The following is a 72,089-nucleotide window of genomic DNA, read 5'->3' as shown; positions in this document are numbered from 1 at the left end:
AAATATTTTTAAAAAAATATTATGTAGCATTTTTTTATAATATTATCATGTACTAATGCACGAGAATTCCTAATTAACCAAGAAAAAGGACCAAGAAAATGAAACAAAACAAAACAGGACTATCCGTAAAAGCCAAAGACTTTGAAACATTAATGCATGGGTCGGTCAATATATTTGAAATTTTGAACCTTTGGGCGTCCCTTTCATTTTTCTCTAATTTTTTTTAATAACAAAATAGGCCAAATAATTAAACAAGTCTCAAATACTTTTTTTCACTGATTAAACTTTTTATAATTCAATTTCGACCATTAAGTCCTTTAATTTTAATTTTAACTCAATTTAATATATATATATATATATATATATATATATATATATATATATATATATATATAAAAGACCACAACAAATAGTCAAATATTATTAAAAAAAAAAGACTCAAGACGTTATGTATTCCAACAAAGCAAATCTACTCAGATGCCACCAAAGAAAATATGAGCAATAGTCTAAGCTTTATGAACCATGTTCAAATTAGTTCACAAAATCTGAGCAATTTGAGCCATAATCAAAATTTCACCGAAGAAATTCCACCTAAAAAGATGAAGTTGATAAAATCTGATCAATTTGAACCATAATCATAATTCCATCAAAGAAATCATAACCATTTTATTTTTAAAATTTTTATCAGCCAATGGTGCTCTTGGCATATGAAATTTTCAATTCACGTTTTTTAAGTTTTACTAATCTCAAATTTAAAAAATTAAAATATAATATTAAAGTGTGTATAATTTATATTATATATATATATATTAACATTATATAATATATTAAATGATATAAAAAATACATGTATAAATTAATAATTAATAGTTGATAGTAGCTAATTTATATTAAGTGTTTGATAAAATTATATTTAACCCTTGTTATTAACCTATAAAATGACTAACAAAATTATATATATAATTTATATTATTATTGAAATAAATATATATTTATTAATTTATTGTGTTAATTATATCATTTACTTAATTATATTATGTTAAAACCCATTTACTTTTTTATTAAAATAAATATAAAATTATTAATTCATTGAATTGTTAAAATAGATAAATAAAAAATAAATAATCAAAAAATTAATTCAATAATTTAAGAAAAAAATAAAAAAATACTTCTCAGTTCAATGAAACAAATATATAATTTTTAATTTATAATATTATATCATTTATTCTTAAGCTTCAGCACGATGAAGGGCCTGTTTTATATTATTATTTGAATTGCTATTGAAAAAATTAATTGTTTAGATATACTACTTAGAGAGTATTAAAAAATAATTTAAATTTAAATTTGATAAGTTTTAATCATAAAAATACTAAAATAATAAAATAATTTTTTTTAAATTATTATTATCAACAGTATTTAAAATAATATTTTTATTCAAAAAAATAATTTCATATCACTGAATGCAATGCTAAACAGGCACGAAATTAGAGCGGCTCATTCCCAATTTTGTGTTTCTTAATTGTAGAATATTGTGGATAAAAATGGGTCACTTGGCATGATTAATAATGGTCATCAAAATACTGGGGATATTTTTGTTAAATGATAAAAAGATAAAAAATTGTGTTACAGTTAATGAAGAGTTATAATAATAGAGCTAATATAAAATATAACATATGTGTATTTTATTAGTTATTTGTAACACCCCTAATTTTTAAATTTATTATTTTGGGGCAAATATTGATGTTTTAATTTTATTTAAATTTTTGGAAATTATTTGAAATTTTTCCGATTTTCAAAATCGAGTTTGATTTCCCGAAAATATAAAACTTTGATGATTTTTAAAAATTAATTTAAAGACCACGTGGCAAAACTAAAAGTATATTTGGAGTCTATGCATTTTTCTGAGTTTTCTGAAATTTTTTCCGAATTTTTGGACCTCGTTTTCGGTCCCAAGGCAGAGGAAAAATTCAAAATTTTGTATTTCGAATCGAACCGGATCGGATCAGACCGGTCGAATCGGACCGGCTCCTTCTTCTTCTTCTCTTTTTCTCCCGCGCGCGTTTCGTCCTTCCTCTCTTTCTCTCCCGTTTTCTCACTCCTCCCTCCTCCCCTTGCCGGGCCGCCGCCTCCCCTGCCACCCCAGCCTGTCGGCACACGTCCCCAGCTCGCCGACCGCGGCCTGGAACCCCGGAAAAAGGCGCCCGAAGCGACGCGACTCACAAGCACGCAGTTTCGTCTTCCCGGCCGAAATCTAGCCACCAATCGAACCGGGTCTTGTGTCTAAACCCATCTACACCTCGAGAGCTTTCCATAGACACCAAGAACACCAAAATCCATAGAGCGGTTTGTCCAATTTTTGTCCATGAAGTTTTAGCCTATTTTGACTTTTGGGCTAGATTTCTAGCAAACCGTGAACCCCACGAGAAAACCGAGAGTACCAGAGCGTTCCACTCGTCGAGAGCTTTGTGGCAATATAAATTTCGAAATTTTTCGACATCGTTTTTCGGTGGGTCCCACGAAACTTCGCAGTGTTTTTCCGAGCATTAAATGAGCTTAAAAAATTTCATAAAATTTATGTACTAACCCTCGTGTTGTGGGCTTCGTGTAGGTATCTTCAATTCGCGGAAATTCGACAGTTGTCCAGGTCTGTGAATTTCCGGCCAGACATATAGGCTACCGGAAAAGTCTCCGAATTGGATCGAAGTTTTGGCTACCCCACCATTGTCAGATGTCCCGAGCGCGTCCCCAGAGTCGGAATCGGCATAGGTAAACCCGGACTTTACTTTTTCGTAATTTTCTAGTGCTTAAATGGGATTAAAAATCCATAAAATATTCGTGATAGCTAAGAAAATTATGATTCTTTTGTTAATAGCCTAGTAATATTGCTAAGGACCGCGGGGCAAAGTTTTAGAATTTTTAGGGTTTGGGTAGTTTTTGCAAAAATGATCAATTATAAGGAATATACTATAAATTTACATATTATGATTAAGGACTGTTTGGATGGGCCCAGGAGGGGCTGTGTGATGTGATTGAGTTGTGAGTGTATGATTTGTGATATAGAAGTGCGTTTTGAGCCCCTTTGCAGGTTGGATAGGTCCTAGGTATAGGGGAGACTCTGCTGGATTTTCGGCACGACTTAGGACGTAATTGATCTTTTCTTGATTTGTATTGAGCCAATTGTATTAAATAATTGTAATGAAATTGTCAGGTGAGCCGGGACAGCCTTCTTCCTCCGCTCAGCCGCTACAGTGACCGCTGTCAAGTCTGTGAGTAAAATATTAATTTTAATTATAATTTCACTATTATTATATGCTCAAGCATGCCCATGCATCACTTATATGTATGTATCTATGTAGTTAAACTCTAGGCACGTTTTATGTTGCATTTATAACTGTTAAAGTGCCATGGATGTTGTTGTGGTAATTGGAGCAGTGTGCGTGCGTTGGCGTGCGTGTGATGTGGTGTGGACTATGGATAGGACGGGTAGACACGGCTTGAAATCTTCGCTGGGACCCGGTCCTTCGGGATAGACACGGCTTGAGTTCTTCGCTGGGACCCTGATTTGGTTTATTAAGCGAAAGTCCAGCTTGAGTTCTTCGCTGGCACAGGTTGGATTTAAGAGAGCTGTATAGGGGATCAGCTCCCATATATTATGATTGATATTACTGGGTGTGTGAATGCTCCAAATTATCTTTTTGCTGTTATGATGTGAAAATATTGTTGATGTTGCATTTCACTCTACAGGTTGCATTTCACTCTACAGGGTACATTAGCTTAGATAGTTATAGAGATTATAGTTAAAATTGATATTTTACTTTCTGAGTCGAACGCTTACTCCTGTTCAATATTTTTCCAGGCCACAGGAGGATATTTTTGAGGTTAACCTGCTTTTCTCCCTCGCAGGTCATTTATTTATTTTTGTATAAACCCGTTAACTCTTAGAATTTTTGCATGTGTTAGAAATATTTATTTGAATTGGGTCTGTAATATATATTGTTATTTTTGGACTTGTAAACTTATTATTTTATGCATGTTGATGGACTGGATGATTTTATTGTTATGTTGTATGAGTATGTGGAGGGTGAGCTGAGCTCCCCAATTGATTATATAATGTGTTTACAGGTCAGGTGAGTCAAAAACTCTCCGTTAAAAGGTCCATTTTATGGCCGGACTCTGTCTGGTTGAATTCTTGAAATTGGGCCCAAATGGGCCTTAGAGTTGGGTCAAGGAATAGTTAGGCTTACTACGGGCCTCGGGGACTTTAGACTGGCCCAGGTCCTAGTGCCGGTCCGGCCCATGGGTTGGGTCGTGACATTATTAATCACTTTTTAAAAAAATTTATTAAATAAGTTGATATAGTTATTTAAATACTTATCAATTATTAATTATATTCAATAATTAAATGAATATTTAAAAAAATATTAAATTTTTAATCAACTTTATTTATAGAATTATTCTTGGGTAATTTTTTTTACCATTACCTTACAAAAATATTCTTATATTTTCACAAGCTGAATTAGCTCAAAAAGAGTGATATCATTTTATTTTTTTTTTTTACAATATCATCATCCATGACGTTAATACTAATTTTTTTATAAATATTTTTTTTATTTTATTAATGACTTAAATCGAGGAAACATTTATTTATTTACATAATTTTTCGCGTAAAACTTAAAATTGCAATTTTTTCCAATAATAATTATTGTATTATTTTATAATTATATGTTTTTAAAAATTATTATTTTTATTTATTTATTTTAACAATAAAATAATTATATAATATAATAAATCAATATATAATTTTATTTTATTATAATAATAAAATAAATCATATGATATAATAAATTAATAAATATATAATATATAGTCTTATCAATTATTTTATTCATAAAAAATAATAACTACACATATTTTTATTAAATACTTAATATAAATTAATTATTATCAATTATAAATTATTAATTATTAGCTAGTAATAGTTATCAATTATATTCATCTAAATTAAATAGATATTTACTAAATTCATCAAACTCATTGGCTTATTTTTTAAAATACCTATACATTAACAACCAAGCACTAGCACTCTATAATCATGATTCTTCATACATCACAAATATGATTCACGATTCCCACTTTTCCTGTACTTTTTTTTTTTTTCAAAAGCAATCCTTTCACTACTGCTTAATCACCACTAATTGAAAGTGATAGGAAAAGGAGCGTTCAATAATTTTTTTTTTAATTTTCTGTTTAAAAATTAAAACGTTATAAGAATTTAATTTACTTAATTTTTTTTATTAATTTTTATATTTAAAATAAAATATTCAAATTTAAATTTTTTAAAAGAAAAGAAATAAAATCATAATTATGTAAAAAAAAATTGATTAAATTCTTTTTTTATAAATAATTTATTATAAAATAAGTTATATAATAAAAAAAGGAAAGTGATAAGAAAAAAAAAATCCAAATTATGAGATGGAGTTTTATTTTATTAATAACTAATTTTAGACAATTGGAACAAATTCTACCAAATGGTAAAAACGATAAATAAAAATTAAAAAATTTATTCTAATAAACACTCAATATTTTATTACTTGTGTTGGAATTCTGAATCGAGTCGCTTAAAAAAGTTTTATTTCATTATAATTTTCCTACATAAATGCCATCCTTTAATTTGTCAAATAAGATATATTAGAACTATTAACTTGGTCATTAAAGTTCCAAATAAATTTTAAGTTACAATATTGAGTAATTTTGAGTTTAAATCTAGTTAAATAAAAAAATCTACTGATTTCCGTTCAATTCATTAATAAAAAAATTTAAATGAACTAATCTAATAATAAGTGTAATTTTCAATTTATAAATTTACTTAAAAATCTAAATTTGAGTATATTTTATTCTCTTTAATATTAAAAATAGAAAGTTAAACGCCTAGTCAAAAGTCTTTCGACGATAGACCAAAATATTAGTGGACAGCAAAAGTCAATGTTAGGTGTAGATCCATAGCGCATTTTTTTTCTATGGGCCTAATGCTATTTTTTCTATGGGGTGGGGCTATCAATATTTTTTTCTATGGAGGGTGGGCCTGATGCCATGAAGACTTGTTGACGTAGAGAGCGGTGGTGGCTACATAAATAGAGCAATGAACCGTAATTTGCCACAGGCCGAAGCAGAAGACATGGCTAGATTCATCTTTGAAAATCTACCCTTGCTTATTTCCCTTGTCCTATTCATTCTTTTACACTCCTCACTTAAAGTTGCTACTGACTCCACTCAAGAAGCAAATGCTCTTCTCAAATGGGCGGCCACCCTTCACAACCTAAAAGATTCTAACATATCTTCGTGGCCCCTCCTTCTTCAAAATGCCACCAATTCCATTCCAAGAACAAGCCCATGCAATTGGGTTGGACTTTCTTGCAACAGAAATGGAAGGATTGAGAGACTCAACCTTACCAACGCAGATTTAAATGGTACGCTCCATGAGTTTTCCTTCTCTTCTTTTTCCAATCTTGCTTATATTGATCTTAGCCTTAATCTGCTTTCTGGTACCATTCCACTTGGAATCACTCAGCTTTCCAAACTCATTTATCTTGATTTGTCATATAACCTCTTGTCTGGGACCATCCCTCAAGAGATTGGCTTCCTTACAAATCTCGATACCCTGCACCTTGCTGCAAATAAGCTAAATGGCTCAATTCCTTCAACAATAGGCCAGTTAGGTTCCCTCACTGAGCTTGCCCTGTATACCAACAGTCTAGATGGCCTTATTCCTCCTTCTATGGGTAATTTGACCAAGATGGTTCGGTTGTTTCTCTATGAAAATCAACTTTCTGGTTTGATTCCACCAGAAATAGGAAAACTTACTAATTTGGTTGAAATTTACATGGATAGCAACAGTCTATCAGGACCCATTCCTTCCTCCTTTGGGAACTTGACAAACCTAACTGTGTTGTTTTTGTTCCGCAATCAACTTTCTAGTTCAATTCCCCAAGAAATTGGAAACTTGAAGTCTCTCAACTCCCTAAGCCTTTATAGAAACAGTCTTTTTGGCCCAATTCCGGCAACACTAGGTAATTTGACAAGTCTCACCCTTCTTCATCTCTATGAAAATAAGCTCTCTGGCCCCATTCCTAATGAGTTGGGAAACTTGAAGTCTATGATTGATCTAGAGTTGAGTGAAAACCAACTTAATGCTTCTATTCCTACTTCCTTGAGTAATTTGAAAGAGTTAAAATATTTGTATCTCCGTGTTAACCAACTCTCCGGGCCAATTCCTGAACAGATAGCAAGTCTCCCAAACCTGTCTGTGCTTCAACTAGACAAAAACCAATTGACTGGTCATTTACCCCAAACCATTTGCCAAAATAAAAAGCTTCAGAACTTCACCGTAAACTACAATCGTCTTGATGGCCCAATTCCTAAAAGCTTTAAAGATTGCAAAAGCTTTGTTAGAGTTCGGCTGGAGCAAAACCAATTCACGGGAAATATATCCGAAGATTTTGGCATTTATCCTCTGCTTCAATTTATTGATCTAAGCTACAATAATTTCAGCGGGGAAATATCATCTAACTGGGGAAAGTGTCCAAATTTGACAACGCTGCTGATGGCAGGCAACAAAGTTAGTGGTACTATTCCACCTGAAATTGGAAATGCAGCTCAGCTACAAGCACTTGATCTTTCTTCTAATAAATTAGCTGGGAGTATTCCTAAGGAATTTGGAAGGTTGACTTCTTTGTTGAAGGTTTTTTTAAAAGACAATCAGCTTTCTGAAGGTATACCTTCAGAATTTGGGTCGTTAGGTGATCTTGAGTATCTTGACCTGTCAGCAAACAGATTGAGCCGATCAATTCCTGAAAACATTGGAAACTTAGTTAAACTCATCTACTTGAATTTGAGCAGCAATGAGTTCAGCCAACAAATTCCAATTCAGTTGGGGAAGTTAACTCACTTGTCGAATTTGGATTTGAGCAGAAACTTTCTCAAAGGAGAGATACCATCACAATTGAGCAGTTTAGAGAGCTTGGAGACGCTGAATCTCTCCCACAATAATTTGTCTGGTTCTATTCCAGATAGTTTTGAAGAGATGCATGGTTTAGTGTTCGTCGATATATCCTACAACGAATTGGAAGGTCCCATTCCTTCCAACAAAGCATTTCAAAATGCTTCCATGGAAGCATTTCAAGGGAACAAGAGATTGTGTGGGGATGTCCCAGGACTCACACCATGCAATTCTTGGACCAACAAACGTACTACCTCCAGTAGGAGCCATAAAATGTTGTTTCTAATAATTTTCCTCCCTATTTGCGGAGCTTTTTCGCTTCTCAGTTTCTTGGGAGTTTTCTTCTTCTTTCGAAAAAGAAATGAAGATCCAAAAACAGAACAAAGTGATCAAGGGGATGAAGAATCATTTTCAATTTCGAGTTCTGATGGAAGAATCATGCATGACGAAATCATAAAATCCACCGATAGTTTTAATGTTGTATATTGCATTGGGAAGGGAGGATATGGCAGCGTCTACAAAGCAAATTTGCCATCAGGAAGCACAGTAGCGGTGAAGAAGCTCCACCATTATCGTGACAGCGAGAGGACATGTCAAAAGGAATTCTTGAACGAGATAAGGGCATTAACTGAGATAAGGCATCGGAACATAGTAAAACTTTATGGCTTTTGTTCATATGCTCAACTCTCATTTCTGGTCTATGAGTACTTGGATGGCGGTAACTTGGCCACAATCTTGGGCAATGACAAAGAAGCTAAAGAATTGGATTGGAGCAAGAGAGTAAATATTGTTAAAGCTGTTGCCAGTGCCTTGTTTTACATGCACCACAATTGCTCACCGCCAATTGTTCATCGAGACATAACAAGCAAAAATATTTTGCTTGATTCTGAATATGAGGCCCACTTATCAGATTTTGGGACTGCCAAGCGTCTAAATACTGATTCATCCCATTGGACTACACTAGCAGGCACATACGGATATGTTGCACCAGGTATTAGACTTAATGGCCTTTCTTAACACATAAAACACCAACAGAAGTCATAGTCTCAACCGAGACTGTGATTCGATCAATTTTTTTTTCTCACCTGCTACGATTATTTCAAAAACTTAAAATCTCAAATTCTTAAAAATAATTGCAGTATCATTAGATATTTATAAGCTGATTTTCATAAGTTAAATCAAACATGCATTTCTTCTTTTTATAATTTGTAGTTAGGAATGCACCTCTTATTTAATAAATTTTAATCAATTCGTCTAATTTTGTGTGACAGAGCTTGCTTACACAATGAAGGTGACTGAAAAATGTGACGTGTATAGTTTTGGAATAGTAGCATTAGAAGTAATCAAAGGAAAACATCCAGGTGAAATCATCATCTCTATGTCATCCCCTTCAGCTCAGAAGCTAGTCCTGGAAGATATTCTAGACCAACGCCTTCCAACTCCTTCCCCTCAAGTTCAAGATGAGCTAATGATAATTATGAAGGTTGCGATTGCATGTTTAAACATCAATCCACAATCTCGACCAACTATGCATATGATTTCTCAGCTTTTAGCAGCTCAAACTCCACTTTTCTAGATTCATTAGGTTAATAATTCAGCGATTGAGTGATTACCTTATATATAGTAGATTCAGGGTTTAAATTTAAGTATCTCCTTCCTCCTTTAGGAAATTATCAAGATATTGAAAAAAAAAAAAAAAAGAGAACTATATCAATAATGAGCTGTGTATATGTATAAAATATATTAAATAAAGATCACACATGATCTTTCTACTTACTGTTCACCCATTAGCTATTTGGAGTCAATAAAAAAATTATATTGTTGTAAGTTTCGCATTAATGTATTATACTAAATTCTTGCATAAAATTTATAAATTCAAAAGTTAAAAAATAAATGTAAATCCTAAATAGCTAGACTTTACCATATAATAGCATAAAATTAAAAAAAAAATAACAATAATTAAAATTAAAAAAAAATAGAGATTAGTAAAATAACAAAATAAACATATCAAAAAAAAAAATACACATTTATATTGATCAATTTAAAATTTACATGATAATTACGACTTGATACTGTTCATGAATTTTTCTTACGGGTATAACCTATGAGGTAAGAGGGAAAATACCAGTTAGATTAGTTAATCACTACTCTTTATGTTTAAGTCAGTATTGAAACTTGACTATTAAAGAAAGAGAATATAACCAAATTAGATATGCTTACATGATTTATACTTGTCTTTTTGCTAGGATTAAGAGTTAGTTTCATAATAGGACTTGTATAGGCGTCCTAAAGATGTTAGGATTGTGATATTGGCAAATATCTTGAGATTCTTATTTTTATGTGAAATTTTTTATTTTATTTTATTTTAGAGTTGATTTTCTGATATAGCTATTTTCTTTCTCTTTGTGGGTAATTATTTTTATATTATTTTATAAAAATATGTATGTTGGTTTCAAATTATTAGTGATCTAACTTTATCAAATCAACGTGATCTCTCAAAATGGAGAGTTGAACTAAAAAAATTGAAAATATATATATATATAAAAAAGGAGCCGTAATGAAAGGATTGTGCATATCGATTTTAAATACTTGCTTTATTTTATACGATTATATCATAATTTTTCAATATCAATATTCTTGATTATAGATATTATATAATTATTTTATTTATTGAATGGTATTTTAAATGAAAAATAAATAGAGGATTAAGTGAGTTCCAAATTTTATATTTAATTGCAAAAATACAACCAACTTTTGTTAAAACTAAATTTCACTGAGCATTTTTTATTACTTTATAATTTTTTTGAAGAGAACAAAAATTATTAAAATTAAAATATGAACTCTTTTATATTATATAATAAACATTCTACCACCAAATCTATCTATATATGTGAAGTAGGCTAAATCTTTCAAAAGTTTACCATGTGACATTTTAAAAGGAGAGCTTGCCATGTAAGTCAGATATAAAGTAGGTTAAATCTTCCAAAAGTTTGTCATATAGCATTTTAAAGGAAAGCTTGCCATGTAGGATTATAAGTAATAATTACACTTTTAATACCATAATAAGTTATTATTGTTAAGTAAGTTTTAATATATTAACATATATTTATTTTATGTACCTAAAATTTCATATTGCATATCTATTTATTTATCTATATAAAGTAGGCTAAATCTTTCAAAAATTTGCAATGTGGCATTCTAAAAGGATAGGTTGCCATGTAGGATTACAAGTAATAATTACCCTCTTAATATCATAATAAGTTGCCATTGTTGTTAAGTAAGTTAAATTATATTAACATATATTTATTTTATGTGCCTAAAATTTTATAGGGTTAATTGCCAACAAAATCCTGAAATTTGTCAATTTTTATAATTAAATCTTGAAGTTTATATGATTGTCAATTAAACCCTTATGTTTGATTGATGTTTAAATTGATCCTACCGTCAATAAGCTATTATTTTACTTAACGGGAGTTTCACGTCACTTGTCATATCATCATTAGATAAGCCACATCATAAACTCCAAATTAACCTCAACTTCTCCACTATAAAAAGCCACCACAGATTCTAATTTTGCAAACAAAATCACTAGGATTGTAAATTTGGAAATTGGAATCTCCCATGTAAACAAAATCAGAACAATAACATAATGCATTTCTAGATCAAACATTGTGACATTAAGACCATCAACTCTAAAAATTCAAATTCCATTCAAATTCTAGTTGCACAAAAAAAGAAAACCCAAAAATTGAAATTTTGGCTCAAATCATAAATCAACAAAAATCCTCAATCATAAAATTCTTTTACATTTGGATAGATTCAAAAACCAAAAAGAAATTTTAAAACAAAAAGTTAAATAAATTAAAAGCCAGTAGCAATTAACTTGAAAGAGGAGTCTTGAAATCTTGATTTAGAGCAGTAACTTCCTCTTCTTGACTATCTAATTCTTCACCACACTCATACACAAATCCATCAAGCTTTAATTGATCTTGTAAATACCTTTGCAAAAGTCCAACTTCCTTTTTGTCATCCACTAATTGATCGCAATCACAAAATCTCTCTTCTCATCATCGCACCTATTCCTCATTGTTTACTTTCTTTTTCCTCCGTTGCGGCAATAAGTGTGGATACAGAGCTCAATTGTGCATAGAAGAGGGAAGGAAGTATAGAGGAAAGGGGGAAGAATAAGGGAACAGAGGGGGAGAAAGATCTTGGATTTGTGAGGCTGAACCTTCACTTTCAGACATGGTAATCAATGGATGAAGAATTGAATCAGTGGATTAGAAGAAGTTTTGAGAAGAAGCAACTTGCATGCATTTTAGGATTGAATCAGTACATGGAGAGCGTAAGAATCGATTTTGAAAAAAGGCTCAATAAGTGATTTCTTATAGTAGAGAAATTAGGGTTAATTTTGGGTTTCTAATGTAGTTTCTTCAGTGATAATATAGCAGCTGACTGAAACTTCCGTTAGGTATACTAACGGTTTATTGATAGTCGAGTCAATTTGAGACATCTATAAAACGTGAGGATTTCATTGATAATTATACAAACTTAGGATTCAATTGCAAAAATTGACAAACTTTAGGGTTTTTTTGGCAATTAACCAAATTTTATATTGCACATACATATAATTTTGTTTTTTTTTTTACACTTTCTTAATGCTTGTTAATTATTAATATTCTTTTTTTAGAATAATATTAATTAATATTACTAAATAAAGATAGTACTTAAATATATTATATTTGTTTAATATATTAAGAGAATATAAAAAATTTAATATTTTAAAATGATAAAAATGATTATATAACTTAATCACCCCCCCCCCCTCTCTCTCTCTCTCTCTCTCTCTCTCTCTCTCTCTCTCTCTCTCTCTCTCTCTCTATATATATATATATATATATATATGTATAATCAATCCTAATATTTAATTTTTGTCTTTCAATTGGTTTAACTAAGTATATAACACTTGACCAGTTCTATTCTAAAGTTGAGTAAATATTAATTGTATTTGATAATGAATTGTAACTTATATATAAATTTTGCACGTATACATTTTATTTATTAATGAAATATGTCATATTGTGACACTTTTTTCTCAAAAAATAATTTTAGTAATTAATTATAATAATATTATAGAAAAAATATTTATTGTTAGAGTTCACTCAAATACACAAGTGTCACACTCTTGACGAGTTTTTTTTTAATTAATTATTAATAAAATAAAATTTTAATTTAAATGGCTTATTTTTCACCTATAAATATCGTTTGGGACATGCAAAAAAAAAGTCATTAGAAAAAATTTTCTTCTCATATTTTGTTCTTAAATTCTTTATTTGTTTTGCTTTATTTTTATTGTTTTTATTCAAGATTTATAAGTTTCAATTATCAAAAATTATTTATATTTCCACTAATTCCTGATTCCATATAATATTAAGGAAAAATTACAAAAAAGTACTCTGTAGTTTCATTGAATTTTCACTTCAGAGTTTGTGCTTCACTTTATAACAAAGTGGTACCTCATATTAGTGCGTCGTCAGCAAATCGAGTCATTTTATCTAACGCCTTTAAATGTGCTAACGTGGCATTAAAAAATACTTTAAAAATACTTATAAATGATTTTTTAATAATTAAAAATTAAGAAAAAAGAAGTTTTAGTTTTCCTTTTTACCTTCCCCCATCATCTCTGCTCACCTCCTGCTTCACCTCCTTCCCCACACGATCAGACCATTGATTCACCAAGACCTTTAGTAAAACTGAATAACATTTCTTTACTGAAACTTGAGGTTTGGAGCAAGAGTAAGCCGTGCCAAGTCTTCTAGTTTTTAGCAATTGTCATGGAAACTTTGTGAAGGTTATTGAGGCTTCCTCCCCTCATGATCAATGATTCCTAAATTCTTAGCTCTTTCAAAATTTATGCAATTAATGAATTCAAGTTTATCTAGACATTTCATCAATTTTAGAAATGATTTATCAATATATGACCTTGAGTGCTTGAAACGGTCGAGGGCTATAGCTCATGTGCAGATTTGAAACTTGTCCCAACTTTTTTGGACATGCCTTTAAGTTACTTGCCACTCAAGTGTCCATGTTGGAATATCATTTCCATCATTTGACAATAGTGGTTAAGGGGTTAGCATATACCTTATTTCTTTATCTTATAAATAAAAACATTTCAATTGCCAATTCATCATCAAGTGAAAGGTATATAGGCACTTTGAACTCTTTTATCCAACCTCTCGATTTTATTATTATTATTTTTAATTTATAGAAAAAAAGCAATAGTAGAAAATATAAGATATGCAGAAGTCGGTATTTGCCAGCTTCTTTTGCTACCGTTATGCACATTCACGAAGAAACCAATCTATGCACCAATACACTTAGTAGTTTCTAGTCAACAATGAGGTTTAGGACATTATAGAACTTAAATACTAAGTAATATGTAGCTAATCCAAGTGCACACGAAAAAACTTAAGTTGTAATATGGACATGTCATCATGGCCAAAACATTCCAAAAGATCCATACCAAGTGGACAAAAACCAATACAAGAATGTTTGCTTGCATCTTGTTATTATAACACCAATCAGTGAAGAATCAATACTTCCCAACTTGCAGCTAGAAACAAAACCAGGCCTATAAGTGCATTAAAAAATAACCCACCAGTTTGTATACCATCTCCCATGATTTAATCAAAAGAAGCACAATGAATCATTTATGGTAAGAACAGAAGCATTCTAGGAGTTCATTGGGATCGTCTAGATTTCATAAGTATACTCTAGGCTCATAAGTGTCCATTATGAAGAATTAACTTATAAGAGAATGAGCTAGAATAATCATTTACTGTTTTTGATGAGGAAAATAGAGTATAACAGAGTGAAACAGTGCTTGTTAGGAGTGTGATCCAATTCATTCTCGCCTAATATATGTGAACCCTATAATCAAAATTTTTAGCATTCAAAAAAGTTTGCCTATTGCATCTTTAGAATAGAAGCATTCCTCTTATGATGGAAACTCTTCAAATATAAATACATTTGGATCAACTTCGGGCATTAAGAGCCTGCATTTGAACAATGAAAAAGGATACAACACTAGTGAATGCCAACCTTAGTTTTAACAGAGTGAAACAGTGCTTGTTAGGAGTGTGATCCAATTCATTCTCGCGTAATATATGTGAACCCTATAATCAAAATTTTTAGCATTAAAAAAAGTTTGCCTATTGCATCTTTAGAATAGAAGCATTCCTCTTATGATAGAAACTCTTCAAATATAAATACATTTAGATCAACTTCGGGCATTAAGAGCCTGCATTTGAACAGTGAAAAAGGATACAACACTAGTGAATGCCAACCTTAGTTTTTTCCCATGGTAAATTTACAATCAGATACTATTGTTATGCAAGCCAAAGTGATGTCTCTATATCATCTATGGTTGCTAACTTGTGCTACACATGCTATCTAGTTTGGTTATTTTCTTTTTGGTACATCAATGGACAATACAGTTGAGATACCCCTAATGCTAAAGCCTCGCGATCATCAACACCAACCATGAAAGATAAAGGGTAAAAGGGGAGGGGGGGGGGGGGGGAGAGGGGGGTTTCATTCACAGTAACAAGAAAGATATATATTTTTTTCTTTTTCTTTTAATGTTTAATTAATAAAAATCATTAAAAAAATAGTAAAATTATTTAAAAAATCATTTTTCAATCCATTGACAGAGATGGACAGAAAGTTGTTATTTGCTAACGAAGGAAAATTTCAGGGTACCACTTTGTCACAAAATGAACCACAGACCCTGAAGTGAAAATGAGTAGAAGTATGGGGTACTTTTTGTAATTTTGAATCTTGAAAGATAGTTGATTGTGCCATAATTATTTTAAGGATAGCATAACTATGCCTCAGACTAATATTTTAATTATCTATCATTTTATTATTTTTTTCCAACAGAATTATTTTCTTATTTTAATTTAATAATTATATTTTTATATATAAATCAATTTTCAACTATATTTTTGTACAGCCGTAAAATCTCAAAAATAAATAGTAAATATGATTATATCAAAAATTTAACTACAAGTACAATTGATTGAAAAAATAAGTTACACTACCAAAATTATAGATGTGCCTTTATTAAATTTATTAGATTAATAGAAATGATGATATATAAATACACGAAATTTTTGTATTTTATATTATAAATTTATGTAAAGCGATAATAATTTTTGTGGAAAAATTATTTTACAAAAAGTATATCATATTAGTAGAAAAATATATATATAACTTTACAAAAATATAAAGATATAGCACTTTTAAAAATAATATAATAAAATATTATTTTTAATTAATAATAATGTTATATATTTTTATTATTATTAACTTTAAATAATTCAATTATTATTATTAATAATTTAAAATAATTTTATCATATTAATTACAAAAAATATTATATTTATATATTTGTGAAAATAATATTATTTTTCATTAATCTAATATATTTTTATAAAGTACTAAAAAAATAAATATTACTTTACATAAATTTATAAGATAAAACATAAAAATTTCATAATGCTTAAATTATTTTTATGAATAAGGTAATTTATTATATTTTAAACAAAGTATGCATAAAAAATTAATTATGCATAAAACTATAATTAATTATGCATAAAAAATTAAATAAAGTATTTTAATTAACTATATCACAAATTAGGATTAAATTTTAATTTAAATTAAATAAAAAAGAAATTTAAATAGAAACTAATTTAATAATAATCATATTACTTTATTATTATATAAATTATAATTATAAATTATTAATTATTAATTAACCCATGCTATGCATGGGCATTCGCTAGTTAATGGCATATGACTTGGGCCTCGCGTTAATATTGACGATTTTCTACATCAAGGGCGTGGTGGTCTATAATCAATAATCATGGGGCTTCACACATCACAGTAGGATTCACAATTTCCACTTTTCCTTCTAAATCGGTGTTTTCTTCAAAAATAATTTAGCTCGCTAACAGTTTAAGAATTGCACGTAAAAATGACAATGAATAGGATATCCAATAAAATTACCCTACCTGAACTCAATTAATATTATCAAAACTCAAACACATCTCAAATCCAATTAAAATTTATTCTCAACTATCAAAAATTGATTATTATTATTCGAAAAAAACTTGAATACATTTAATTTTATATATTTTAAGTAATATTTTGTATGAAAATTTATTTTGATTAATAATTTATATGTTTAAATTTTAATAATTTCATAAAATATTTAAATTTCATTTTATATAAAATAAAATGTATAAAAATTTATAAATATTATTATAAAAAATATATATTTTATATTTAATTAAATATTTATATAAACGGGTTCGGATAATGGATACCCAACATGTAAAACCCGAGCCTAACTCGAACCCGTTACAAATATTATTTTTTAAACCTCGTCCCAAACCCAATTATACAATTCCCAAACTCGTCCTATTAGAGTTCGATAGGATCGGATACCCGCAAAAATCTAACCCGTTGCTATCTCTAACTGTGCGCCTTTCTAACTTTTCTTAAACGGTTGTGAAAACCTGACTAGACTAAACGCAATTTCATCAAAATCTCAATTAAGCTGAATAATTAATGTAACTGAAAATTATATTGATTGTTGAAAATTTAAATATAAGGCTTGAAAAATAAAAAGACAGATAAAATTAAAAATAGGTAGACTGTTGGAATTTGTTATTATATTGATTGATTGAATGGTTGTTGGGCTTTTCATATTATAGAGTATCTGACATTTATAATTTTGCCTAAAGGTATCTGAAAGACTTTGGAACACACTCTATCATGTTCTGCAGTTACTTGTAGTTACGTATTCACTTCTTGAAACTGCTTAGAACTGTCATAAACTATCGTGCAAGTATCCGGAAAGCTCTTGGAAGACTCTAGATCACATTCTGTCACATTCTGCTATTACCTGCCCACTCCTTAGAACTGCTTTAAACTGCGATAAACTACTGTCAACTTTCTTATCTCAGATAACCATCTAGTAACTACCATTAATTCACTTATTAATTATCTCATGTCACAAATTAATTAAATTAATTTAAAAAATAATAATTTAATTAATCCTTAGGTCTACAAATAATTAATAAATAAAATGAATATTTTTAGTGCAAACAATTGCCCCAACACCTGGATTGGTAAGGTAGGCTATTTCAGGTAGATAAGATCCGATTTTAGCTCACCTTTTTGTTGTTTAAAATTCAAAAAATAATCAATTATCACCTGTCATCCTTTTGGGAATTTGAAACTCAAGTTAACTCTATCCGATAAGAATTTAATTTCTACTGGAACTCTAATCTCTACAAATTATTATCCCATAGACTTCTAATCATTGTAAATCTCTTGATACTGTAGATTTATCTCTACAATCAAATCACTTAAAGAAACCCGATTAATATATATTTTTCCCTCTCTTTCTCTCTCTCTCTCTCTCTCTCTTTTCTTTCTTTCTTTTCTTTCTCTTTTACTCTTCCCTTCAGTGTGCGACTTCCATTGTCGATCCTTTTGTGTGGTTCAAGCCTCCTTATCGAGTCTCTGATCATCCTTTGCTTTGTCGATGCATCACCGTTCAGTTCCCCTTCACGCCGGCATTGCTCCATTCATCTTACTCGCTCATCAGCCATTCATCAACGTGATCACCACCATTCACCTCATTGGCCTTACTCGACTCATCGGCCATTCATCAAATCGATCATCTCATCTGACATTAATTAGGTTGATATCTCCTAGTCGATTTTTCTTTTATCTCACACTTTGTTGCAATTTCTCAATGTATTTCTTCTTGCCATTCTTTCTTGAATTGGTAGTTTTGAGATTCTTGATGTTCAATGATGGTTAAGAATGTGATTGGGCTTTGTTGATTGCTTATGGAATTGTTAATTTCGCCTTCTAGAATTATTGATTTCGCAGGTACCTGCAGAATGTTGATTGGTATTTGAAGCATATTAGTTGGTACCTATAAGATGTTGGTCAATATCTACAATCGGTACCTGCAGTTAGTACCTACCAATGTGTTGGTCAGTACCTACAATCAGTACCTATGATGTGTAGGTTAGTACCTACTAATGTGCCAGTCAGTGCCTACAGTTGGTACCTGCCAATTGCTTGCATTTGTTAAATGTAAGTATTTTAGAACTTATATGTCTGCTTTTCTTACTTTACTTTTGTTGCTTGGGAATGCCCACTCTACCGTTTGTATTTGCAGTTATGGCATCAGACTCTTCTTCTGGTTGACAGGTACTAACTGGTACCCAGGTATAGGCAGCTCCGCAGGTACCATTGACAGTACTATAAGTTTCTCCTATCAGTAGTGGTGTTCCTGACACTTCATCGTCAAATGTTGGTATCAAATATTGGGGAGTTGTCTATCCAGTCGTGTTCTAGAGCTACTTATTAACTCCAAGCTTCTCCCAAGAATTTTTTTTACATGTTGTAGCTGTTATATCTTGATGTAAAAAATTTAGCATATATGTAAATACTTAGATATTTATTGAACAACAAGCCATGTTTCAGCTTTTATTTATTAATGAAAGTGGCCATAAGGCCTACTTGTTACATTAGCCTTTGTTTATTTTGCATAAGTGGCAGCAATGCTTACTTAATTACACTTTAGCCATTATGTTGGCTTTGTCTATTCTATTTTTTGTAGGGTCCTTAGGAAAAGTTGTAAAGTCAGCTATTCAAGGTTGTGGGTTCCTGCAAGGTGCGATGGCTTTGGACTTGCAGAATCATGTCATTTGAACCATCACCTTAAAAACTGGAGCAATTATAATTGTTATAAAAGGAATCTAAATTGTGGAAACATTGATTCCTCTTATACTGCCTGCTAGGAGATTACGGGCTAGTGCCCCTGAGTTTTCTAATACTCCTAGAAGTCAAGTTTGGCTCCTCCAGCTTAAGAAATTGGTCATTAGAAGCTGTAAGAACTTGAAGACCAAATTTTTCCTCCATCATTTGGGACAATGTAGTCCTTCTGAAGTTATTACCCCTCGAGCCAAAAGAGCCAAAGGTCACTTTGAGAGTCTGCACCTACTGAGGGGCTGGTACCACCTGAGCACCTATAACTACCTTTGCATCATAAACACTAGAGTAAATGACCGGGATAGTGTTACTGAAAACTTGGATGGAAACAACAGTTTTGCCACTAGGGTAGCTAAGCTGAACTGGTGTTCTTGGTTGGCTAACCACCTGTTCTTCTCTCCTATGGGGTAGCTGGTATCTTTCCTCACTGCTGGCACAGCTTCCCTCATCACTATCCTGAGGAGTTTAGGACTGGACCTGCCTTCTTAGCTCCCTAACACTTCTAGGTATCATGTCAAACTCTTCTAGCCTAGAGACCTGACTATCAGAAGGTAACAAAATATGCAAATTAAACTTTTTAACCAATGTCTAAATTAGAAAAATAATTTTCTCTGTATTTGCATTAATTTTGTCGATAGCTATATCAATCTGCCTTCCTATGCCTTTTTCCAAGGCATCAGCGATGGTTGATGCAAGTTTTTCTTCATCACTATAAGGTATTTTGTAACACCTCACCAAAAATGTGCATAATAGTGAAATATGAGATCTTCAGTCCTACTAGGTGTGCTAGAAATTGTTTCCTTAGAAAAAAATTTGGCTAATAACAGTGGTGATGTGTGTTGAGATGAGACTTTTGTCCCATTGGGTGTGCCAAAATTGTGTGCTAATTTTTAGCAAAGAACAGTGAAAATTTATGTAAAACGATGTTTTGACACCGTAAGAGATGAATCCCACTGGACGTGCTAAAAATTATTTCCTTAAAACCCAATTTGGCTGGCTAACAGCTTAGGAATTATGAGTGTGCCATATACTAAGTGTATCAACTACGCTCTTTTCTGACTTCTCTCAAATGATTGTGGAAACTTGACTAGATTGAAAGCAACTTCGTCAAAATTTCAATTAAACTGAACAATTAATGTAACTAGAAATTTAAGTACAAGGCTTGAAAATGTAAGGCTAGGAAAATAAAAAGACAAATAAAATTAAAGATAAATAGACTGCTGGAGTCTATTATTATTTGATTGATTTATTGGTTGTTGGGCCTTTTTACGTTGCAGAGTATTTGACATTTATAGTTCTGTATGCAGATATCTGGAAGACTTATGGAAGATTTTGGAACACACTCTGCCACATTCTGTGGTTACCTACAGTTACCTGTCCACTTCTTGGAACTACTTAGAACCACTACAAACTATCGTGCAGGTATCTAGAAGGCTCCTGAAAGACTCTGGAATACATTCTGTCATATTCTATGGTTACCTACAGTTATTTGCCCACTCCTTGGAACTACTTAGAACCGCTATAAATTACCGTCAATTTCCTTATCTCAGATAACCATCCACTAACCATCATTAATTTACTTATTAATTATCTCAGGTGGCAAATTAATTAAATTAATAAAATAAAATTTATTAAATTAATTTCACAAAAAAAATTTAATTAATCCTTAGGCCTAAAAATAATTAATAAATAAAATAAATATTTTTAGTGCAAACAATTGTACAATTACGATTGGTTAAAAGTAGTAAACAAAAAATTATTTAACACACATCTCCTCTCTCTTAAAGTATGAGACTCATTATTATTCCTTAATTTAAGAAATAATCGAAAATATGTATCCATAAGGAGCATTGTTTTTTGATAAATTATTACCTGCTTTCGGTGCACATGTATTATCTATTACAATCATGTGAGATATACACTCTATATTATAAATAAGACTCATATTTTTATAAGAGATGGAATACTAATTTTTTTTATAGAAATATAAGATTTTTTTTCCAAAATAGAAGATATATTAGATTAAAAAAGCACACATTATAGAAGGCCTAAATACTAGATAACAACTAAAGCCCATGCCCAAATACAGAGCAAAACCCATGAAAATCAAATAGAACCCCAACCCAAACAACAAAGCCCATTGTTTAAAATAGAGACCCAACAGCTAACATGGATCCGACCCGCCTAGATTCGGAAGACATCTTCATTCCATTGAGTTGTAGGAAGCCATAGCCGCATCTATGACTACTTGATGAATGACGCAGTAAATGACTGACATTGAGCCCATAACATCAGAACGGGGGAGGTTTCACACTATTGTTGGAGGTGACATCATAGAGCTCCATTAAGGATTAACCATGGATTTAACCTAGCAACCTTCGAGGGGTGATATGGTAGTGCTCTTAGACGTCTTAGCCATTAAGGGATAAAAAGTTAACAAGTAGCATTAGAGATTCCAAAGAGGTGTCACAGCCATGGTTTTTAAATCAGAATGGACCAATTGGTCGAACTAGTTTAACCGGGAACCAAACCATGGTTTGGTCCAATTTTAACATTAAACCCTCATTTCTGAGAACAGGAGAAAACTGGTTTAAACCAACTGGGTAACTGGCGAACCGAACGCCCAACCGGGTTTGAATCAGTTTTCCAATTCGATCTACTCAACAAAATTTTTTTACAATTAGCAGTAATAGATATTGAATACAAGACCGAGCAATTATTTTTGAGCAAACAAGCCACCAAGCCACACTATTGTTTTGTAATTATTTGACAAAGAATATATATATATAATAACTTTTTTTAAATTTCATTCACTAAAATAATTAAAGATATTGATAATTTATTATATTAGTATGCTAACTTAAATTATTATTATTATTTAAAATTTTTCATTTATTATTTTATATAAATTAATATATTAATGTTTATTTTTCATTAATATGAATAAAATTATTATAAAAAAAATTTCAATTTTAAACTTTTTTTAAATAATTAATTGTTATTATTTAAAAAAATAAATTAAATATCCAAATTAAATTTTAGAAAATTACATTTTAAAATTGAACTAAGTTTTTTAATAATTATTTATAAAAACATATGAAAGCACTAATTATAATAAAGTATCATTATTAATTATTTTATAATATTCAATTAATAGTATGCCAATTGAATCTCAGTCCAACTTTAAACCTTTAACTCTCTGTCTCCATTGATTCTATGACTGGATCGGGTCTGAAAACCTTTGTCATACCCACTAAAACCGATGCCCTTCAAGTAGCCCAAACAACCCTCAGCAGGACCACAAACATAGACAATCGTCGCTAAGCTCAAACAGATGAAAATCAATGTAGGTCACAATAAAGCCCTCACCATAAAAACCATACCTGCATGCAACCAAAAACCAACCTAAAAGTCTACATAGCAACCCACGTCCAGGCGGAGAATATAGAGGCATCCCCTGCTTGAATGAGGACAGAGACGGCTAACAATGTCGACAGGGAAGGAGACTTAATGTCTTAGAAACAAGGAGGAAAACGTAGAGAAATTTCTCTCTAACAATGGGGGAGAGAGAGACCACTTCAAAGCTTTTAGAGAAATACAAATCTATATATTATATTTTTACATAAATAAAATTAACTACTAGTATAAAAAATAATATAAAGAACTTGAAAAATCTAAGAGTATTGATAGAGTGTGTAAGTTACATATTTCACTCTTTGACTCTGTGATCTTTTTTTGAGACTCATTAGATAATTTTTAAATTTATATGTCTTATTAAAAGAAAAATTTCCACATCGTGTAATAATTTTCTCCAAAAAATGAAATATTCCGACAAACTAAAAAAGTAAAATAATTCAATTAAAAAAGAAAAAACACCACAAAAATTTAAGATCTACTAACAAAGATAAATATATAAATTTATTCACTCAAAATCTATTAACAGTGATATATTTAAGGAGATATATTCAAAATCTATTTTAAACAAACATAAATTTAAGAGTTATTAGGAAAAAAATAAAAAGAAAAAAAATAAGGGATTACTTCCAGTGACTATTCAAAGAAGATATCAAAAGGAGTAAAGGAGAAAAAGAAAAAAAAAAGAAAAATAGAGAAGATTGAAGAAGAAGTTTCTTGATGGAATAAAGGGAAAATTGTTTTTATGTACACATAAAATATGCTATAATCTTTCCCTAAATTATTCCAGCTGCCGACTATGACATCGATTTCTTATTTTATAAATAATTATTTTTAGCTAAGCGAAACAAACACCACCTAATGGCATAAAAGTTAAATGAAAATTAATCAGGCCACTTAGAGTGATATTTTATTATATTTTTTCCAACAGATTCCATCTTATCAAATAAGTTCTAAATAAATTACTAATAAATTTTTATTTACAATATTAGTCAATTCGAGCTTGCATTTAATTAAATAAAAAAATCGACTGATTTCACATTTAATTAAATAAAAAAAATAGACTGATTTCCGTTGAATTCAATAATAAAAAAATTTAAATGAACTAATATAATGATACATTTACTTTTCAATTTACTTAAAAAAAAAAAAAAATCTAAATTTGAGTTCATTTTCTTCGAGTTTCCACACGAGACCAAAATATAAGAGGCCAACATCCTTAGGCATAGACTAAAGGGACCATGTTGCATTTTTTTTTTTTTTTTCCATGGAATAAATAGAGGAATAGACTAAATGGGCCACGATGCGGTTGTTTTCCATGGAATAGATGGGTATAGACTAAATGGGATGCTTTTTTTGTTTTTTTCCATGGAATAAATGGGTATAGACTAAATGGGCCATGATGCAGTTTTTTTCCATGGAATAAATGGGTATAGACTAAATGGGCCATGATGCAGTTTTTTTCCATGGAATAAATGGGTATAGACTAAATGGGATGCTTTTTTAGTTTTTTTCCATGGAATAAATGGGTATAGACTAAATGGGATTTTTTTTTTTGTTTTTTTCCATGGAATAAATGGAATTATAGAGGAAAGTTCATTCAATGATGGACGTAGAAATTTAATAAAGAGATTTAAATAAAATATTTAATTTATAAAAATAATATATATAAAATAAATATAAGTTCATAAGAAAATTTTTTAAAAAAAATTATTAAATTGTTTTAGTTAAATTATAGTAAACATCCGGGTGTTGAGGTAGCGGGAGAGTTTTTGGTACTAAAATTTATTTTTGTTAGATTTAAATAGTTATAATATTTTTTTTTTTGGAAATCATCTTTTTATTTAGTCTAACCCATGAAACCCGTTAGCCATGTAATCCATATTTTCCTAAATTTCAATATAATATTTTTTTTAATGGAAATATTTTCCCATTTAGTCTAACCCGTTAACCATGAAACCCATATTTCCTAGATTTAAATAGTCTAACTCATGAAATCCATTTTTTTCTAGATTTAAAATTTATTTTTCCTAAATTTAAATAATCTAACCCATGAACTCTCTAATCATTTCCAGTGCAACAAAGAGAGAGAAAAATATATAGATATGAAGTGAGCTAATTCGAGTCAAACAATGAAGAGTCATGTATAAGTAAGAATGATGAGAGAAGAGGGAAAAGAAAACTGTGATTATAGAGGAGAGGAGATGAGCCGAGAAGAGGCAAATGTTTGGCAAGAGGGTACTGCCCTACTGTTAGTGTACTAAAATATTAAGGGGCTGAGAATCACCAATATATCCTCCAAAAATTTTGAAATTTCACAGTGCCGCCCTTGGCCGTTGAATCGGTCAGCCTCTGAGTTCATCAGTCCAAAGTTGCCTATTTCCCTTGTGCCATAACCAAAAAATTGAGAATATAGTGACTTTAATCAAAAGGTGAAAAAGATTGTAAATACCTTGTCATTGGAAGGCCTCAATACTGGAGGGCTATGAGGTCGTTTGAGTCTCATAGGAGCCAATTGCACTAAAAAAAGAAGGCTCCAATTCCTGGAAATTTTCATGTCCCATTTTGTTGTGGGTATGAGGGATAGCAAAGCTCACCTGCTAGACGACTGGACCCATTCCCACTTGAATTTCCCGAATTATACAAATTTTTAGCAGTTAAGATACAACCTCCTTTAAATTTTACTATGTAGAGAAATTAGAAGGCAACGCTTCACCAAAATCTAAAGATTCCTGCATCTAGCGCACACATCTATTATCTAAAAAGGTTAACAGAACAACAATGAATAATTACAACAACGGTATCGCCGAGAATGTTTCTGAAGTTGTCTCGGAAGGCTCGCATGAAAGCATAGTAACATTGCACGGGCGTCTAATACGCATCTTTGGCTGGAGTTCTGTTAGTTTGTTTAGAAGTTGTGCATGTGCCTGTTTGTGATTGGATTAGTTCAATAGCATGTTAAGAATCTGTTTTAGTTTTTGGATTGCTGTTATGAACTGTTGTAGTTTTTTTCTATAAAGAGGAGAGACTTCTGTAATTGAAAGCATGATTAGAATAATTGTTCTTCTTGGGTCTGTTCTGATTCTAATAATTGTTTCTTCTTGAGTCTGTTCTGATTGGATCTGTTTTCTTCTTCTTCCCTTATTATTCATTCAATATAATTCATATATGATTAAAGATTCTAATTAATGCATTGTTTTTAATCATTCAACTAACAAAGGTTAATAATTAAAATTATAATTAATCATATATGTATATATATAAAATAACATTTGAAATCATAAAAATATTTTTGTATATCACTTAAATAAATTAATATATTTCTATCTGACACACACGCACGTGCACACACACACATATATATATTCTGTTTCCATGTAGAGTTAAACTAGCAAGCGAAGTATGATATGTGGAAATGTTACAGCAAACAAAAACAAACTTGGAAATGTTACGGCCAATATCAAACCCTGATCCATCAACTCATGCAACTCTTAAATTAACGGTCTCCTTTCTGCTGATATATGTGTCAAGCTACTAAAAGATTTCCTACTCAAGACATCTGCTACTACATTCACTTTTTTTAGGTGGTACTACATGGTATAGTCATAATCTTTCAGAAGCTCCATCTATCACCTTTATCTTAAATTTAAGTCTTTCTGTTGAAAAATGTACTTTAAGCTTTTATGATCAGTATATATCTCGCACACCTCACTATACAGATAGTGTTTCTAGATCTTTAATGCAAAAATTACAGCTGCCATTCCCAAATCATGAGTAGGGTAATTTTGCTCGTGGCTCTTTAATTGCCTTGAAGCAGCCCCTACTTTACCGTGCTACATTAAAACACACCCCAACCCAACTCTAAAAATATCACAATACACTATATACCCTTTTCCACTCACCAGAAAGGTCAACACTGGAGCTATAATTAAACGTTCCTTAAGCTTTTGAAAGTTCTCCTCACACTCGTCTGACCAGACAAACGAGACATTCTTTCGAGTCAACCGGGTCAAAGGAGCTGTTATTCTAGAAAAATTCTGCACAAAACGCCTGTAGTAGCCTACTATGCTTAGAAAACTCCGTACCTCAGTGATTGTGGTAGACCTAAGCCAATCAGTTATTGCTTTAATTTTCTTAGGATCCACCTAAATACCTTCACTATATGCCACATGTCCCAATAATGAAATACTCTCCAGGTAGAACTCACACTTTAAAAACTTAGCATACAGCCGATGCTCCCTTAAAGTTTGCATAGATAATTGATAACACTTTACTTGTATCTGCCCTTGCTGTAGCACACTAAATACCATCCAATTGTCAAACATTCTTTACACCATATATCAACATAAAAAAATGAACTGGGCCTGTCTCCTGACTTGACAAAAGTTTAAGTATTCTCGAGCCACCCAGTCAACACCACTTATCATATCCTACTCCATTCCTGAAAGAGGAGTTTCTTGACTTCTGCTTGAAACTTCTTACTATCTGACTTACTTTCTAATACACTGGCACTTGAATCAAGGCTCCAATGCTATGTCAACCTGCCAATTTATCATAACTCGTTCTAAAGGTCCCTTAGTGCTCCTCTCATACCATTCCTTTTGTCTTTCCTCACCTTATGCCTTTTCCTTTGAAGATATTCATCCCATCAATGTTAACTTTAACCTTTTTATTGATTCTTAATTATAGCTTGATTTGCTAATTCCATTACTTCCAAAATTCTAACTCTGCGATTGGTTTCCACTAGCACATACAACATGTAGTATCATATTATAGCACTAGCCTACAACTCATATTATGGAACTTAAGCAATCCACCATGGATGATTCTTCCTGTATCTCCTTCCTAACATGTCCATCAAAACATTTTCGTTCTGTACTATTCTTTTTAGGGAATTGCCCTTCATGGTTAGATAGGTATCCTTGAACCTATAGGTCCCATCTATACTAACATGGCAGTGAAAAATGTGTGTTGTACCACAATCCCAGACAAGATATGTCACGTATTCATTTTCCTTGATATAGCCACATCTCTTGATCCTCTTTCACTCTTGACATTATATATGCACTTACCATCATTTTTTCTTAGGAGGCTGTGTACGTACTAATTGCCATCAAATTCTCAATTGATTGGTCACCTTGACACAACCTCCCTTTTTAACACCATTTCCTAAAATCAAAACATGAGCTAATTTGAAAAGAAGGAGAGATCTTCTCTTACAATTTATAATACACTAGTGTTTAATAAACAATGTTTAGTTCATACCTCTTAGTCTCCCTCTTCAATTCCATCATTTCTTTGTAATTATTGTACTTTATTACAAGATATCAGTTGTATCTATCATTTGTTGTACTGTTGTCCTACCTGACATATCATCTTAGGATTTACAATTTCCTTTTTATTCTTTATTTATCCTCCATAATTATAATTATTTGTCAAATGCTCCTTATACTTGGTTATATTCTAAAAGATAAAGCATTGACAGATTCTTTCAGATATACTCCAATCTTACCAACAATCACTCCTCTAATCCATGTACTTCTCAATATCTTATAATTACATCTATACCTATCTTGTCCTATCTTGACTTTTACTAGCATTCTGCTACATATTATCATTATATTATTCATGTTTTCTTACATAATTATCCTGTTGGTCACACTGAAAAAATTTATCTAACTCCAATTACAGACTCTAGGTCTCACCATTCTGAATTCTAACGTTAAACCTCTATGCCATTATCTTTCATTTCTTTCTCCCATCAGGCATATTTGAATCCATTAGGCTGAGCTTTATTCAACTTACTACCTACTAACTTCACTTCTTTGTCTGCTAAGACTGTTTGAGTTGCCATTGCACACCTTTAGGTTACTATCTACTTTGATTACCTACCCCTCCTAGCTTCCCTCATACCATTAATACTCAAAAGGTCCTTGTCCCACTACCTCTTATTCTACCTTTGGGACAGAAAATAGACAAAATTTATTACAGATCCTTCAACTCTAAGCTTTATGCTCTAGCTCCTAACACTATATCAACTATGACCTGCTCTGAACTCGGCACTTCTAGGTCCTATACCGTGACAAACGTTCTCCTTAATGTCATCCTTTTCTAAGCTCTCTATCCTTATTATTTTGTTTATCTTGTTACCTTTCCTAAAGCTGCACTTTGCCTCCTCTATATCTTGACTCTACTCTTCCTAATCTTGTCTTATTCTTGACTATTCGGTTTGCTCTTTAATTCATCTCTTTTATCTTACCCAAAATAGACCTTAATTATTTTATTCCCTAGCTCCACTCTTCTTCTTAACCTAACAGCTATGCTAGATAACTATACTTTTCAGTGTCTCTACTAAGTCATCTTCACCTTTGTACTACTCAGAATTGATCTTTCGACCACTCTGATTAGCACTTCCACTACCATTCGAATTTTTCTTCTATTATATCTGAAACCAACTATCCAAATTTTCATTTCTATAATTCTTTTTATCTACTGACATTCTATAACTTATTCTCGTTGATGTGCAGTGATTGTCCTTTCCTCTGCTTAGTTATAAACTACCCTTTAATACCTCAAGGAGTGAATCTATAGGATCCCCTTTTCCCTTTACTACTCAGTGAATCTATAGGATCCCCTTTTCCCTTTACTACTCCAAAGCTCTACATCCATCATGATCTGATCTCTTATGATTCTTACAACAAAAATTATACTCTCCTTAAGGGGGGAGGGGGTACTTGAGTCACTATTTCCTATTACACTACAGTCCCACTTAGGACATAATTTCATAGATCATTATATTAGTGGTACTCATCTGTCTCTCATGAGAAGACATTACCATACTCTGTAGCATAACTGACTGTAAAAGAGGTATTACTTCTACCACATTACCATAACTATACAAGGTTATCTGCTCTCTTTTTACATTGTAAACTTTCCTAGAATGTCACTCGCAGACTACGAATATTATTCATAACCTCCAGTCTCCTTTAGGGAGTAGAGTCGTACTTATGCTCTATTGTCACATAAAGGAAGTGCTATCTTTATTAAACTTTAGGCAATACATCCATCGTAATACCAATACTGCCAACGATCTCATATCGCAGACCAGATGATTTCGCTAAGTAGGTGTCATCATTACACTGCAACCATACTAAAAACCTCTAGTCTCGTGTCACTTATGCTATAATTCTGCACTTAAGTTAGGATAACTGAGTCACTGACTCTAGTTACCGCCTAACTATGACCTTCAATGTTTTAGCTCAAGGGTTTTAAACTGCTAACTAAGAGTTCCAAACTCTTCTATAGAAATAGAACTCTGTTCTGGCATAACTATACCAAAATAGAGATAGTCTGCAAACACCCTCACCCTAGTGCACCACGGAAAAGCATGCAGCTCTATATAATAATCTCATGTCAGTACTATAATCTGCAGCTTATAGCATAAATATTGAGAATATTACATAGTTACTACAATACATCCCACATACCAGATTTTTCGAACCTCTTATCCCTCTTGAACTCACTGATATTATACACTTACTCTGACTGGGCTATCCACTAATAACTGCTAGCAATGGTACCATCACTCCCATCAATGGCAGCTATGCTATCATAACTCACCTTTAAATACTAGTACCTTGCACTAGATAGGCACATTGTTACCCTCATACCAACACAACAGTCTTTGGAGTACGTATTCTCAGGGCAGACCTCAACATATCTGCTAACTTTATGTCACATCTCTATGTACTCCACGAAAATCAAGATACTAACTGAAGTACTCTTATATTACCTGAGGTATAACACAGAAGCTAGAAACAAGGACTTACAGAAGAAGACGAAATAGAATCCTATACTCCGCATGTGATCTCCTAACAAGACCCTTTTTACACTCCCAATTATATTCTTTCCCACAAATCTGGAGCCTAAGCTCTGATACCATTATTATCACGACTCAAATTATGGGCTGGACTGGCACTAGAACTTGGGTCAGCATAAGGCCCCCAAAGCTCGTAACAAGCCTAACTATTCATTAGCCTAACCTTGAAGCCCACATACAATCCCATTTTTAAAAAATCAACTGGATAGAATCCAGTCATAAATTGGACCATCAAACAGAGAGTTTTTAGCTCACTCAACCTGTGATCATAATATACATATATATGGGGAGCTCAGATCTCCCTCACAATCATCAACAACTCAATATAAGATCAAATGGGAGTCCAACTCCCTCACCCAACATGATCATCCATCCACTCATTCCACATATATAGATCAATAAGTTTACAATTTTAAAATAATTAATCTTACAATCCCAAGCTAAGTAAAATGGTTTTACACATGCAGAGGTCTATAATTCAAATTTAACAAAACAAAATATGAAAATAACAGCTAGTAAACTTGTGAGGTAGGAAGCAGGTTAAACACAAAGATAAGCTATTTTGTATCCTAAAAAAATGGAAGAACAAGAGTGAGCGTTCGACTCATAGAGTAAAATATTGATTTTACATATAATTTTTATAACTACCTAAGTCTAGTGCATCCCTAACAATGAATACAATACCTTCACACAATTCAAATAGGTCAAGTCATAATCACACCAAAAGCAATCTAGAGCACTCACACATCCGTGTGTCACGTCCATACTCACACACACACACATATATATATGGGAGCTGATCCCCTATATAGCTCTCTTAGTTCCAACCTCTGCCAATGAGATCAATCCAAAGCCAGACTTTCTCTTCATATCTGTAATGATCGGACTCCAACCACTAGAGGAATTGTCCGCTTTGGCCATAAGCCTCACGGTTTTGTCCCATAGGTGGAATGGAGAACTTCCCAGGAGGTCACCCATCCTAGGATTTCTCTCAAGCGAGCACACTTAACCTTGGAGTTCTTCCAACTCTCCAGGCCATTCTACCAAAAAGCGCCTCTAGTGATTAGTTCCCTCATTTTATATATCATTACTTTTTGAACCCAAGACCATCTCCATGCTTTGCCGATGTGGGATTTGCCTAAGGGACCTTTGCCGATGTGGGATTCCTTAGGCAAATCCCACATCGGCAAAGGTCCCTTAGGCAAATCCCACATCGGCAAAGCACGAAGATGGTCTTGGGTTCAAAAAGTAATGATATATTAAATGGGAGAACTAATCACTAAAAGCGCCTTTTGGTGGAATGGCCTGGAGAGTTGGAAGAACTCCAGGTTTAAGCGTGCTCGCTTGAGAGAAATCCTAGGATGGGTGACCTCCTGGGAAGTTCTCCATTCCACCTATGGGACAAAAGCCATGAGGCTTATGGCCAAAGCGGACAATTCCTCTAGTGGTTGGAGTCCGATCGTTACAATATCCAAATGCGGGAGCCAGCGAGATCAACCCAAAGTCGTGCCTACCCTGACTTATCCGTAAAAAGGATCGAGTCCTAGCAAGTTAAGCTCCAGCTGTGTCTACCTATCCTACCCATATCTATATACACACCACGTATACACCCACTCACACACACAGCACTAGATCAATATAAAATAACAATCATAGCAATATCATCAAGAATAAATGCAATATAAAGCATGCCTAATATTTACTCCATACATAAATTCATATGTGATGCATTAGCATGCTTTGAATATATAATAATATTGAAATTATAAATAAAATCAATATCTACTCACAGAGAGAATGACTCGACTACAACTAGTCTGATTGGATAGAAGAAGATTGGTCGGCACCGTTCACCTATACATATAAATTGACCTTTATCAATTAACTGACGAAATTAACTAATTAATTTAATCTATAAAAGCAAGAATAAATCATAAGGTATTACCAAAATTTCAACAGAGTTTTCTTTGTAACTAGACATAACCCTCTATATGAAAATCCAATAAAATGCAACACACAGGGCCTCAGGCCCACAATAGCAACAATATCATACGGCCCCTCTTGAGCCTGTCAAACCAAACAAACACTCAAGTGATTACAAAAAATAATTATTTAAAAGTTCAAGGTATTACATAAACTTTGAATTCTCATATTCGGTGATCCCAATATCCGATTGACGTGATTCTAGCAGCTACGGACTCCTAGTGGAGAGCTCTTTTAGATGTCACTAACCATGCCAAATTTGGTGGCCGTTTTCGATGTTGGTAAGGAGAGAGAAAATGAGTTTTTGCCACTTTCTGGCAAGGTTTTGATCAATCCAACCTTCGAATAGGCGATCTAAGGCCCTCGTATAACTCAAAGAGATAAACCTTCGAGGTGGGACATACCTTACTCTGATCAGATACTATTTGGAAAAGGTGATCATCGGACGATCCAGATCATTCGGTGAGATTTTTGAGTTTTTTTATATGCCCATAAATTAAATAAAATTATATAATAATTATTAATAATTTATGGGCTTCATTCAAGTGTGATTGAATTAGAGATAGCTCGCTGGTGCCCGGGACCAAGTGTTTGACCTGATCTGGATGCTTGGCGGCCTGTCCCTGAACATAGTCAATATTATAGTCAATTCCAGCATTTTCAAATATTCCAGACACGTTTCAGATAGCAGAATTTGCAAATGTAGTCCCTAACTCAAGTTGTGGTGTTTGCATCTTGATTAAGTTAGTTGGGTTAAATCTGTAGAATATTCCTAACTTAGTAAAATTAAGTAAATTAGCTTTAATTAATACAAGGATAATGGGAAGGACCTATAGGAATATTTTTTTATAATTTTTAAAGTACTAAAAATAATTATTTGAACTATAAAAGAGTTAGGGACTGGAGCTGAAGTTTGAAAGATTAGACCTAGATTAGATTTCTTATAGGTCCCGGATGGGCATTATAATTATTGTTGTGGGCCTGAGACTCTGTGTGCTATCATCATTACATTTTCTTACAGGGGGTTTATGTTCAGTTATTGGGGAGATTTTGCCAAAATTTCAGTAAGACCTTAAGAATTATTCTCGCTTTTTTAATTAAATTAATTGGTTAATTCTGTTAGTAAATTGATGAAGGTCATTGTGTTTATATAGGTTATCAGTGTCAGCTACCCTTTTTTTTCTCTCCAACCGAACCAAGTGTAATCGGGTCAACCAGTCTGTGAGTTAGATATTGATTATTTTTGTAATTTTAATATTAATTATATATTTGGTATATTCATATTTTATAAATATTTAATTATACACATACATAGTTAATATATTAGAGGTATTTTGGTGGCTGCATATTTAATTATTATCGTTTGTTTGTGATTACCGACTTGAAAATAATTTGGAGCTGAGTGTATTATTTATATATGGTATATATGAATATAGACTGGATAGGTAGTTGCAGCCTGAGTTAATCTCGTTGAAATCTGGTCCTTATGGATATGAAAAGTCAGGGTGAGGTACGACTTTGAGTTAATCTCACTAGCCCCCACACTTGGATTCAAGCAAAAGTCCGGCTTGAGTTAAACTCACTGGCAATATTTAGATTGAGAGAGTTGTATATGGGATTGACTCCTATTTTTTTGTATTAATGTGATACATAAGGGTGTGAGAAGTTTCAAATTAGCTTCTTGTTTAAATATTGGGTGAATTATTTATTGTATGTGTTGAATGTGTATTTCATAGTAGGATTGCACTAGTTTTAGATAGTTATAGAAATTACATCTATAATCAATATCTAAACTCTCTAAGTCGAACGCTTATTCATGTTCAAATGTTTTTCCCAAGTTGCAGGAGGAGTAAGCTTATTTTCAAGTTTAACCTGCATTTTCTTTCGCAGGTTGTGGTGCTTCTGTCATGACTCGATCCCATGGGCCGGACCAACACTAGGACTTGGGTCAGCGTAAGGCCTTCGAAGTTCGTAGTAAGCTTAACTAAACCCTAACCCATTAATAAGCCCATATTGAGCTCAATTTCAAGAAATTAACCGAACAGAATCCGGTCATAAAAGAGACTATCCAACAGGGAGTTATTAACTCATCCGACCTGTAATCTCAGTAAAAACATATTTGGGGAACTTAGATCACCAATCAATCATCCATAATCCAAAATAAAATCAATGGAAGCTCAGCTCCCTCATCCATCATAAGTATTCAACCACACAATTACACATACCTAAAGTTTATATATTACAATTCCAAATTGATAAATATTACAGTCCCAAACTAAATGATGTGTTTCTACACATGCGGAGATCTATATTTCAAATTTAACAATACAAGATATGAAAATAACTGCTAGTAGACCTACAAGGTAGGAAGCAGGTTAAACTCAAGGAAAAAGCTCTCCTGTAACTTGGAAAAATAGTGAATATGAGTGAGCATTCGACTCAGAGTGTCACACCTTACCTCTCTGTAAGGCATAACATGATCCCGTAGAATACCTAATGAACTACCGAACTTCACCTACCGATAACTCATTAAGTACTCTACAAGAGATTTTAAAACAATTTTCTTACTTTTATAAGTAGTGAGCATTTTCTAATAGGTATTAAAACATTTAATTAGAGTTTGAAAACTAGTTAAAATTTTTGTCCCATTTTATTTTTTTGCAAATTTTATAAAAATTTCGGCAGAGTGCCGTCTGTATTTTGAGAAAAAAGTTCTTTAAATACCTGTAAAAAAGCACTTCCAATGATTTATCTCCTCAACTTCATCAATTCAACATTCACCCCAATCAATTTCAACATCATTTCTCAAATTTCAAAATTCAACATCATCAAACATACTACTAAGTAATTTCATTCAATTTAAAATAAAATACTTCCATTCATATTTCATTAAAGATAAAACAATTTGCATACATTATTCCAAAATTTACATTAGGAAAAATCCAAATCAAAATTTATTACAAGCTTTATACAACTCTATACAACTTTATACAACTACTCATGATCATTTTCTACATTTACATACATTACATACATCAAAATAATTTTTACAATCAGGGCATAAAATATACGCGGTGAAACTTCAGGGTAGTAGCTCCACAATCCTCAGCAGCTCACTCAGTTGCTCCTCTAGTCTCTATATTTGCGATAGCAATAACAGCCATCGCTGAGTACTAGGACTCAGTGGTGCACAACATACTAAAAATAATCTTTATGCCGAATTTAAATCATATTTATTCAAAATTAAACTAAACATGAAATATAAATTCAAAACATGATTTATAAGATTTTAATCCAAACAATTTCATTTCAAAAGTCTTAAAACAAATTTCATAAAAATACACAGTTATATCATGCCATTCAAAACAAATATAATCTCAATAGCCAGAGGCTAAGGAGAAGTCACAACACAAGGATAGCTAGCTCAAATATATGGGAACCCATTCTTTTTCTTCTTCTACTGACACACACCTCAACACTTTAGCCAGGGAAGGAATCAAAATTCGAAACTGATTTCCCCCACTAGTCATGCTAGTGAGGTGTTCAAATATATGGTCATGACACTGTGGTTTCAAAACTTATCTTAACAATTTACTAAATATTTATTGCCATTTCAAATATACACAATTAAACTTTCAACAATTCAAAGCAAAAGCATAATACACATTTCATGCACTTTGTAAATGAATTTTAAAGCGTATTGATGTTGTGCACAAACCTTATACGAGTCACCTCTTGGTCTTGACTCAATTCCGGTTTCTTTTTCACTGAAACACACAGTTTCACAGTGTTTCAGTATCATAACTTAGCATAAATCCAAAAATAAATTCAAATTCACTTTTATCTAGCTTATATATGCTAAACTTGATGTTCTTTAAAATTTATGTTTCGGGATTACTATTCACTATATTATTCAAGTCAATTTATTGACTTTCTAAGGCTTAATAGGTATGGGAATTCCAACTATACTCACATACCACATTTTGGTTACCAATTTTGTTGGTTTTGGTTGTTTTATCAAAACTTAAGTATTTTAGTTAAATTTACAAATTTTCAATTTTGGTGTCTTTTGTTGCACTATTCCATTGGTCATGTTGCTATTAGAATTGGGCTAAGTTTTCTTCATAGAAATTGTTCCTTATTGTCTTAACTTTATTCTCCTTTTTGAATCACTCCATTTGGAGTTTTGTAGCTCAAGTTATAGCCTTGAATCATGGCTGCCCGATTGGACTTACCCAGATTTTCTGGGCACCAAATTGGTTCTGGCAGTTTTAGGTCACCAAATTTGGGTGGCTAAATGATTTGGTTGAGGGCATAATTTGGGTTTATATTCTTTGTGAAATTTTTAGGTCGATATCTCAGCTTTCCACTGGTAAAATTTCAAGTCATTTAGACCTGCCTAGCCCAAGTTATGACCAAATGAACAAACACTGTTCATTTGATCATTTTTGTACAAGTCAGAATACATAAGTCTGGATTTTGTCACTAGGTTTTGATCACTTTTTGGGCATGATTCCTAAATGAAAAATGTGTCATTTTGTGTCTAGTTTTGTTCCCAATTGGCCTCACACCAATTGGGCTTGTAAATTTTTAGTTTTAGTCCCTGAAAAGGACCTTGGTCCTGCTGCCTGCAAACTGACCACATCCAATCCGAATTTAAACCTAATGCTAACGCTTCCAACATATCCCAATTGGTCACAAATGACCATTTTTCAGCTCAAACAAGGTCAAACACACCATTTGACCATTTCTCCAATTTTTGTATTCCAAAACCCTAGGTCCAAACCCTAATTTTTCTAAATTCTTCATAATTCATACAATTAAAATGTTCTAATCATCTTTACATGCTTAATCAAGCTTACATACATAATTAATTGAGCTAAAATACTTCAACATCTCCTAACCCCATGGCTGCCAAATTCTCACTCCCATTATTCAAGCATAGTTTTCTTTATTTCTAATGAAATTTCATCACATTTAAACTTAAATTCATGCATTTGATAAAAATCTAAGCTTGAAGTTACACTTACCTCAATTTGTGAATTCACTAGTTCTTCAATTCTCCACTTTCCCCTTCCTTTTTGTTCACAAGATGCTTGTCAAGATCCAAGAATAAGATTTACTTAAAGGAGTTAGGGAATTTATAGAATAAAATCAAGCTTTTAAAAGCTTGATATGGGTGTTAATGGTGGAAAGGAATGAGAGAATTGAGAGAGAAAGGGAGAGACGGCAAGGAGAAGATGAGAGGATAAAAAAATTATTTTTCTTTTTAATTTTAACTTTATATATGTCACAATTATCTCTAATTTTCATAATTTATAAATTTAAAGTAATTAGGTCATGCATGATGTCATACTCCTATTTTATTTTATTTTCTTTTTCCTTTACTTTTCTATTAGTTCTTTAATTTAATTCCCAATTCTGAAGTTTTCTTTTCTCCAATTTTATTTGACAGTTAGGTCAGGAGTCAGCTCTCGGGGTCAATTGACCAAATTACCCCTAGCAGGTTCGACCCGGTTTGCAAATAATTCAATATTTCTTCTGAATCCCTGACCTAATTATTTGACTGGCTTAACAATTTTTTTGCGTGATTTTCTCTTTTCCACTGTGTTTGCAATAGTCCTAAGGACCGCAGCGTCATATTTTATGATTCGAAATTTGAGTTTAAATTGACTTCGCAATCCTTCCCGAGAAGGTCACCCATCGCTGTGACTCTCGACTTATTTAACCTCTTATGTTCTGTTTTTCTTATTTATACTTAACTAATTGACAATTACTAATTATTTGTGTTTAGGGCTTATCTAGTTGTCTTAAGTGTGGTTCTAATCCCCTAAATTATCCGGAGTGACACCGGTCACCGGAATAGTGAAATATACCAGGCTATACAAATAGGGGTGTTACACAGAGAGTAAGTATTTATTTCACATACAATTTCTATAATTATCTAATTCTAATACATCCTTGAAAATGAAATGCATCATCTTCATACAAGTCATACAAATCATATTAAGTCACATCAAAGATAATTTAGAGCACTCACGCTCTTGTATCAAACCCATACTCACACATATATATATATATATGGGGAGCTGATCCCCTTACCCAGGTCTCTTAATCCAAGGCCTGCCAACGAGATTAACTCTAGTCGGACTTTCGCTTAATAATCCATATGCGGGGGTCAACTAGATCAACTTAAAACTGTACTTACCCCGACTTTCTCAAAAAGGACCAGGCCCTCAGCGAGACTAGCTCAAGCCGATTTGCTCATCCTACCCATATCCATCACACCACATGCATGCTGTCATACACACAGAGCTCCAGATTACAAAAACATAGCAACTAAAACAATATTAATCAAGTACAAATGCAATAAGAGGCATGCCTAATGTTTAACTATATATATATATATATATATATATATATATATATATATATATATATATAAGTGCTGCATGAGCATGCTAAAAGTATAATAATATTGAAATTATAAATAAAATAAATACCTACTCACAATACTTTAAGGGTCATTACGGTGGCTGGGTAGAAGAAGAAAGCTGTCCCGGCTCACCTAAACAATATATTAAAATTTATCAATAAACAATTTGAAACAAAGCTGTAGAGAATCAAAAGACGGCCCTAAGGTTTTGTCAAAAATCTGGCAAAATTTTTCCTATACCTAGGACCTACCCAACCTGCAAAAAGATCCAAATAATACTTTTAAATCTTAAATTCCCACAACCACATCTTATCAACATCATATGGCCCCTCTTGGACCTTCCAAAATAGTAAAAAATCATATAGTTATATATAAATAATTATTTAAAAATTTAGAGTGTTACATTCTTCTTCTCTTATAAAAAAATTTATCCTCGAATTTTACATGAGGTAGAACAATGACACTGAGTTACACATCAAATAACTATGGGTACTTGCTGTGCATATCTCACTCTGACTTCTAAGTGAATCCTCCACAGATTGACTCTTTCACAGGACTTTAACCATAGGGATCTGCATAATTTTTTTGCCTACTGAAAGCTATCTTTAAACATTCCCTGATCAAAGGAACCATCTCCGAAGTGTACTGCATCAGATCTAAATCATGTACTATCGCCTCTCTAACTTCTGTCCAACATTGAAAAGGTCAATGCTTCCTGTCATATAAAGTTTCATGAAACGTCCTTTTGAAATAACTACCTTTGCATGCACCTTATTAGAAGTCATTGCTGATCCTATTTGACCATTGAAGCGTTAGCAATATTTTTCTTCATGATAAAAGCACCTGTACTTCTTAGTTTCGTGATATTATGAACTTCTAGTCTATTTTTTGCCATGAGGTCATTATACCAACTCTTGCTTGTCTTATGTAACCAATTATGTAGCACTTGATCCATCTTCTCTACCTCAAATTTAAACTCCTCTATTAAAAAATATACTTTAAGCTTTTTATAGTCGTTGTATATCTCGCACACCTCACTATACAGATAATGCCTCTAGATCTTTAATTCAAAGACTACAACTGCCATCTCTAGATCATGAGTGGGGTAGTTCTGTTTGTGCCTCTTTAACTGCCTTGAAGCATAAACCACCACTTTACTGTGCTGCATTAAGATACACTCGAACCCATCTCTGAAAGCATTACAGTACACTTTATATCTTTCTCCACTTACAAGCAATGTCAACACAGGGACTACTGTTAAGCATTCCTTAAGCTTTTGGAAGCTTTCCTCACACTCATCTCACCAGAAGAACGGGACATTCTTTCTAGTCAACCTGGTCAGAGGAGCTGCTATTTTGGAGAAATTCTACACAAAGTGCCTGTAGTAGCCTGCTAAGCCTAGAAAACTCTATACTTCAGTGACAATTGTAGGCCTAAGCCAATCTGTTACTGCTTCAATTTTCTTGGGATCCACCTGAATATCTTAACTAGAGATCACATGTCCCAAGAATGAGATACTCTCCAGCTAGAACTCACATTTTGAAAATTTTGCATACAGCTGATGCTGCCTTAAGGTCCACAATACCATCCTTAGGTGCCAAACATGCTCCTCCTCAATGTGGAATATACTAAAATGCCATCTATGAATACAATAATAAAGCGATCCAGGAATGACCTAAATACCTTATTCATCAAAACCATAAAGGCCACTGGTGCATTATTGAGTCCAAAAGATATCATCAGGAACTCATAATGATCATACCCTATCCTGAATACTGTTTTCAATACATCCTCATTTCGGATCCTCAGCTGGTGATAACCCGACCTTAGGTCTATTTTTGAGAAAAATCTAGCCCCTTGCAGCTGATCAAATAGGTTATCAATCCGATAAAGCGGATATTTATTCTTAACAATAACTTTATTTAGCTATCTATAATCAATACTCAACCTCAAAGAATTGTCCTTTTTTCTCACAAACAAAATAGGAGCACCCCAAGGTGAAGTACTTGGCTGGATAAAACCCTTGTCTAGAAGCTCTTGTAGTTGCTTCTTCAGTTCCTTTAACTCTACTGGTGCTATCCTGTAGAGTGGCATAGAAATTGGGTTTGTACTCAATACAGTATCTATGCAGAATTCAATCTCCCTATCTAGTGGCATCCTAGGAAGCTCTTCAAGAAAAACAATCATAAATTACCTAACAACAGGTACATTTTCCACACAAGTACCTTCAAAAGATGTGTCCCTCACTACTGCCAGATAACCTTGAAAGCCACGCCTTAATATCTTTTTGCCACTTATGGCTGACACTAGATTGTATGGAGCTACCTTCTTGTCACCATCAAAGCTAAGCTCTTCCACTCTAGGAATATGATAATACAACTTTTTATTATTTCTTAATTCTAACTGATTGCTAACTCCATTACTTCTAAAATTCTAACCCTACAATTGTTTTCCACCAACACATCCACCATGTAGTATCATACTATAGTACTAACCTACTACTCATTTTATGGAAACAGGTCATTCACCATGGATGATTCTTCCTGTATCTCCTTCTTGACATAACCATCAAAACATTATCATTCTCTACTATCCTTTGCAGGGAATTACTCTTCATGGTTAGATAGGTATTCTTGACCTATAATTTGTACCTAAACTATTATGGTAGTGAGAAATGAGTGTTGTTCCACAATCCCAGATAAGATACTTTACGCATTCATTCTTCTTAATATAGCTACATTTATTGCTCACAACTTTCTAGACTTCAGCCTCAAATTTACCCATATCTCTTGATCCTCCTCTTCAATTTTTTTTTTATCTCTTCACAATTATTGTGCTCTACCTACAGGATTTCACTACACCAACTCTTTATTGTATCACTGCTCTGTCTGGCACATAATCTCATAATTTACTATATTTGTTTACACTCCATTTGTATTTCATACCTAGATTGATTATCTTGTGTCTCTATCTTCATGGTTAGATAGGTATTCTTGACCTATAATTTGTGCCTAAACTATCATGGTAGTGAGAAACGAGTGTTGTACCACAATCCCAGATAGGATACTTTATGCATTCATTCTTCTTTATATAGCCACATTTATTGCCTACAACTTTTCAGACTTCAGCCTCAAATTTACCCATATCTCTTGATCCTCCTCTTTAATTTTTTTTATCTCTTCACAATTATTGTGCTCTACCTACAGGATTTCACTGCGCCAACTCTTTATTGTACCACTACTCTATCTGGCATATAATCTCATATTATACTATATCTGTTTACACTCCATTTATATTTCATACCTAGTATTATTATCCTGTGTCTCTGTCTTCTGCGGTATTCTGAAAGATACCTCTCACTATCACATTCTTCCAATACTATATCTAGTCTTACTTACATTCATCACATAGATCTTTGCACTTCTTAGTAACTTATAAGTAACATCTATACCTGTCTTGTCCTCTACTATTGTTCTGTTACCTATTATCAAACTGTCACTCATGTTTCCTTACAAAGTTATCTGGTTGATCACATTGAAAACATCTGCCTAATCTCTGATTACAGATTCTATGACTATGTCTCGCCATTCTGAATTTTAACATCAAATCTTTGTGTTATTATCCCTTATTCTTATCTCTCATCATGCATAATTGAATCAATTAGGTTGAGTTTTATTCAACTTACTACCTACTAACTTTGCTTCTTTGTCTGATAAAACAGTTTGAGTTACCATTGTACACCTTCAGATTACTACCTACTTTAGTTGCATATCTGACCTAACTTTTCTCATACTACTAACAATCTCAAAGGTCCTTGCCCCATTGCCCCTTATTTTACCTTGGGGCAAAAAATAGACAAAATCTATTCCATATCCTATAACTCTGAGCTCCATGTTTTGGCTCCTAACACTGCATCAACTATGACCTACTCTTAGTTTTGCACTTTTGGATCCTATACCATGATAAACGTTCTCCTTAATGTCATCTTTTTCTAAGCTTTCCATATCCTTACCCTTCTGTTTACCTCGTTTACCTTCTCTAGAATCACATTTGCCTCCTCTGTATCTTAACTCTAATCTTTCAAATCTTATTCTGATTTGGACTTTTCAATTTATTCTTTAACCAACCCTTTTTCTCTTACCCACAATCGAACTTTGACTATTTTATTCTTTAGCTCTATTATCTTTCTTGACCTAATCGCCATGCCAAAAACTTGTACCTTTTCGTTGTCTCTATCAATCATCTACACCTTGGTGTTATTTAGAATTGGTTCTCAGACCACTCTAGTTAGCACTTCCACTGGCATTCGTATTATTTCTCCTGCTACATATGAACCAACTATGTCATCTTTCCCTTCTACTACATCTGTCCTTATTATTTCCTTTACTTAGAGTATACTCTTATCTTGAGCAATAAGAAGCTAAGGATGAACTCAGGAAATAGTAGCCATGCATTCATTATGTGATCTCTGTTTTTGTCCTTTAGATTACATATTACCCTCTACTATCTCGAGGAGGGGATCTATAGGGATTCTATTTTCCTATATCCATTCACTTAGCTAAAACTTAAGATACTGAGTACCCAAACTTGTCATTCAAATCAAAGGCTTTACATCTATCATGATTTTATCACTTATGACTCCTATAATGAAACTTGCACCCTTTCTAGGATACATGAGCTAACAACTCTCTACCACACTCTACAGACCCATTTGGGACATTATTCTGCAGGTCACCATCGTTAGTAGTAACCTTCTCTCTCTTGAAAAGATAAGACCATACCCTACATCACAACTGATTGCAAAAGAAGTACTGCTTTTATCACCTTGCCACAATCATGTTAAGCTATCTGCTCTCTTATCATACCGCAACTCTTTAAATTATCATTTCATAGGCTATGAACTTTATTCCTAGTCTCTGGTCTTCTTTAGGTAATAAGGTTGTACTTGGCATCTTGCTGACATACGAGGGATATACTATTCTTACTAAGCTTTAAACAAAACATCTTTTGTAATGCCAAAACTGTTCAAGGCCCCATATCAGAGACCAGATGATCCCATTAAGTAGGTGTTATCATTACACTGCAACCATACTAAAAACCTCTAGTCTAGTGCCACTTATGCTATAACTCTGTGCTCAAGTTAAGATAACCGAGTCACTGACTCTAGTTATCACCCAACTACGAGCTTTGATATTCTATCTCTAGGGTCTTAAACTGCTAACTAGGAGTCCTAAACTCTTCTGCAGAAATAAAATTTTATTCTGGCATAACTATACCAAAATAGAGGTTGTTTGTAAACACCCTCATCATGGTGCACCACGGGGAAGCATGCAGCTCTACATAATAATCCCATGTCGGTACTATAATTTGCAGCTTATAGCATAAACATCAAGAATATTATATAGTTACTACGGTACGTCTCGACATACTAGATCTCTTGATCTCTTATCTCTCTTGAATCCACTGATACCATGAACTTACTATGACTAGACTATCCACCAATGACTGTCAGCAATAGTACCCTCACTCCTACTTAGGGCAGCTATACTGCCAAAACTCTCCTTTATGTTCTCGGGCCTTGCACTTGATAAGCACACCATTTAGCCCCACTATGGTGGAAACACAACATTTCTTTGGAACACGTATCCCCATGGCTGACCTCAATATGTTTGCTAAATCTATTTTACATCTTTACATACTTCATGAAAACTAAGATACTAACTGAAGCACTCTTATATTACCTGAGAAATAATATAGAATCTAGAAACAAGGAATTACAAAAGAAGATGAAACAAGAACTTATACTCCGCATATGACCTCCTAACAAGACCTCTTTTTAAATCCCTAGACATGCACTTCCCATGAATCTGGAGCCTAAGCTCTGATACCAATACTGTGAAGACCCAATCCCATGGGTCAGACCGACATTAGGACTTGGGTCAGCGTAAGGCCCTCGAAGCCCGTAGTAAGCTCAACTAAACCCTAACCCATCAGTAAGCCCATATTGAGCCAAATTTCAAGAAATCAATCAGACTGAGTCTAGCCATAAAAGGGACTATCCAATGGGGAGTTATTAACTCATCTGACCTGTAATCTCAATAAAAATACATTTGGGAAACTCAGCTCACCCATCAATTATCCATAATCCAAAATAAAATCAATGGAAGCTCAACTCCCTCATCCATCATAAGTATTCAACCACACAATTACACATACCTAAAGTTTATAGATTACAATCCCAAATTGATAAATATTATAGTCCCAAACTAAATGATGTGTTTCTACACATGCAAAGATCTAGATTTCAAATTTAACAATACAAGATACGGAAATAACAGCTAGTAGACCTGCGAGGTAGGAAGCAGGTTAAACTCAAGGAAAAAGCTCTCTTGTAACCTGGAAAAATAGTGAATATGAGTGAGCGTTTGACTTAAAGAGTAAGTATTTATTTTACATATAATTTCTATAATTATCTAATTCTAATGCATCCTTGGAAATAAAATGCATCATCTTCATACAAGTCATACAAATCATATTAAGTCACATAAAAAATAATCTAGAGTACTCACGCACCCGTGTCAAACCTATACTCGCACATACATATATGGGGAGCTGATCTCCCTACCCAACTCTCTTAATCCAAGGCCTGCCAGCAAGATTAACTCGAGCCAGACTTTCGCTTAATAATCCATATGCGGGCGTCAGCGAGATCAACTCAAAGTCATACTCACCCTAACTTCCTCAAAAAGGACCAGGCCCCAAGTGAGACTAGCTCAAGCCAATTTGTCCATCCTACCCATATCCACCACACCACACCACACCACACACATGCCGACACACACACAGAGCTCCAGATTATCAAAACACAGCAACTAAAACATTATTCAAGTACAAATGCAATACGGGGCATGCCTAATGTTTAACTACATATATATATATATATATATATATATATATATATATATATATATATATATATATAAGTGACGCATGAGCATATATAAAAGTAACGCATGAGCATGCCAGAAGTATAATAATATTAAAATTATAAATAAAATAAATATCTACTCACAATACTTTAAGGATCACTGTAGTGGCTGGGCAGAAGAAGAAGACTATTCTGACTCACCTAAACAATATATCAAAATTTATCAATAAACAATTTGAAACAAAGCTGTAGAGATTCAAAAGACAGCCCTAAGGTTTTACCAAAATTTCGACAGAATTTCTTTTATACCTAGGACCTATCCAACCTGCAAAAAGATCCTAATAACACTTCTAAATCTCAAATTGCCACAACCACATCTCATCAACATCATATGGCCCATTCTGGGCCCTCCAAAGTAGTTAAAAATTATATAGTTACACATAAAATAATTATTTAAAAATTTAGAGTGTTACAGCTTCTTAGATTAATAGTTTTTATTGTGTCTGTTTATTTGTTTATTTATTCATCTATTTGTCTAATTACTATAACTCTACTGTAACATTAGTTTATGAATATATTATATTAATTAATGAAAAATTAATAATATTAAATGATTTGTATATATTGTGTATCGAGATTAAGCTAGACTCTCCTAATAGTGAATTTTTGATTGCTATAGGGTTGGGTTGGCCCACATAAATTTATAATACTTTATTTTATTTTGTTTGTATATTCGGCCTTAATTTTGATATGGTTATGGGTTTAGAAATGAGACTTACTATGGGCCTCAAGGACTTTAAATTGACCAAAGTTCTAGTGTTAGTTTGACCCGTACAATCGAATCGTAACAAATTGAGTCTAACTTGAATTAAATTTGAATTTAATATACTTAAAATGAGCTTAACTCGAATTGTGATATTAAAACTTAAATTAAACTTGAGACAAAACTATATTTTACTCTTAAATAAAGTTAATTTTAATAAAAATATAAAAAATAAAATTAATAAGATACATTGCTTTAACAATTAAAATATTATAAATAAAATACTGTATAACTATTATACGAGAATACAAATATTATGATTTATAAATTATAATTTATTATTTAATAAAAGTTGTTGTCAAAATAACTTCGATTTTTTAAATTTTCTTTAAAAAAAATTGTTATAGTTCATTTTTTAGAATAAAAAATAATAGAATAAAAAAATTTATTTTATTACTTGGTTTTACCTTAATGCAATAAAAATTTTAGAAATAATAATTAAATCAGCATTGTTTATTTTGAAATTCTAATCATGTTAGTTTAATATAGAATTAAAACTAAAGAAAAAACAAACTAACTTGAATGCATCACCCCAACTCTATCATGTTAGTTTATTTGGGTGTTGTCACGTGATATCATAAAGCAGGATTTTTTTTCTTCCTATTGTCACGTGACACTTATCATATAGAAATTATTATATTTAATAATTATAATAATTAATATAAATAATTATTATCATTATAATTATCATTAAATATTTTTAATATTATTATTATTATCATAATTTTTATGGCTAACTAATTAAAAATATTATATATATTTCAATAATTTTATAAATTTCTTATTTAATGACTTTAAAATTTTAATTATTTTATTTAATTATCAAAATTTAAAAATTATATATCTTAAAATTAATAAAATAATTTAAAATTATATAATAAAAGTAGTAGTATAGAATTAAACATTTTGCCATTTCTCTCCTTTTTATATATTTAATGAAGTTTAATTTACTTTAATATTATTTTATTTTTATTTATCTTATTTTAGTACGTATATATTTAAATTATATATTAAATGCTATATAAATAGTGAATTATGAAAAAAATAAATAAAATTTTATTTTCATAGTTATGGTAAATAAGAAATTTATATTAATATTTAATTATTATTATTTTTTTGATATTTTTTATAATATAATTAATAAACAATTAATATTATTATTTTGGTTAATATTAATCAAGTTATATTATTTTATTATTATTTAGAAAATTTTTAAATTATATATATATATATATGTCAAGTAATTTTATTAAATTCTCTTTATTTTTTATTAATTAATTATATAATTTTTTAAATTATGATTAAATTATTAATTACACTCTAATATTATAATAAGTAGCCATTATTATTATTATTATTATTATTATTATTATTATTATTATTATTATTATTATTATTATTATTATTATTATAAATGCCTAGAAAGTTTAATTTAATTAGAGATAAGAAAAATTATGAGTTAATTGGATTAATTTATTAATTATATTCAATAAATATATATGCTAAATTTATATATATATATATATATATATATATTTCATTTTTGCTTTTTGATTAAGAGGTAGTTCAGATTTTTATAAAACAAATTCAAGAAGAGATATAATTTTAAATCTATTATATTTATACTAAGTGGCAATTTTTAATTGAATTTATTGATGATAATTTTTTATGTATTTCTTAAATAGTTATAATATACAATTATTATATAATTTAAATTTTTAAACAAATATTTAATTATTTTAATCTTTCAAATTTAAATAATAAAAAAATATTAATTATTAAATATAATTATTTTCTAATTTTAAATTTAAAAATATTAATGGCAGTTACTTTAAAAGAAAGTGATATATTTTTAAATACATTTAGTGTAATTAAATTTAGTGTTTAATTACTAATGATTTATCAACTCAAGACATTTAATTTTAAAATCTAATAAATATTATCATGACTATTCAATTATTATCACAATTGAAAGTTTAATTTCTTTTAAAATATCTGCTCCCAATTAGAACTAAATATATTTAAATTTTTGTGAAAAATTAATGATAAATTTTCTTTTAAATATGTATAATTATTGAAAGGTAATGTCTATCTATTAATTTTTAATTTTTTTTAAAGAGAAAAGTCAACAATAAATTTTTTTTCTGTATTTTCTAAATAGTTGTAATATATAATTATTAAATATAATTATCACATGTTATCATGTTCTCTAATTTTTAATTTAAAAATATCAATAATAGTAAAATCAAGACCTATATTTACTTTAAAAAAATCAATATTTAATTTTTTTTCTTTTTTTATATATTTAATAATTTTAATTTATTTCAATATTATTTTATTGTTATTATTTTAAAATGATTTTATAATAATAATAATAATAATTATATATAAAGAATAATTTATAGCCATTAAAAAAATTATGACTATTAAATTTATTAATTTGAAAGTAATTATCAATTTATTTAATGTTTTAAAATTTTAATATTTTAAATAATAATTTTTAATAATAATTTAATAATTCAATTAAATTTAATATAAATTTCTATATACATATATATGTGTTATCGTGCATAGCACGATTTTTATTTTATATATATATATATATATATATATATATATATATATATATATATATATATATATATATATATATATATATATGCTATTTATTATCTAGCCCATCAACGGAGAAATTGGCCTCCGACAAACATGGAGGACTTTGAACTCGACTTAGACCGCCAATAAGGATAGATTAAAATATATTAATTTTTAATATTTAATTAAATTTAATATTTTTTATATAATACAAAATAATGATATATTTTTTTATTCATTTCATTATTTCTCTTTTTATTTTAACTTAAAGATAAATTAAAGATTATAAATAAATAAATAGTTTAATATATAATAATTTTTTATTTAACATGATTCTCACTTCTTTTATTTTTATGTATATATTTATAAAAATGTTTTTATAATTGTAAAAACAATTTTAATTTTATTAAAGTAAACTTTATTATTTTTTAAGAAAAGATTTAATTCCAATAAAAAAATTCAGTTTTGATATATTAAATTAAATAAAAAATATTTAATAATAATATTATTTTTTACCAAAAAAAAACTTATGGAGCGGTTGAGGCTTGATGTGGATCGATTTTTTTTTTTTTAAATTGAATTCATAGAAAAAAATAGTGAGTAAATTTGTTCAGAAATCTTCATTACATTCCACAAATTTGTACAAAAATCTTTAACTAGTCTTTGTGGCAAATTCTAAATCTAAGAGGATTCATAACTGAATAGATTTATGCATGTAGATATTATTGATTTAGGTTTGGGTTGTTAAAATTCATTTTTTTTTTCATTTGAATTTTTTGTTTTTCGACATTTTTAAAGGAAAAAATAATAGTATTTGTTAGAAAATTAAAAATATTTACAATTAAGGTACAAAATTTAGTTCTTATGAAAGTAAAATTGGTTTCTCATTGTAATTATTTTTATATAAAATTGTAACAACCAGAAAAAAAAAAATGGCACTTTGGCGTGTGACAGTGGGTTTCCACTGTCACAGCCAGCTTTTTATTAAAAAAAAAAAAAAGTTCAAAAAAAAATACTGGAGGAGGACACCCCCCCCCCCAATGTTCCCTTCTCTCCTCTCCTCCTCTCTCTTCTTCTTCTTTCTTTCTCCAGCGACCGGCCGGCGACTTCCCAAGCGGCTCCCCACCCGGCCGGCGAGCCTCCGGCGAAGGCCAGAACCATCAGAAACGGCGGCAAGAGAGGGAGAAGAGAGAGAAAACGTGCGCACAGTGGGCAGCAGCTTTCCGGCGCGATTTCGGCTTCATCCGACGTCCGATCGAGGCGATTCAGGTGGCGTTGGAAAGCTTGTTCCGAGAGCTTTCTTTTGATACTAATTTTGCAGCAAATGGAGGTCGGATGAGTGAGATATGGAGGAGAGAAGTTTCGAGTTTTTCAAGTTTTTTCGTCAGATCTAGGGCGATCCGACCGTTGGATCGATGATCCGAGACCACCTATGGACTGAGGAAGAGGAGAGGAACATGGTGGTATGATCAGATCCGGCAAATGTCACCGGCGATCGGCGGCCGGCCACCCTGCGCGGTGGTTCCGGCGGTGGCTCCGGTGGGCTATGGAGATGATTCAACTTCTAGAGGTTTCCTCATAAATTTTTGAAATTTTTGAGACACAGATAAACTTCGGGTAAGACTATTTTCATTATTTCTCTGTCTGTGGAGCATAAATACAGTGTTTCTTAAACAGGAAAAATTGGAGAAAAATTCTAAGAAAAATATATGATGAAAGTAAAATTATTTGGAGATATTCTATGGTGTTTGTTGAATTTTTGAGTGATTGTAGAATATTTTTGAAAAATATAGATGGATTTTAGTTAGACTTTTAGCATATGGGCATATAAGATTATTTGAAATTAAGATATTTAAATTTTATACGAGTGGTTGAAGCTTGAGGGTGGAGGTTTAAATATGTGAATATTGAATTGGGTTGAATTAAGAATATGTTAGCTGTTGGAAACTTATGGAATTGAGTAAAATTCTTGAATAAAATATTCATGGGTGATTAGAAAATTATAATTCATTTTGCAATAGCCTTATAATATTATTAAGGACTGCGGGGCAAAATTTTAGAATTTTTAAAGCTTGTTTGAGTAGATTTTTACAAAATATCAATTATAGGGACTAAAACGTAATTTTTAAGGTTTTGAGTATTGCTTGGTTTGGAGGGCCCAGGAGGGGCCATATAATGATAATGAGATATGAGTTGAATTTAGAAGTGTTATTTGAGCCTTTTTGCAGGTTGGGTAGGTCCCAAGTATAGGAGAAATTATGCCGGATTTTCGGCATTAATTAGGTTGTCTATTGCCTCTGTAGAGTTTTATCTTAACTTAGTGCTAATAAATTTATAATTTAATTATTAGGTGATCGAGGTCAGCTATCTTTTCTGCATCCAGCAGCCACAATAGTCATCGGTGTACTGTGAGTAAAATATTAATTTTAATCGTAATTTCGATATTATTACATGTTCAAGCATGCCCATGCATTACTTATATGTATATATCTATGTAGTTAAACTCTAGACACGTTTTATGTTGCATTCACATCTGTGAAAGTGCCATGTATGTTGTTGTGGTAATTTGGAGCAGTGTGCGTGCGTTGGCGTGCGTGTGATGTGGTGTGGACTATGGATAGGACGGGTAGACACGGCTTGAGATCTTCGCTGGGACCCGGTCCTTCGAGGTAGACACGGCTTGAGTTCTTCGCTGGGATCCCGATTTGGTTATTTAAGTGGAAGTCCGATCTGAGTTCTTCGCTGGCACAGGTTGGATTAAGAGAGCTGTATAGGGGATCAGCTCCCATATATTATGATTGATATTACTGGGTGTATGAGTGCTCCAAATTACCTTTTTGATGTTATGATGTGAAAATATATGACGATGTTGCATTTCACTCTACAGGGTGCATTAGCTTTAGATAGTTATAGAGATTATGGTTAAAATTAATATTTTACTCTCTGAGTCGAACGCTTACTCCTGTTCACCTATTTTTCCAGGCTACAGGAGGAGTTATTTTACAGAGCAACCTGTTTTCTTCCTTGCAGGTTTAACGTCAATTATTAAATGTTTTACTATTTTTTTCTAAATTTGAAATCTAGAACTCCGCATGTGTTAGTAATAGTGTGGACCTTGTTAGGAATCGTGTTAATTTAAAATTTTCAGATTAATAAATGAAGATTTGTATGGTATTTAAACAGTTTGTAAATGAGGTAACAGGGTTGAGCTAGGCTCCCCTAATTTTAGTTTCTGAAAATTTCTAGGCTAAGTTGGCCCGAAATAAAATTATAACAGTTTAATTTAAATTATTTTTATATGCATATTGGGCCTAAATTGTGGGCTTGGTTATGGGTGAGGTATAGTTAGGCTTACTACGGGCCTCGGGGGCTTTAGGCTGGCCTAGGTCCTAGTGCCGGTCCAGCCCATAGGTTGGGTCGTGACAATCTAATTCTGTATATTTACTAGATATATTTTTTTTGTTATAATATTTATTTTCTAATAAAATTATAATTTAAGAGTTTTTTTTTTTTTAAATGAAACATTGACCTAAACAAAGTCAAGTCTTCCAAGTAAACTTTATGTATAAAGTTAAGAGTTTGAATCTTAAAGTCTTTATTGTGGAGAGAATTTTATTTGAATATTACTCTGAAAAATTAATAATAATAATAATAATAATAATAATAATAATAATAATAATAAAGGTCAAAGTCTTGTTAATAATCATATTTAATGGTGAGCTCAAGCTATATATGTGTGTGTGTGTATGAAGTTTTGAAAATGCATATTTTTTCACTATGGCAACATTCACCTTACCAAATTTATGCACACTTATTTTCATTGTCCTTTTGTTGCTGTTACATTTTTCATTGCTCGCTACTAGTGACTCTGTTGAAGAAGCAAACGCTTTAGTCAAATGGGCGGCCAGTCTTCAAAACCACGAACAGCTCAACCTATCTTCATGGCCGCTACATCCCGCAAATGTCACCGATTCCAAAAGCCCATGTACTTGGTCTGGAATTTTTTGCAACAGTGAAGGGAAGGTCTTTCGATTGAACCTGACCAACGCAGGCAAGATTTCACAACCTATTCCTACTATAATACTACTTACGATATTTACTGTTTAAATTACAGATTTTATGTGTTCTTAGAATAAATCCTTGATTGTTTGTATCACAAAATGTTATCTAACAACCTCCATACTTAACGAAACAGAGGAATAGAGAGAGAAAAAGAGAGAAATAGATGAAAAAAAGAGATAAATTAGATAAGAAAAGAAATAGATTAGATGAGAAAAGAAATAGATTGGATGAGAATAATTAAAGATGAGAGAAAAGTATTCTTATTTATTAATTCTTAGAATAGCTTATTTTAATACAGATATACTCTATTTATACACTCTTAACTACTATAACTGCTTTGACTTTCCTCTAAAAAGCTATAACATCTTTACAACTACCACACACCACCCTCACTATTTACTCCTTCCACATACAATTATAAATCTTATTCTCCTTACTAGCATTCATTACATTCCCCAGTCTTTGAAATCATTCTTGTCCTCAAGAATGAATAAGGGAGGATGCAACACTAAAATTATTGATTGTGCGCTATAAACCAACACCAAAATGTTATTCCGTTTCCTTCGTCATAGTAGTTTTCTTTCTTTGTCTTTTCCATCTTTCAAATATATCTTGTTTAAGAATTACAAATGCAATGTTCTTCAAAATTAATTTCTTCTTCTTCAACCTTCTTGATATCTCCCATTTATCCTCTATGGACATTAGGAACTCATGATAGTAAAACTCACAATCATGGTTCTCTTGAATTAGTAAGCTCCATCCATTCCCATTGCTCCAAGAGATTTCAGGTTTTCAGATTGTGGATTGTGCAGCTTCCAACATTTTTTCCATTTCTAACTGAGGCAAAATCATCATTTGTGTCATTGAGCAAAGGAATTCCACTTTATATTCAGCTCCTATTCTCCCCGTTGCATAGTTTAGTTGCCTCATATGCACTTTACTGGCGGCTTTAGCAATGTTATCATTCTCAAAACCCTGAGTATTCTCACCATTTGCATCATTGACATCATCTCAAAACTCTATTAAATGGAATCTTCAAGAATTTGAAATTTTTTCTCCTCCTTTTGAATTAACTTCTTCATATCTCTATCCCCATGAATCTTGTCTTCAAGGGAGATAGTCTCCTTCTTAGCTTGTCATCAAGGGAGATAGTCTCCTTCTTAGCAACACTCTCCTTGGTCTTTCCTAATTCCTTGTCTTCACCCCAATAAACTTTAGTTCCATGATTGTTGTCTTCTATTTCTTCATCATTGTCCCCCTCAAAAAACTCACTTATACTAAACATATGAGGAAGAAAATCCCATTCCAAATCTTGTAATGTTTTCCCTCCTTGTGCAAGACACAATTCCAATGCATCTTCATTAGTAAAGGCTGCAACATTTTCTGTTTTCTTTCCATTTTTTGTAAAACCCCCTGAAATTTGGGATCTCAACTCCAAATCTTGAAATTGACTTTTGGATTGTGCCTCTTGAAACAATTTCTTCCTCCTTTCTATTTGCTCTTCTAACAAGTTATCTAATTCTTTCCATTTTTGATACAACAACTCCTCTAAGTGTTCTTTTACTCTTCTTTCAAAAATTTCTAGCATTCCCTTAAGATCCTTTTGTTCCCAAGATTGTACTCCTATGGTTTGATGCTCCGATTGTATTTTACTTCCAGGAAAATTTAAGGAAGAAAATTTGGGGAGGAAAAATAGTAAAAGAAAATCAAACCTGAGTAGGGATAAGGAATTGATACTGGAATTGAAAGAAAATTATAGAGAAATAAAGAAGAAAAATTATGAAAAGAATAATAGAGAAGAAATTACAGAAGTAGAAAGAAAATATTTTATAGATAAGGAAGAAAGATTGAAAGGAAAGAAATGGAGGTAAGAAAGGAAAGAATTTTCAAGGAAAGAAGAAGGAAATATCAGAGAAGGAGAAAGAAGAATTTAGAGGGAGAGAGAGAGAGAACATAAAGAAACCTGAAATTTTGGAAAACTCCCATTTATCTGTTCAGGCTTGTGAATCCAGCAAGAAGGATTGGAATCAAACGTAGCTCAGAATAGGGATCTGATACCAATTTGTTATACAATAGCCTACAAACTTAGTGAAACATAGATAGATTGGATGACAAAGAAATAGATTAGATGAGAAGAGAAGAGAATATTTAGAAATGAGAGAAAAACATTCTTGTTTATTGAATCTTGGAATAGCCGATTCTAATATAGATATACTCTATTTATACATTCCTAACTACTATAACTGCTTTGACTTTCTCCTAAAAAGTTATAACATCTTTACAACTACTCAACTACCACACACCACCCTGCTATTTTACTTCTTTCATATACAGTTACAAACCTTATTCTTCTTACTAGTATTCATTACACAAAATAACCAGAATTTTAGTGAACTTGAGTGTAAAATCATCCTTCTCAAATTTTAAACACATGTTCTAGGCATCCATATGTAGTCTTAGTAAATTTGAGTGTAAAATTTTCTCTACATCATAAGATATCTAGAGATCTTTTAAATCATTTAGATTTTTGAAATTTCTAGAAATTGCTCTTGCTGTGATAGCTGGTATAAATAAATTCACAACTCACAAGCTACCAGTCTAAAATTTACGAAATTTTAGCATAATATTCCCAATACCTTAAAGATTATCTCCACCAAAATTGATAAATTTTTGGGCACTCAAGTCACTACAAGAAATTTTAAAAATAACTATGAGAATTACCGACCACAGAATTTCATTAATAATTTATCGACGTTTTACAGATGAAAAAGAAAAATAAATTTTAAACCAATTTATACCGATGATATTACGAACCGATTACCGATGAACCCTTTACCGACGACATAATTTCATAGGTAAAAGTAGCGCCTAATATTGGTAGTAAAATTAGCGACCAAATCAAAACAATACCGACGAAAAGATTCGTTGGTAATTACTGACCAACTTGTATTTAGTCACTAATATTAAAAAAAATTTAAAAACTTAAAAAATTTTACCTACGAAATTTTTCATTGGTAATTACTAACAAACTCGTTTTTTATAAGAAATATTAAGAAGAAAATAAAAAATAAAATTTTAAAATAAATATCTATAAAAAATTTTCATTGGTAATTACCAATGAATCATATTTAGCCGGTAAATTAAGAAGAAAATAAAAAAGAAAAATTTTAAAAAGTTTAAAAAATTTTACCTACAAAATTTTTTTTATCTATAATTACTAATAAAACATATTTAGTTAGTAATACTAAAAAGAAAATAGAAACGAAAAATTTTAAAAAGCTTAAAAAATTTTACCTACAAAAATTTTTCTTCGGTAATTATCAACGAACTCGTTTTTTGTAGGTAATATTAAGAAGAAAATAAAAAATAAAATTTTAAAATAAATACCTATGATAATATTTCATTGATAATTACCAACGAATCATATTTGGTCAGTAAAACTAAAAAAAAAATAGAAAAAAAAATTTTAAAAAGCTTAAAAAATTTTACTTACAAAAATTTGTCGCTAATAATTATCAACGAAACATATTTAGTTGGTAATACTAAGTAGAAAATAGAAACGAAAAATTTTAAAAAATTTAAAAAATTTTACTTATAAAAATTTTTAGTCGGTAATTACCAACTAACTCATTTTTTATATGTAATATTAAAAAGAAAATAAAAAATAAAATTTTAAAATAAATATCTACAAAAATTTTTCGTCGGTAATTAACAATGAACTTATTTTTAGTAGGTAATATTAGAAAAAAAAATAAAAAATTAAAATTTTAAATTAAATTACCTACGAAAATTTATCATCAGTAATTACCAACTATTTTTAATCGGTAATACAAAGAAGAAAATGGAAACGAAAAATTTTTAAAAACTTAAAAAACTTTGCTTACAAAAATTTTTCATTAGTAATTGCTAACAAACTCGATTTTGTAGGTAATTCATCAGTAAATCACAGAAAGTATGAAATTCTCACATCGTTTGTGAATAGATAAGAAAGTAGTAAGTTTCCCTATAAAAAGAAAGTCACTCTCAACATTGGGTAATTATGGCATAGCTACTAAGTAGGGCCTACTTTGAGCCCTACTAGTATTTTTTTTTTTTAAATCATTTAAATCTTAAAAAATTAAAAAAATAATTTTACATTTAAATTAAAATAATTAATATTTAATTTAAAAATAATAAAAAATTTTAAAATTAAAAATTAAATTAAATTTAAAAATAAATTTATAAGTTAATTTAAACTAAAAATTAAATTAAATTAAATTAAAAATTAAAAAATTAAATTAAAAAAAATATGAAATAAAAATTAACTACGAAAAGTTATCATTGGTAATTACTTACGATAATTTATTGTCTTCGGTAATTACCAACGAAAAATATTATCGGTAAATAATCTGTAATTTATAAGGTACAACCTCTCACAAAATTATTTAAAAAAAATCCTAATTTACTAGGAAATAATTCATTGGTAAATTTAGCGATACCATTTTTTTCATCAATAAAAATTACTTAAGCTAGAATTTGTGAATGAAAAAATTTCTTTGGTAATCATGATTACCAACGAAACATAAGCATATTTAGTTGATAATTTTCGTAGCTATTTTTTTAATTTTTTATAATGAGCTATTTATTTTAATTAAACATAATAGCACGAAAACAGAATATCCTATCGGACAAGAATCACCCCAAAAATTTATTTCTCTAAATTTAACCGTTCAAAACTTCTAAATTTTAACTATAGATTCTAGACTCAATCACATATGCATATTATATCCAAAAATTAACAATAGAAAATGTCCCAAACTCACGATCCAATATAATTTACAAATGCTTCCTTACACATGCTCAACAGAAAATTTGTAGTTATTACCCTTAGTTAATTCCCTCTGAATCTCTATTAATCAACTAATTCCAACCTCAATTTGCATTTAAGAACATAAAAGGGGAGAGTGTAAGAAGAAAATTTAAACGAACATAAAGGAGAAGTTAGTTTCCCCTTACCTTGGCCAAAACCTAACTTCACAATTTCCTCTCTTTAGTTTTGCTTCAATCTCCTCAAATTTCCATTTCTGATACAACATTTAGAATTATAAGAAAGAAAGTAATGGAAAAACATGAAGAAATAACAAAGGATGAGGAATCCCTCAACATAGCCGAATTTCTCCTTAGCTTTCCCTTTAGGTATGTCTTGAGAAATCTCTCCTTTTTCTTCTCTTGATGACTCTCAATAGTAAGTCCCTATTCATCATATTATATTTTTTAATTAAAATTTTTTTTATCATATTAGAAAATATTGAATTATTTTTTAAAAATTATATTAATATATATTTAAATAATTATTCAATAAAAATTATTTTAAAGAGTCCAAAAATGTTTTAATAAATTTAACATGTAAATGATAATAAATAAAAATTTTAAAAAAAATGTGACTATTCTCTTGTTGTGCCATTACAACGGTGAACAACTTGAGAGCTTGTCCAATGTTGACCAGTCATACCGACAAACATTTTGTTCCCCATTATGACCGAGATATGGGCACATATATCTACCAAAACTTTTAGAGTATTATTATATATTTAATAAATTTAGACATTTTAATTGAGCATAATTTTTATTTCTCTCTCATCTCATCTCTGTTTTTCTTTTTTTTTTCCCTTATTTTTTATCCATTGGTTTTATCAAATTTTTTTTTTTTTATTTTTTATCAAACATATTATAATTATTTTGAACATGAATGATATGTTTCAAGTGAAGGGACCTAGAAAATTTTTTTGATAATAAAATATAAAATAAATATTAAAATATTATTGAAAATCAAAATATAATATTAATTTTTCAAATGGACTCCAAGAAATCTATAAACAATTACATTATAATTATAATTATTATTATTATTAAATATATCTCTCTAAATAACTAATTAAACAGTGATTTATTAATTGATATTGGTAAGTAAATATCCTAAAATACCTTAATAATGAAGCAATGATATAATATTTTATGAAAATGACTTGCAGATAATTGTAAGTTTAAGATCATAGCAAAAAAGAGAAAATTGAAGAAGATGACAAACAGAAGCACACAAAGTTTAATTTTATAGTTCATACTTTAATATTAATTAATTAGTTTTTTATTATTCAAATCTTTTTTTTTTATTAGGATGAATACTTAAAAACTTATTAAAGTGCTTCCTAAATAACTGCCCTTGCCCGCGTGGCAAGTTCTCTTTCTTGCTCGCGTGCCAAGTTCCGTTTTTGCATTGTTCCATATATTCCTATGCATTCCCTTTCTCTCACTGCCGATGGGAAGGAAGAACTGGTCTGTGCGAGTGACTTGTCTGGATCAGAGGAAGATAATTTGGATTTCTGTTTGATTCGTCGTTTTCTCACCGATTGTTTTATCAATTTTAACGCTATGCTTTCCACTATGGCTACTCTCTGGAGGCCTGGTAAAGGTTTTTGTATTAAGGAAATTGGCCCTCAGTTATGCTCTTTCCAGTTTTTCCAAGTTGTGGATCCCAATCGAGTTCTTGATGAAGGACCTTGGTCTTTCAATAAGCACCTGCTTGTTTTGCACCACCTGCAGCGGGGCAAAACGCCTACCTAACTTGATCTCTCATGTGTGGCCTTTTAGGTCCTGGTTCATGATTTGCCTACTAGTTTCTTGTAGACTATGTTGCTCAGCAATTAGGAAATTTCTTGGGTAAGTTTTTGGCATGACCCCTTTGGTAGTTCCTTGGGGTTGGAGAGGATTTATGCGGATTCGGGTCCTTTTGGACATTCGCTTGCTGTTGAAGCAATGGAAACACATTCATGAGCAATCTGATTCTTAGCTAGTTGTTTCTTTTAAGTACGAAAAGTTACGGACATTTTGCTTTCTATGCGTTTGTTTGGGCCATTTGAATTAGTTTTGTGGGAACCTTTCTGAGACTTCCGAAGGTGTTCCTGTCCTTGGCTGCGACCTGCGGCTAGACAAGCCTCTCAGGTGGCTGGCGAGCGTTGGTTGAGGGACAGTTCAGGCGTTGGAATTCTGATTTCACTTGTCCCTTGTTTTCTTCCTCCTAGTCCCAATATGATTGCCCAACCTTTCTGCAATGCAATCTTGTGCGCACTAATGATGCCGACAACCGTCAGGTTTCCAAATGAATTTTCCCCATGGGCCCCACGGTCAACCTATGCAAACTGATGTTGGGCCTTTCAGCTATGATGTTGGGCCAACGAAGGATGCATCTCAGGATTCAGTTTTAGAAGTGGAGGATGATAAAAAGAGACCAAGGCTGGCCCCATCTTCTTCCTTTTCAGAAGGGGGTGCTTCTTCTTCTGGGGATCAAGCTTTGCTCCTTAGGTCTGTTTGGATGAGGGTGAGAGAGGGATAAATAAAGGGTAAGGAGGGATAATTAATTATTTTACCATTGTTTGGAAAGAGGTGAGTTAATGGGAGGTAAAGGTAAATAAGATAAACTTTACCCTCCTTTACCCCTCAAATCTTAATTTTTTTTACACTCTGTATTAGGGTGTAAGGGTGGGGTAAAGAGGGAGAAAGTATAGTTACGAATATTTCTATTTCTACACCCCTTAATTTTATCTCTTTTTCACCTCTTTCCAAATATAAAGAATATACACTACCTCTCCTTACCTTTCCATTAATTCACTCCTTCCCAAACATGAGATTTTTTTTATTGTAACTCTCCTTATCCTTCCCCTTCCTTACCCTTTCTTACCCTTCCATTATTTATCCTTCCCTCACTTCATCCAAATAGACGCATCTTGAAAATCTCATATCGGCCGGTCCTAGCCTCCAAACCTGCCGTGAGCTATGAAAATCCTAAGTTGGAACTACAAGGGTTTGGCAACCATTGAGCAGTTTCAGCTCTTTAAGAGCTTGTAAATACTAATAAGCCATTGGTTGTGTTTTTAATGGAAACTCTTGTTAATAGTTTGCGTATTGAAGAGTTGCGTGTTCGGTTTCATTTTGCTGCTTGTTTTGCTGTGGACAGATTTGGTAGAGGAAGGGGTTTGGCTGTACTATGCATGGTTTTAAATGGCGGTGGTAGTAGTAGTGGTAGTGGGTAACGGAACGGGCCTGTAATCGTTTTGGCGCTAAGCAAATTTTTCTTAAAAATTTTGTAAAATTCATGGAGTAAAAAAAAAAATGCCCTCGCCGTTACGACCGTTACCCATTACGTAAAGGCCTTAATAACAGTTACACCCTCAATTTCTTTTTGCCGTTAAACAACGGTCATATCGATAATAATAGTTGAAGATTCCTGTAAAACATAACGGCTCCATGGTTCTATGGCGTGTTCCTAACTCTGTTTCTGTTTGTGCTTATTCTCATAACTTTATTGATATGGTCATTACTAGCGATTCTGGTTCCCATTGGTATTTGACTGGCTTTTACGGATATCCAGACCGACGGAGTCGTCACTTTTCTTGGTCTCTCCTTCGTTAACTGGCCGCTTTGTCTGATCTTCTCTGGGTTTGTTTGGGCGACTTCAATGATTTGTTAAGCTCTAAGGACAAGCATGGTGGGCTTCCCCATCTGCTTGCTTTATTAGATGGTTTTCGTAACACAGTGGACGCTTGTAACCTTGTTGATCTTCCACTGTATGGCCATCCTTTCACTTGGGAAAGGGGTCGGGGCACATCTCATTTTGTGGAGGAGAAACTAGACTGTGCACTAGCTTCTCCTAACTGGATTAATCTTTTTCCTGCATCTCATTTATTAAATTTGATTGAACTAGTGTCGAATCATTCACCTATTCTTTTGGACATCTCAGCTTCGTCTTTCTTAGTTGGGCTTCGCAGATTCAAATTTGAAAACCCCTCGTTCTTCGAACCAGACTTAGATGATGTTGTTTCTGCTTCTTTATATTTACTGCCTAAACTCGCTTCTTATTGTCAGTCTTTGCACAATTGGGGTTGTGCTATAGCAGGCAGGTTTAAACATCGTATCCAGGCTTTGCTTCATCAAATGCATCAGTGTTGTCAAATGCCTTTCTCTGTCACTGAGAATCATATGCCCGATCTGAAACATAGATAGAATACTTTACTTTCTCAGGAAGAACTTTATCGGAAGCAGCGTTCCAAGCTTCACTGATTAAAGAGTGGTGATCGGAATACGCGATCTTTTCATAGTTTTGCTTCTTCACGCAAAAGGGCGAATAGAATCCATTCTCTTCTATCTGATGATGGGCATTGGCACGAGGATCCTGACTGTTTGGCTTCTCTTATTGCTTCTTATTTTAATGACCTGTTTTCTGCAGCTACTAATCCCAATATGGTGATACTTGATTGTGTTGATTGTCGTGTCTCTGATCCTGACAATGCCTACTTATTATCTCCTTTCACTCCTGGTGAGTTTCGGGTTGAATCCTGCTTTCTTCCAGAAATTTTGGCACTTAATTGGTGATGAGGTTGTTTGCAGTTGTCAGCATTTGCTTTCTCAAGGTTCGTTTCCTGCGAGTTTAAATGATACAATTATTGTTCTTATTTCAAAAAAGGATGCTCCTACCTCTATGAAGGATTTGTGTCCTAACTCTTTATGTAATGTTTTATATAAGATTGTTGCTAAAGTTTTAGCAAACCGATTGAAGAACGTGCTTCCTCGCATTATTTCCCCCACTCAATCTGCGTTTGTGCCTGGTCGTTCTATTTCTGACAAGGCGTTGATTACGCTTGAAACCATCCATTTTATGAAGCGTAAATTTTGCCTTGAAAATGGATATTAGTAAAGCATATGACCATGTGGATTGGTCTTTTCTTAGACTGATTATGCTTCGATTGGCCTTCGATGCTCGTTAGGCTGATTTAATGATGCTTTGTGTTTCTTCTGTCACTTATTTGGGGTCAGTTAATGGCATTGAAATTGGTCCCATTGTTCCTCATGGGGATTACTCCAAAAACCGCTAGTTGCTGACGAGCATTGCTACAAATATTTTTTTGTTACAAAATAAATAAGTGAAAATATGATACTTTTTTATAATTTTCTCATAAATTTTTACTTTGAATTAATTAAAATAATTTTTTGACTCACTAACTCAATTTTCTTGCTTTGGTCTTAAACGCAGGTTTAAACGGTACACTCCATAATCTTTCTTTCTCATCCTTTCATGATCTTGAATTTATTGATTTCAGCGTGAACAAGCTTTTTGGTACCATCCCACTTGAAATCACTCACCTTTCCAAACTTAGATATCTTGATTTATCAAACAATCAGCTGTCAGGGGTAATCCCATCAGAAATTGGCCTCTTAACAAATCTTGAAAAATTGCACATTGCTGAAAATCAATTAAATGGTTCAATTCCTGAAGAAATAGGTCAATTAAGTTCCCTAATTGAGCTTTTCTTGTATACCAACTATTTACGCGGTCATATTCCTGTTTCACTCTGTAATTTGACTAATATGGCTGCATTGCACCTCTATGAGAACCAATTTTTTGGTACTATTCCACCAGAAATGGGAAAACTCTCTAATTTGGTTGAACTTTTCATTGATACCAACAGCCTCGAAGGTCCTATCCCTTTCACTTTTGGGAACTTGACAAAATTAACTAAGTTGTTCATGTACCAAAATCAACTTTCTGGTTCTATTCCCCCAGAAATTGGAAACTTGAAGTCTCTCAACTGGCTAAGCCTTTTCGGAAACAATCTTTCTGGCCCAATTCCAGCGTCACTAGGTGGCTTGACAAGCCTCACCCTTCTTCATCTTTATAAGAATCAACTCTCCGGCTCCATTCCAAAAGAGTTGGGAAACTTGAAATCTATACTTGATCTAGAGTTGGGTGTGAATCAACTTATTGGCCCTATTCCTGCTTCCTTCGGTAACTTGAGTGAGTTAAAATTTTTAAATCTTCGTGATAATGGACTTTCTGGTCGGATTCCTAAACAGATGGCATATCTCCCAAAGTTGTCTTTGCTTCAACTGCAGAACAATCAGTTGACTGGTTCATTGCCCCCAAATATTTGCCAAAATAAAATGCTTCAGAACATTAGTGTCAATGACAACCATCTTGAAGGCCCAATCCCCAAAAGTTTTAAAGATTGCAAAAGTTTGGTGAGAGTTGGGCTTAGTGGAAATCGTTTTACTGGAAATATATCTGAGGATTTTGGTGTCTATCCAGACCTTCAATTTATGGATCTAAGCCATAATAATTTCTACGGTGAAATATCAACCAACTGGGGAAGGTGTTCCAATTTGGCCACACTACGGATTGCAGACAACAATATTACTGGTACCGTACCACCAGAGATTGGAAATGCTACTCAGCTACAATCACTTGATCTTTCTTCCAACCAATTGTTTGGGACGATTCCTAAGGAATTGGGGAAGTTGACTTCTTTGTCGAAGGTGAATTTAAGTGGCAATCAGCTCTCTGATGTTATACCTTCAGAATTTGGATCGTTTACAAATCTTGAGCTTTTGGACCTGTCCGCAAATAGACTAAACCAACCTATTCCACAAAACATTGGAAACTTGGCTAAACTGATCTACTTGAACTTGAGCAATAATGAGATTAGCCAAGAAATTCCAATTCAATTGGGGAAGTTGTTTCACTTGTCGGAGTTGGATTTAAGTCGAAACTTTCTTAAAGGAGAGATTCCTTCACAATTAAGCGGTTTAGAAAGCTTGGAAACTTTGAATCTCTCCCACAATAACCTATCTGGTTCTATTCCAGATAGTTTCAAAGAGATGTATGGTTTGTTGTCCATTGATATATCCTATAATGATTTGGAAGGCCCCATTCCTTCCAACAAAGCATTTCAGAATGCTTCTATGGAAGCATTCAAGGGGAACAAGGGATTGTGTGGGGAAGTCCCTGGATTGCCACTATGCAATGCATCTTTGACAAAAAAACGTAAACATAAAATGTTGTTTCTGATCATTTTCCTTCCGCTTTTTGGAGCTTTTTCGCTTCTCTCTTTCTTTGGAGTTTTGTTCTTCTTACCGAAAAGAAAAGAAGATCCAAAAGCGGAGCAACGCGACGAGCAGGATGAGGAATTCATTTCCATATCAAGTTTTGAAGGAAAACTTATGCATGATGAGGTTATACGAGCCACTAATAGTTTCGATGCTATATGCTGCATTGGGATGGGAGGATGCGGCAATGTCTACAAAGCCAGTTTGTTATCATTAGGGATCATAGTGGCTGTGAAGAAGCTCAACTCACTTAGTGATGGTAAGAGGCCATATCAAAAAGAGTTCTTGAACGAGATAAGGGCATTAACACAAATAAGGCATCGAAACATAGTAAAACTCTATGGTTTCTGTTCCTATGCACATCACTCATTTTTGGTTTACAAATACATGGAATGCGGAAGCTTGGCAACAATCCTAGGCAACAACCAAAAAGCTAAAGAACTGGGATGGAGTAAAAGGTTAAATATTGTTAAAGGTGTGGCTTGTGCCCTATCCTATATGCACCATGAGTGCTCACCACCCATCGTTCATCGAGATATAAAAAGCAACAACATTTTGCTAGATTCTAAATATGAAGCTCACATATCAGACTTTGGCACTGCCAAGCTTTTGAATCTTGATTCATCACATTGGTCTGCATTGGCAGGCACATATGGATATGTTGCACCAGGTAATGCTTTTTAGCTTTTTTTTCCCCTAATTTTTAAATAAAACAAGTTCATACACCTTGTAATTTATCTAGAAATAGTTGGAAACTTACACTCTTTGTTTTTTTTTTTTTATAATAAGCACTTAAACTCTTTGTTTAATAACTTTTGATTAATTAATAAAATTGTACACGTGGCAGAGTTTGCTTATACCATGAAGGTAACTGAGAAATGTGATGTGTATAGCTTTGGGGTGTTAGCATTGGAAGTGATAGGAGGAAAGCATCCAGGAGAAATCATATACTCGCCTGAGAAGATCCTACTCGAAGATATTATGGATCAACGCCTTCCATCACCGTCGCTAGAAATTCTGGATGAACTTGCTCAAATACTGAATCTCTCAGTTGGATGCTTGATCAAAGATCCAAAATATCGGCCGAGCATGCAAATGATTTGTCATGGGTTAGAAGCTCAAAACTACTTTTTCTTAGCTAGCTAGATCGATTTACACAGCAATACTATGATCAATTACTATAAAGCTAAATAAATCCAAATGGTTAGGAAATAAATCAAAACTACTTTTATTCTCTTTTTTCTCGTTTTCATGGCTTTTTTTTTTTTTTTTTGTAATTTACAATTAAGTCTTAAGATATAACAAAAACCACATATTAGTCCTTGGTATATTTTTTAGTAACAATTTGGTCTCAAAATTTAATTTCGTTAACAAATTACTCTATGTTATCTAAATTGACTGTTAACTCTGTTAACTTCTTTTCGATTTAAAACAATTTAGTTCCTAAAGTATTGTTTTATTAGCGAAATGGTCATATATCAAAATTTTATATTTAAATAATTATTTATTTATATTTAAATAATTATATAAAATTATTTTTTGTTAAAAATTATATAATTATTTAAATATAAATAAATAATTACTTGAATATAAAATTTACATATATTTTGCTAATAAAACAAAACTTGAGGGATTAAATTGTTTCAAATTAAAAAGTAATTAATGGTAGAGACTAATTGTTAACGGAATTTAAACTTAAGGACCAAATTGTTACTTAAAAATAAACTAGAGATTAATATGTGGGTTTTGCTATATTTTAAGGACTTGGTTGTAAATTATCAATTTTTTTTTTAACATAAAGCTAGTACTCTAGGAAAGGATATTAGATGGTCTGCTTCATATTATTATTGGCGTCTGGTTGTATTTTAGTCTCAGGTTGTCCCTTTCATGGGTCATGCAGGTTGTTAATTCCTAGTGTGTCTTTGCAGTTGAGGTCTTGTGTTTTTGTGTATTCTCCAGGTTTTTTCACTTAACATTATAAGCCATAGGTTGAATTATATGAGATGATCACTGTAATTTTAGATTGGCTTATTTTGTTAAGTTTTTCCTGGATTTAATATCAATAAAAATATAATTTATCGAAAAAAAAAGCTAGTACTTAATAATATAATGAAAGAATAAGTGTTATATGCTAGTAGATGATGTTGGTTTTTCATAAGTATATGAGCCGTATGAAGTAATAAAGTGATAAGTCAAGTATCGTTTTCCAAGAGGATTTGCGTTTAATTACCAAATTATGAATGAAGCGATTATTTGGGTTAATGGTTAATAAAAGTAAAATGTAAATATAAATAAATTTGATGAAATTGATAATTCTAGACAAAAAAAAGGAAAAAGCAAAGCAAATAATTTCTTAATCTAGATGCAATTAAACTAAATTAATAATAGGCAATTTAAATCAAAGACTAATTATAGTAAAAATGATTCTAAAGTTTGGATTTTTGCATAAATTAATTGGGATTTGTCTTGATTCATTCAATTTTAAGAGAAAATAGAGTTTGAAGGTGATTAATTTTAAAATCCTTTGATATCTTTTTCAAGCAAATCAAAGTGTATTTTACGAAAATTAAACATACTTTCGTACGATATTTGATTAATTTAAAACCCATTAAATTTTATAACCAATCAATAAATCCTCTTAAATCCTTAGTTTATTTCTAAGTCTAGATGATTTTAAGTTTTAATTCTTGATTATCTATCAATGATTTTTACCTTTTAGTCCTTCAATCAAAGATTAAGACAATACCCAATGGGTATCAACATTAAACAAGTAAAACATGCACACAAGAAAAGAATCAAAACTCATATTTTTATAAAATTTGGAATAAACCAATCCAAATTCACAAATTAATCTAAAACATGTTTTTAAACTTTGTAATCTAAAGATTCTACTAACTCATATTGATATTTATAAGAGTAAATGATGAAAAAACAAAGAAAAACATAATAAGAGACTAAAAATAGAAAAATTCAAGTAGAAAAACTCAAAATCTCTGAAATTTAGAGCTTTCAAAAATGGTGGCAGCAGCTCCTTTGTCCAGAATTAATGGCGTTTCTCCTCTTTTCTATTTTTGTAATTTTCTTTCCTTCTTACTTTTTAGGGTAAAAACTAGAAAATAATGCTTTTATATAGTTTCAAAAGTTGCCCTAAAGTAAGTGTAACACCCCTATTTGTATAGCCTGGTAGATTTCACTGTTCCGGTGACCGGTGTCGGTCCGGATAATTAAGGGGATTAGAACCACACTTAAGACAATTAGAGAAGTCATAAACACAAATAATTAGTAATGTTCAATTAGTTAAGTATAAACAAGAAAAACAGAACATAAGAAGTTAAACGAGCCGAGAGTCACAGCGATGGGTAACCTCCTCGAACGCATCGAAGTCATTTTAAACTCAAATTTGAACCGTAAAAGTGACTGCGGTCCTTAGTATCCTTATGAACACGGTGGAAAAGAGAAAATCACGAAAAGAATCATAAGTCAGTCAAATAATTAGGTCGAAACCGGAAGAAATATTGGATTATTTGCAAACCGGGATGAGCCGCGAGGCGATTTGGTCAATTGACCGAGAGTGACTCTGACCTAATGTCAAATAAAATCGGAGAAAAGAAAATTTGAATCGAGAATTAAATTAAAGAACTAATAGAAAAAAAGAGATGAAAATGAAAAAGTCAAAAGTTATGACATCATGCATGATGTCATAACTAAATTAATAAATTGAATTAATTAATTTGAATTTAGTGGTCTTCCATAAGCAAAAAAGCGTATAAAGGAAAAGAAAAAAAGAAACAAAAGGTCTTCTTCCTTCCAATCTTGCCTCCCCATTTTCTTCCTCTTAGCTCCCATGAAAAATCCTTCATTAAGCTTACATTTAAGCTTAATTTGCTCCACCAATCAACATAAATCCCCAAAAACTTCACTGAAGCTTGTTATTACAACTTGAGAAGAAGGATTTCAAGAAGAAAGAGGAGTTAAAGATAGTGATTTGAAGCTTTAAGTGAGGTTAGCATATCAAACTCTTTATTTATCCATTCAAATGCATATGTGATGGTTGAAAGTGAGTTTAGAACTTGATTTAAATGAAACAAACATGGAAGAAGGACTAAACTGAAATTTTGACCTAGTTGAAGGGAGTATGAATTGCATGAATTAAATGAGATAGAAGGAGTTTAAAAGTCTTAATTAGTTGATTGATTATAGTTTAAAGTTTTGAATTTAGCTAAATGCAACATTTTAGTGTAATTAGGGTTTGAAGACCTAGGGTTTTGAGGCAAATTTTGGAGAAATGCATAAATGGCATGTTGGACCTATTGTGAAGTGAAATAATGGTCAATTATGACCAAATAACTTGTGTGGGAATGATAGAAAACTAAACTAAATTCGTAGGTCCAATGTTCATGCTGGCAGCATGACCAAACCCACTTTGAAGGATCAAAACTCAAATTTTACAAGCCCAATTGATATGCCACCAATTGGAGATGAAAATAGACATAAAATAGCACAATTTTCATTAAGGAACCATGGCCAAAAACTGACCAAAACTTGGTGAAACAATTGACCAAAGTGAAATGATAGCAGGCTGCCACTGCACTAAACTGACCAAATGAACAGTAACTGTTCATTTGGTCATAACTCGAGTTAGACAGGTCAAATTGACCTGAAATTTGGCCAGGGGTTAGAGGGCATATAGATCTAAAAATTTCATGAAGAACATCACCCCAAATTATGCCATTAACCCATTCAAATTATTGAGCAAAATTAAGTTATCAAACCTGCAACTCTGCAGATTTTCATTTGGGCAGTAATGTTTGGATAGCTATAACTCTCTCTAGAAAACTCGGATTTAGGCGATTCTTGAACCGATGGAAACCTAAGACATAGTAGAACATTTCATATGAAGAAAGTGAGACCAAATTATGAACTTAACTTGATCAAATTATTGACCAAAGTTGGATCAAAATCTGCCAGAACCCAAAATTGCAGCATAAGCGATTGCGTAAACAGTAAACTTATTTTGGCCATAACTTGAGCTACAAAACTCCGATTGAGGTGATCCAAAAATGAGAATACACTTAAGACAATAAGGAACATTTTCTATGAAGGAAGTTTTGTTAAATTCTAACAGTAGATCGACCAGTGGAATAGTGCAACTTCGGAGAACCAAAACCGAAAATTGGCAATTTTGCCAAAATGACCTAAGCTTTAAACAAATGACCAAAACCAACAAGTTTGGTGACCAAAATGTGGTATGTGGGTGAAGTTGGAGTTCCCATACCTATTAAGCCTTAGAAAGTCAATAATTTGACTTGAATAGTGCGATGAATAGTAACCGAAACACAAAAATTTCGAAAACGTCGAATTTAACACGTTAGAGCTAGGTAAATGTGAAGTTAAGTTTATTTTGGATTTATTTTAAGTTTTAGTACTGAAACATTGGAAAATTTCGTGTTTCAGTGGAAAAGAATACCGGGACAGAACCCGAGGAGTCGAGTCAAGGCCAACAGGCGACTCGTTTGAGGTTTGTGCACAACATATACTTTTATAATCATCTTTTGCATATCGTTTTGAATAATATGAAATATTGGATTATGGCATTCTTATGATGTTTGATCTAAATTGTTGAAAGTTATTATGTATATTTGAAAAGACAATGTTTAACAAATTGTTAAGATAAGTTTTGAAACCACAGTGTCATGACCACATATTTGAACACCTCACTAGCACGACTAGTGGGGGTAATTAGTTTCAAATTTTGATTCCTTCTCTGGAGAAGTGTTGAGGTGTGCTAGTAGAAGAGGATGTGAATGGATATCCATATATTTGAGCTAGCTAGCCTTGTGATATGATTTCTCTTTAGCCTCTGGCTATTGAGATTCATGCGATTTCTCTTTAGCCTCTGGCTATTGAGATTCTATTTGTTTCGAATAGCGTGATCTAACTGTGGGTTTTATGAAATGTGTTTTGATACTTTGAAATGAACTTAGTTTGCATTTAAAATCTCATAATGCATAATTTGTACTTACTTCTTATGTTCAGCCAAATTTTTGAATAAATGTGATTTAAGTTTTGCATAAAGATTATTTTAGTATGTTGTGCACCACTGAGTCCTAGTACTCAGCGATAGCTTCTATTCTTTGTCTGCAGAGACTAGAGGAGCAGACTAATTTCTTTGAGGTGTGAAGAGCTATCGGCTTGAAGTCA

The 72,089-nt window shown here is 31.9% G+C and overlaps 2 protein-coding genes across 3 annotated transcripts; both read left to right on the top strand.

The window, feature by feature from the left end:
- The first annotated feature begins 6,124 nt into the window (after positions 1-6,124).
- LOC110634348 (MDIS1-interacting receptor like kinase 2) lies at positions 6,125-9,768 on the top strand. Its single transcript, XM_021783309.2, has 2 exons — positions 6,125-8,987; positions 9,268-9,768. The coding sequence occupies exons 1-2, from the start codon at positions 6,140-6,142 to the stop codon at positions 9,570-9,572; spliced, it is 3,153 nt and encodes a 1,050-aa protein (XP_021639001.2). The 5' UTR covers positions 6,125-6,139; the 3' UTR covers positions 9,573-9,768.
- A 43,874-nt stretch (positions 9,769-53,642) lies between these two features.
- Positions 53,643-67,127, top strand: LOC110634357 (MDIS1-interacting receptor like kinase 2). 2 transcript variants are annotated; one of them, XM_021783320.2, is made up of 3 exons: positions 53,643-53,964; positions 64,039-66,558; positions 66,736-67,127. In XM_021783320.2, the coding sequence occupies exons 1-3, from the start codon at positions 53,691-53,693 to the stop codon at positions 67,032-67,034; spliced, it is 3,093 nt and encodes a 1,030-aa protein (XP_021639012.2). In that variant the 5' UTR covers positions 53,643-53,690; the 3' UTR covers positions 67,035-67,127. The 2 variants fall into 2 exon arrangements, with proteins under 2 accessions (XP_021639012.2, XP_021639019.2); XM_021783327.2 differs by lacking the exon at positions 53,643-53,964 and adding an exon at positions 61,482-63,418.
- Positions 67,128-72,089: the final 4,962 nt, after the last annotated feature.

Source organism: Hevea brasiliensis, chromosome 16, assembly GCF_030052815.1.
Source record: "Hevea brasiliensis isolate MT/VB/25A 57/8 chromosome 16, ASM3005281v1, whole genome shotgun sequence".
In the NCBI taxonomy this organism is placed as follows: Eukaryota; Viridiplantae; Streptophyta; class Magnoliopsida; order Malpighiales; family Euphorbiaceae; genus Hevea; species Hevea brasiliensis.
The sequence above is the reverse complement of the archived record's forward strand: the minus strand, read 5'-3'. Positions and strand labels throughout refer to the sequence as shown.

Bases quoted from the DNA above. Each gene is read 5' to 3' on its own strand.
- LOC110634348 (XM_021783309.2), top strand. From the start codon at position 6,140: ATGAACCGTAATTTGCCACAGGCCGAAGCAGAAGACATGGCTAGATTC. The intron at 8,988-9,267 runs GTATTAGACTTA...TTTGTGTGACAG, and splicing joins ATACGGATATGTTGCACCAG to AGCTTGCTTACACAATGAAG.
- LOC110634357 (XM_021783320.2), top strand. From the start codon at position 53,691: ATGGCAACATTCACCTTACCAAATTTATGCACACTTATTTTCATTGTC. The intron at 53,965-64,038 runs GCAAGATTTCAC...TCTTAAACGCAG, and splicing joins ATTGAACCTGACCAACGCAG to GTTTAAACGGTACACTCCAT. The intron at 66,559-66,735 runs GTAATGCTTTTT...TACACGTGGCAG, and splicing joins ATATGGATATGTTGCACCAG to AGTTTGCTTATACCATGAAG.